Genomic DNA, 72089 nt, shown 5'->3' with positions numbered 1-72089 from the left:
GCTAATAACTATGGACACGTAGGTCTGCGGTAAACTACTCACAACTCATCGGAGGGGCAAGGATGTTGATGTAGAGGCCCTCCATGGTTGCTTCCCTCTCCGGCAAAGTGCCAGCAAGGGCTCCAAGATGGGATCTCGCGGATACAGAAGGTTACGGCGGTGGAAATTGTGTTTCATGGTGCTCCTGGATGTTTTCGGGGTACTTAGGTATATATAGGAGGAAGAAGTACGTCGGTGGCCGCCCGAGGGTCCCACGAGATAGGGGGGCGCGCCCTACAGGGGGGGGGCACCCTCCTATCTCGTGGGCCCTCGGAGCTTTCTTGACTTGCACTCCAGGCTCTCCCGATCAGATTTGTTCCAAAAATAACGCTCCCGAAGGTTTCATTCTGTTTGGACTCCGTTTGATATTCCTTTTCTTCGAAATACTGAAATAGGCAAAAAAACAACAATATGGGCTGGGCCTCCGGTTAGTAGGTTAGTCCCAAAAAATGATATAAATGTGTAAAATGAAGCCCATAAACATCCAAAAGGGGTAATATAATAGCATGGAACAATCAAAAATTATAGATACGTTGGAGACGTATCAAGCATCCCCAAGCTTAATTCCTGCTCGTCCTCGAGTAGGTAAATGATAAAAAAAAGAAATTTTTGATGTGGAATGCTACCTAGCATAATTCATAATGTAATTTTCTTTATTGTGGCATGAATGTTCAGATCCAAATGAATACAAAATAAAAGTTCATATTGACATAAGAAATAGTAATACTTCAAGCATACTAATCAAAGTAATCATGTCTTCTCAAAATAACATGGCTAAAGAAAGTTATCCCTACAAAATCATATAGTCTGGCTATGCTCTATCTTCATCACACAAAGTATTTAATCATGCACAACCCCGATGACAAGCCAAGCAATTGTTTCATACTTTAATAATCGCAAACTTTTTCAACTTTCATGCAATACATGAGCGTGAGCCATGGACATAGCACTATATGTGGAATAGAATGGTGGTTGTGGAGAAGACAAAAAGGAGAAGATAGTCTCACATCAACTAGGCGTATCAATGGGCTATGGAGATGCCCATGAATAGATATCAATGTGAGTGAGTAGGGATTTCCATGCAACGGATGCACTAGAGCTATAAATATATGAAAGGTCAATAAAAGAAACTAAGTGGGGTGCACCCAACTTGCTTGCTCACGAAGACCTAGGGCACTTTTGAGGAAGCCCATCATTGGAATATACAAGCCAAGTTCTATAATGAAAAATTCCCACTATTATATGAAAGTGACAACATATGAGACTCTCTATCATGAAGATCATGGTGCTATTTTGAAGCACAAGTGTGGAAAAAGAGATAGTAGCATTGTCCCTTCTCTCTTTTTCTCTCATTTTTTTCTTTCTTCATTTTTTTCTTTTTTCTTTGGCCTTTTTTTTTCTTTTTGGCCTTTCTCTTTTTTTTCTTCTTTTTTTTTTCTTCCCCCCTTTTTTTCTTTTTGTAAAGTTCGAAGTCTTATCCCGACTTGTGGGGGAATCATAGTCTTCATCATCCTTTCCTCACTAGGACAATGCTCTAATAATGAAGATCATCACACTTTTATGGATTTACAACTCAAAGCTAGAACAATATATGACTCTATATGAATGCCTCCGGTGGTGTACCGGGATATGCAATGAATCAGGAGTGACATGTATGAAAATTAGGAAGGTGGCCTTGCCACAAATACAATGTCAACTACATGATCATGCAAAAAGCAATATGACAAAAGTAATGTATGTCATATGAACGGAACGGTGGAAAGTTGCATGGCAATATATCTCGGAATGGCTATGGAAATGCCATAATAGGTAGGTATGGTGGCTGTTTTGAGGAAGGTAAATGGTGGGTGTATGGTACCGGCGAAAGTTGCGCGGTACAAGAGAGGCTAGCAATGGTGGAAGGGTCAAAGAGTGCGTATAATCCATGGACTCAACATTAATCAAAAGAACTCATATACTTGTTGCAAAAATTTAGAAGTAATCAAAAACCAAAGTACTACGCGCATGCTCCTAGGGGGATAGGTTGGTAGGAAAAGACCATCGCTCGTCCCCGACCGCCACTCATAAGGAAAACAATCAATAAATAAAATTGTTCTCCAACTTCATCACAAAGCGGTTCACCATACGTGCATGCTACGTGAATCACAAGCTTCAACACAAGCATTCTTTAAATTCATAATCACCCAACTAGCATGACTTTAATATCACTACCTTCATATCTCAAAACAATTATCAAGCATCAAATTGATCATAGCATCCAATTCACTTTCTATGATAGTTTTTATTATACCCAACTTGGATGCTCATCATTCTAGGATCAACTTTATGATCATAGCAAATACCATGCTGTTCTAAAAGACACTCAAAATGATATAAGTGAAGCATGAGAGACTAGCAATTTCTTAAAAATTAAGACACCACCGTGCTCTAAAAGATATAAGTGAAGCACTAGAGCAAAAAACTATCAAGCTCAAAAGATATAAGTGAAGCACATAAAGTATTCTAGCAAATTCTAATCAAATAGGCTTCTCACAAAAGGTGTGTACAACAAGGATGACTGTGGTAAACTAAAAGGCAAAGACTAATATAATACACGACGCTCCAAGAAAAACACATATGATGTGGCGAATAAAAATATAGCTCCAAGTAAAGTTACCAATGAACGAAGACGAAAGAGGGGATGCCTTCCTGGGGCATCCCCAAGCTTAGGCTTTTGGCTATTCTTGAATATCTTGGGGTGCCATGGGCATCCCCAAGCTTAGGCTCTTGCCACCCTTTATTCCATAGTCCATAAAAGCTTTACCCAAAACTTGAAAACTTCACAACACAAAACTCAACAGGAAATCTTATAAGCTCCGTTAGTGAAAGAAAACAAAACCAGCACATAATGTACTGCAATGAACTCATAATTTATTTATATTGGTGTGAAACCTACTGTATCCCAACTTCTTTATGGTTTATAAACTAATTTACTAGCCATAGATGCATTGAAATAAGCAAACAACACACGAAAAACAGAATCTGTCAAAAAAAGAACAGTCTGTAGTAATCTGTAACTAACGCAAACTTCTGGAACTCTAAAAATCCTACAAAAATAGGAAGTCCTGGAAAATTTGTCTATTGAACAGAAGAAAAAAGAATCAACGCAAAATCACGTTCCTGTGATTTCAAAAAATTACATTCGTGCGTGCAAAGTTTCTGTTTTTCAGCATAATCAAATCAACTATGATCGTAGGTTATCCTATAGGTTCTACTTGGCACAAACACTAATTAAAAGATAAAATCACATCTATCCAGAAGGTAGATGCAAGATTTATTACTAAACAGGAGAAAAAACAAAAAACATAAATAAAAATTGGGTTGCCTCCCAACTAGCGCTATCGTTTAACGCCCCTAGCTAGGCATAAAAAGCAAAGATAGATCTAACGAGTGCCATCTTTGGCACTAGGTTCATAAGTAGCACACATGATAGATTCATAAGGTAATTTGACTTTCTTTCTTGGAAAGTGCTCCATGCCTTTATTTAATGGAAATTGGAATCTAATGTTCCCTTCCTTCATATCAATAATCGCACCAATCGTTCTAAGGAAAGGTCTACCAAGAATAATAGGGCAAGAAAGATTGCAATCTATATCAAGAACGATAAAATCTAGGGGCACCAAATTTCTATTTGCAATGATAAGAACATCATTGATCCTTCCCATAGGCCTTTTAATGGTGGAATCCGCAAGGTGCAAATTTAAAGAGCAATCATCAAGATCATGGAAACCTAGAATATCACATAAAGTTTTTGGAATCGTGGAAACACAAGCACCCAAATCACACAAAGCAAAACACTCAAAATCTTTAATTCTAATCTTTATAGTAGGTTCCCACTCATCATTAAGTTTTCTAGGTATATAAACTTCAAATTAAGTTTTTCATCATAAGATTGCATCAAGGCATCAACAATATGTTTGGTAAAAGCTTTATTTTGACTATAAGCATGAGGAGAATTAACAACGGATTGCAACAAGGAAATACAACCTTTTAAAGAGCAATTATCATAATCAAATTCCTTGAAATCTGAGATAGTAAGTTCAATATTATTAGAAGTAGAGGATTCTCCAATCTCGCTTTTACCAATTTTAGCATCAAGATCTAAAGATTCCGAATTTTTGGGACGCCTTCTAGGCAAAGTTGATTCATCATCACTCCCATAATCATCAAAATTCATATTGCAAAACATAGATCTAATCGGAGACGCATCAATAACTTTAAGATCCTCATCATTATTTTCGCGTAATTTTTCTGGTTTAGCGGCCATCTTATTGACTAAGGCGGCTTGCTTGTTAGAAATTTTGGCTATAGCATTTTCAAGCCGGGTAATTTGAGCGTTAACTCCACAAAATTCTTTGTTCATATCATCAAGCTCATTATTCATAAAACCCAAAAAACTCTTTTGTTCCTTAAGCTCATTTCTAAAGAAATTATTATGCTCAAATTGCAAATTCATAAAGATTTTAATATTTGATTCAATCTCATCCATCCTTCTGAGAAGGTGGCCAGGACCCTTGGGCGCAGCCATGAGGTCAAACAAGCAAACAAGCACACAAAAGAAGGCAAGCAAAAAGAGAGGAGGAGATTGGGAAAGAGAGGGCAAATAAAACGGCAAGGGTGAAGTGGGGGAGAGGAAAATGAGAGGCAAATGGCAAATAATGTAAATGCAAGGGAGATGGGTTTGTGATGGGTACTTGGTATGTCTTGACTTGAGCGAAGACCTCCCCGACAACGGCGCCAGAAATCATTCTTGCTACGTCTTGAGCTTGCGTTGGTTTTCCTCGAAGAGGAGAGGGTGATGCAACAAAGTGTAGCGTAAGTATTTCCCTCAGTTTTGAGAACCAAGGTATCAATCTAGTAGGAGGCTCCTCAAAAGTCCCACACACCTACACAAACAAACTGATAACTTGCAACCAACACAATAAAGGGGTTGTCAATCCCTTCACTTCCACTTGCGAAAGTGAGATCTAATAAAGATAGTATGATAAGATAAATATATTTTTGGTATTTTATAAGATAGATGCAAAAAGTAAAGATGCAAATAAAGTAGATGGAAAGCAAATATGATAAGAGATAGACCCGGGGGCCATAGGTTTCACTAGAGGCTTCAGTTAAGATAGCATAAGTATTATGGTGGGTGAACAAATTGCTGTCGAGCAATTGATAGAAAAGCGCATAGTTATGAGATTATCTAAGCATGATCATGTATATAGGCATCATGTCCATAACAAGTAGACCGACTCCTGCCTGCATCTACTAGTATTACTCCACACATCGACCGCTATCCAGCATGCATCTAGAGTATTAAGTTCATAAGAACAGAGCAACGCATTAATCAAGATGACATGATGTAGAGGGATAAACACATGCAATATGATATAAACCCCATCTTGTTATCCTCGATGGCAACAATACAATATGTGTCTTGCAACCCTTTCTGTCACTGGGTAAGAACACCGCAAGATTGAACCCACAGCTAAGCACTTCTCCCATGGCAAGAAAGATCAATCTAGTAGGCCAAACCAAACTGATAATTCGAAGAGACTTGCAAAGATAACTCAATCATACATAAAAGAATTCAGAGAAGATTCAAATATTATTCATAGATAAACTGGATCATAAACCCACAATCCATTGGATCTCGACAAACACACCGCAAAAAGAGTTTACATCGAATAGATCTCCACAAGAGAGGGGGAGAACATTGTATTGAGATCCAAAAAGAGAGAAGAAGCCATCTAGCTAATAACTATGGACCCGTAGGTCTACGGTAAACTAGTCACAACTCATCGGAGGGGAAAGGATGTTGACATAGAGGCCCTCAGTGGTTGCTTCCCCCTCCGGCAGAGTGCCGACAAGGGCTCCAAGATGGGATCTCGCGGATACAGAAGGTTACGACAGTGGAAATTGTGTTTCGTGGTGCTCCTGGATGTTTTCGGGGTACGTAGGTATATATAGGAGGAAGAAGTACGTCGGTGGCCGCCAGAGGGGCCCACGCGACAGGGGGGCGCGCCCTATGGGGGGGGGGGGCGCCCTCCTATCTCGTGGGGCCCTCGGAGCTTTCTTGACTTGCACTCCAGGCTCCCCGGATCAGATTTGTTCCAAAAATAACGCTCCCGAAGGTTTCATTCCGTTTGGACTCCGTTTGATATTCCTTTTCTTCGAAATACTGAAATAGGCAAAAAAATAGCAATATGGGCTGGGCCTCCGGTTAGTAGGTTAGTCCCAAAAAATGATATAAATGTGTAAAATAAAGCCCATAAACATCTAAAAGGGGTAATATAATAGCATGGAACAATCAAAAATTATAGATACGTTGGAGATGTATCAGGGGGGTTGGATGAACAGTGAGCGGTGGCGTTGCCTCTGGATGAACAGGACCCCGTGGTGTGGAGGGCTGGATGAACAGGATGACCCTGTGGAGGGCTGGATGAATAGTAGATGGTGGAGGGGTGGATGAATAGTAGCCCGTGGAGGGGTGGTTGAACAGGAGCCCGTGGAGAGGGGTGGTTGAGCAGTAGCCGGTGGAGTAGCGCGCGGTGGAGGCTGGATGAACAGGAGCCCGTGGATGAACAGTCGCAGGTCGAGGCAGGAGGAGGTCGACGGTGGATGAACAGTAGCCCGTGGAGGCTGGAGGAGGTCGACGGTGGAGATGAACAATATCCCGTGGAGTCCCATTTTGAAGTACGCCACACCCCTCCCGATGAATAGGACCCCTGTTTCGACCGTAGCGCTCCAACACAAGCCCGTTTCATCCGTTTTGTGGTACGCCACACCCGTCCCGATCAACTGGACCCCCGTTTCGACCGTAGGAGGTCCGTTTCGTCCGTTTTGCGGTATGCCACACCCCTCCCAATCAACAGGACCCCCGTTTCGACCGTAGGAGGTCCGTTTCCTCTGTTTTGCGGTACGCCAGACCCCTCCAGATGAATAGGATCCCGTTTCGAATGTGGCCGGTCAAACACAAGGCCGTTTCCTCCGTTCTGCGGTACGCCATGCCTCGTTTTCATCGCCTGTTCCATCCAAGCCCTCCCGATGAACACGACGACCCATTCTGTTCCGACCCAGCCGGTTGGCTCCCCATGAACACGACAACGACGCTGTTTCTCCGTTCTGACCCAGCCATGTTGGATATGCCCTTTGCTCACATGTGATCCCCGCATGTCATTGAAAAAGCAAGAAGACCCGACATGGTCTCAGGTCTAGAGGATGCAGTTGGCCACGCTACACCACTCCGTGGATGCGTCACAGCGCCCCGTGCATCCTCGACGAGCCGGGTGTTGGGGTGTGTTTGGATTGTGGCCAAAGTGCACCTTACCAAAATTTTGGTCATGACCCAAAGATTGGTCTTTGTTTGGATGGTTGCCATTTTTTGGCATGCCAATGAACTCTAGCCAACTCTAGTTCATTTTTCTTGCCAATGTCGGCCAAATCATGGGCAACCAATACCTCAACCAAAATTTTGGTCATGACCCAAAGATTGGTCTTTGTTTGGATGGTTGCCATTTTTTTGGCATGCCAATGAACTCTAGCCAACTCTAGTTCATTTTTCTTGCCAATGTCGGCCAAATCATGGGCAACCAATACCTCAACCAAAATTTTGGCTACCCAATGCTTTGATGGGGCAACCTTGGGCACAAACCAAACATACTGTTGGTCGTGCCACAGCACTAATGCCACCCTCGGCACACTAAAACCGACCGTGTCTAGCGACGATATGAGCGTGTCGCTCACCGCGGTCGTCGTGTCCAGAGGCGGTGCTGGAGCTGCGCTCCGTTGTTGGCCCCAACGACCCACATGAACGGTTGTCGGCGGTGAGGAGGTCGTGGGCCAGCTCCTCCATTTGACTAGTCTACACTACGTCGTCCCGACGGGTGTGCCCCACATGTCGGTTTCCCTGTTTTCCCGGCCATATTCGAGCGTCAGTGCTTCGCGTTGCGCATTAGGCCTTTCACTATGTAGGCCAAGCGAGACAACTTATTGTTTATTTGAGCAGTTCAAGTATAATCATGTGGCGTTTGCTTATTTCTCATTCCTCTCCAACCCTCTTCTCCATCGATCATGTCGCCCTCCAGTCGAGTCCATCCCCCCGCATGCCTCATTTGAACATTCCGCTGAGTATCATTCACATGTACCCACCCTAGTCCTCTTTCAATAGATCTCCGGACCCCGAGATGAAATCGAGAGGGAACGAGTGGGGGCACGTGATACCTAAGGCGGATTCAAAAATTTGAACCAGTGATCATAGCATCCGCAAATCATATATAAAGGGTATTCAATGTTCGTTTCATTTTTGAACGTACAATATACTCCCTCCTATCCTTTCTAGTTTACATATTGGTTTTATGTGTAGTCAAAGTATCTCTACTTTGATCAAGAAGGTATCAACATTCAATAACGCCCAATCAATATTGTTAGATTCGTACGTACTCCTAGATTTGTACTCGAGATGGTTTCCAATTTGACTATTGACAAGATTAATAGTACTCCCTCCGTTCCAAATACATGACTTCCATTTATTAAAATATAGATGTATCTAGACATGTTTTAGTATATAGGTACATCCATTTTTGAACAAATCAAAGTCAAGTAATTTTGAACGGAGGGAGTACATGAGATGTATAATGTGAAAATTATATCATTGGAAACTCCTTTCACATACGAATTTGACCATATGCTTTGTGTAAGTTGCATGTCATATATTATTACTCTAACATTTGGTCAAAGTTAGCCTCGAAAGACGCATTAGGCCCTGCATAGTAAATGGAAGGAGGGAGTAGTAGTGGAAGTGGATCCGCTGACGTAGGTATCCCTACCTTGCCCTCCCTTTCGGTCACTTACTGGCGGACCCCATGCTTGCTAGGCCCCGCATGTCAGTTACTCAATGGGTTCGGCCACGTCAGGGAATCCTCATCCGTAGTATACTCCCTCTGTTTTTATTTACTCTGCATAAAACAGAGGGAGTGGTAGTACAATAAATGACGCGGGCGGGGAAGGGGGACGGACGTCGGTTTGCTCTCAACTGCGGTCCCACAAGCGAGCAAAAACGCAAGACGAAGCGCATTCCATTCGGTGAGAGACGTGGAGGGTCCAGCGTGCCGGGCTACAACGCGAATGCGACAAGAGCGATGTACAGTCAAAACAGATTGACCGGTCGTCACCGGAACCACTATTCACACCAGAACCTTCGCTGCTCGGCCTACGCCAGCCACTGCCCTAAAACCACACCAAATCTCCAGCCCATTCCGCCACCTTTCGATCCCCTAGCCCGCATCAAGCGTCCCAAGTTCGCCGGAAAGCCATGGTGCGCCACAAGATCACTTACTACAAGATGCTGACGCCAGAGCGCCGTGCAGAAATTGCGGCGACGGTCGGTGCCACAAACCTCCGTTCCCAAGCTCGCTTTGCGGCGGGCCAATCCCCGAGTTCTTTGGAGCCAAGCTACGAGGAGGAGGAAGCCGATCCAATGTTCATGGCGGAGGTCGCGGCGCAGAAGGGCCCCGATGGGTATGAGACAATGGACGTCGACTTCGTGCTGGCGTCCGAGTCCCCCATGGTGTAGGCAGACCAGCGGTTCAACATGGCAATACTAAAGAAGGACTGGAAGGCAGAGGCTCAACTCGACGCGGAGCGCGCGCATGCCGCTGCCATCGAGGCTCTCCTGCAGGCGGAACTGTATGTCGTGGATGTGAACCGGGCGGCGGAGGCTCAACTTGAGGTGGAGCACGCGGATGCCGCTGCCATCGAGGCCCTCCTGCAGGCGGAACCGGACGTCCTGGACTTGAACCGGGCGGCAGAGGCTCGACTCGACGCAGAGCGCGTGGATGCCGCTCTCATCGACGCCCACCTGCAGGCAGAACCGGACGTCCTGGACTTGAACCAGGAGGCGGAGGCTCGACTCGACACAGAGCATGCGGATGCCGTTGCCATCGAGGCCCTCCTGCAGGCGGAACTGGACGTCCTCGACTTGAACCAGGCTATGCTCTCGTCCGTGCAGAGCGCCCGCACGCTCCGCTTGAACGAGTAGCTGGAGGCCGAGGACAACCACGGTGCGGAGACACACGTCGGCAGCTATGGCTGGTTTGCGCCGGCAGCCAAAGACGATGAGGCCGTCTCTTTCCGTGAGCAGTGATATTTTTTCTTTATGTTGTTGTTTTATGGATCTTTTGCTGTGTAAAAACTTATATTCGTTATGAAAGTCGCCTGACTTGGGTCAGTCTACCATTTTAGGTGGTTGGATGAATATCCTACGTCTCCTAACCCTTCTTTCCTTCTTCCTCACCTCTTCTTCTTCCCCAACAGACCACCGCACGGGCCGTACGGATACTCCCCAACATGTAGTTGGATAAACATACTCTATGAACGAAAATTATTTGTCAGTGATAGGATGGCTGAGTTTGGTTTGTTCACATGCGACATCACGTGTCAGTGAGGGTGCGTTCCTTTGGTTGGGTTTGCAGCGTGCAGGAGCGACTGTGTGAGGGTGCAGTGCGACAGTGGCGTGCAGGAGCGACCGTGTGAGGGTGCGGTGTGACCGCGACAGCCGTGCGCAAGTGTACCTCCTTCTCATTTTGAAAACTTTAGGCAAGCTTGGAAAAAATGTGTGGCAAGTTTGGCAATGCAAGGCCTAGACCCAAACAGGATAAGTACGCACGTACTAGGAGTACTTGTGTTAAAAAGGAAAGGCAGGGTTTTCCTTCACGGGATTTAATCGATACAAATCCTCGTTTCACGTGTCAATTAATGCGTATTTTTTCTCCAAAGACCAAAAAGCTAACCATCTCACTCCTCATTGCTTGATCAATGAGCGCCATGCAAACCAACCTTCTCACTTCCGCATGCATGCAGGGGATATTAATGTCCTTGGTTGCTAACCCCATCAATTTTGCCTCGATTAGTGTTAGTGGCCCTTTGCAAATTGTAATTTTGATATACTGGCCTTGTGTACAAAAAAATGGAGGTAGTAACTATATTTTAATTCCTTCCCCATTGTGGTGAAGTCGACGGTATATTTTTTTCTGGTTTGGCGAAGTGCGTTCGACGGAGAACACCATTGAGGGAGACCACGGTAAGTCGTTCGCAAGTGCCGCCTGCAAGCCGAGACAACCGCCTTATTTGCATGCAGGAAGTCCGTTGAACCAAAGGACTAGTACTACCATGAGTACTAGTGCGGTGAGATGGTTTCTCGAAGAAGACGATGGAGAAGCGGAGTCAGCGAAGAGTGAAATGATGGTTGCTTCGTCCGTGCTTTTGTGATTTGACGCGTCGCTGCTTTGTGATTTGTGATAGAAGGGACAGGGGAGTAGACTCTGTGTTCTATACTGTACTACATGCATCCAAGCATGGGAGAAAGAGGAGAGACATTGCATTTTTCTATTCCTTCAATCAATCAATCAGGAAGCTTCTGTTCCATCTTTTTGGGTTTGGCAACACCGTCCACAATGGTTCCCACGATGCCAAAAGCTATTTTCACATTTGGCTACACATCGTGGATGCCCTTAACCGTACCACTTGGTTTTGCTCCTGTGTGCTATCTATACAAATCTCAATTATATTGATCTAAAGAATTATAGAATCAAGATTAGTAAAAAGGAGGTGATTTTGCCGCGCGGATGGCGGGGAAGGTTTCTTATTTTTGGAGGACGTTGTCCTGGCGGTTTGCTAACATGTGGTCCCACATGTCAGTGCTTTACCAAGTCGATCCGCGTCCCACATGAGGCAGAACAATGGTAGAAGCAACACGTGGTTAAGTTGAAGAAGATGAGGGAGAAGCGGATTCAACAACTAATGAAATTTTGGTTGCTTCGTCCCTCCAACTTCTTTTTCTAGCATTATTACTTCGTCCCTCCAACTTAACTGTGGGAAAGGTGCAGCTTTGTGATTTGACACCTCATTGCTCATTACTACGCCGGCGCCATGACTGGGGTGCTTCACCCCGGCTGCTTTGCATTGTATTCTGGTATGGCACATGGACCCGGTAGCTTGATGTCCCACATGTCGGCGAAAGGGACTAGAAGATTTATGAAAGCGAGTGCTCCACTCTTACGACGGAGGAGTAGACGACACGACGGCCCAGTGAACTGTCACTTGTATTGTATAGTACTATAGTTTTGCTGTTTCGCATGATCCATCGATAGAAACCCGATTAAACAGGAAAGGGCGGGATTTTTCCCGCGCGGTAGATGATACTGGCCATACATTTCAAAGGCAATTTTAATGTATGCAAACTGAATAGTTATACTAGTAACAATATGATATCTAGTAAAACTAAAAAACACATATGATTTATTATATTAGAGTGTAGTAGTAGTGCTGTAACATGCGAGAACGTGTAGAGATGTAGTTTTGGAGGGCCTACAGAGAGAAAAGCATAATACGGTCACCGAACTTCAGAATAAGCTGATTACGGTCACTATATACGTTTTGCGGTGATTATACGGTCGCTTGCTCACGGTTCAGCATCGGATTGCACTCTGTTGACCGGCCAAATAGTCTGCGTGGTGCCATGTTGACTAGTTAAATTGACCATGTTCCTTGTGGGTCCCACCTGTCAGTTTGCATAGGGAAAAGGTCAGATAAACACAAATTTACGCAGGCGCGACAAGGCTCCAACCCGTGCGCGGGAATCACCTGGTTGTGTATGTGTCTGTCAGGGCCTGATGTGTGCGCATACACGTGTAGGTTGAGCACTTGAGCGTGAGAGTGTGTGTTGGTCGTGTGGTGTACTGGTGTGTGCATGCATGTGTGTGTATGTGCGTGTGAGTGTTGTGTGCGTGCGTGGCTGCGTGTGTACGTGTGAGTGTTGCGTGCGTGCGTGGGTGCATGTGTTTGTGTGAGTGTTGCGTGGATGCAGTTCGTATGCATGCGTGCGTGTGTGTATAATCACCACACCAGCTCCTGTGTGTTAAAACAGACGGCTCAGCATACCAATACAAGGCCACCTTGTCCGCTGTGCCCGCGGTCATGACTTCGAACCACCGTACAAATATTTTTTTGTCGTTTGTTTTCATTCCTACTAGCAAGATGCCTGTGCATTGCACGTAACATCAAGATGCATTTGTATGACTTGTTTATCTTGTGAGAGAAAAGGATGAACGAGGGAAGGCCTTATTTGCAAATGTGGAGAGGTGTGTGGGTACCTTTTTGCAAAATTGCCATAGTTTTTTTCCAATCCGTCAGATATAAATTGGACGACCTATATTGCAGGATGGCAGGCACACCATCATCACCAACTCTGTTTTTTTATAAGAGTGTATTTTATGTATTTTATAAGAGTGTAGATGTAGAGTAGATACAAGTCGAGAGGTGGGCACGATGGTAGTGAGATAATGTGATGCAACACTAGAGGTGCCACGTGGAGCGTTTAACTTGTCAACTAGTCATGTTATGAGCAAATACAGAGTTGTACGGTGAGCCCGTGACTATATAATAACCACTAAACGTAAATGGTGACCGTAATGAGTGGATTATGAAGTCCAATGTGCGTATCGTGCTTTCGCTTCAAATACAATGATCGTCATTGCATATATCGCGAGAGAAAGATGAAACATGCGTGAATTTTCTGGGGGCTTACTTTTAGAGGACCTGAAGATAGTTTTGTGTGCATACGTGAAAGGGGCGTACAGGGGGGTATGCGATGGAGAGAGAGATGGTCTTCGTTTCTCTTTATTATGACTAACTTTGTATATAGTACAAAAATATACAAATTCACAGTGCGGAATAAATATCATTGTGGGCACCATGCAATGCAAATTAGCGTTCGTACTCCTCCATATAACTTTGTAATGTTGTATATATGTAGAAACTCTAAAATAATTTTTTGGCCACACTTTATTCAAAAGGAATGTTGTACGCGAAATAAACGTGAAGAGAAGGCTTTTTAGATCAATGGGGTACGTGATGTAACATGTGTGAATGTGTAGTTGATGCATTTGGCGGGGCCTAGGAGGGGTCGATGGGGGGGGGGTTGTGGGAGAGATATCACAAGAAATGAGAGTGGTCTAGAGAGAGACGAATATGACGTCACGACGAGAGATTCCATTACCTTGAGTGTGTATATGCAAGGGGGGAGGGAATAGAGGCACCAGGAGAAATTTTCTCTGTGTGTGGTGTTTGTGTTGGTATGTGTGGGTGTGAGAAGATAATGAGAGGTGGGGGCAGAGGGTGTGTCACCGCGTGAGGTCCGGTGGGTCGATATGAGGCCCTTCGTTCGGTTCCGTCCTTCACCACATTGGTCGGCCCGTGACGCATTTAGGAAGACCCATGGATGACTAGTCGTACAAGACAAAGATAGAAGAATTGTGAAGGACTCTGTGTCCACCGACAAAGCCGGCTAGGATTTGTAACCCTAGGTTCTCGGACTAAGGTAACCCCTTTATCTCTGATATTACTATTCATCCAAGCTAACTTTAAGGGGCATCCTGATGCTCTGCTAGAATCATACTCGTCGATTAGGAAGAGAGGTGTGAGGCAATGCATGAGAGACATGCCTAAAGATAATGTGCGTACATGAGACACGTAGGCAGGTCCATGTATATAGAAAGGGTCCATAGGGATTGCGCGTGTGTGCCACCCCGGCTCAGAGCGACCGGTTTACCTTGCATTGCCAGCCCAGAGACCTTGTCTTCTGGTAACACACAACAACATGATACAGAAAACAACCGCTTTATTCATGCTAGCAGAGCATAGTTCATATTACAACAGTTTTAGCGAGGCCAAGCAGCACACATGGTGCGGCTGAACAATATGTACATTATCTAGTGAACATAAAGGGGCCTCAATCATGACAACTACTCGGCAGCGGAACAACGTCGTAGCGGGACTCCATAGCACAAGGACACCGACGTGGACATGGTCTAGACTCAGACGTCACTCCTTTCCAACGGGACTTTCCTGAAATCTGGCATGACACGCCAGGTCAGTACATTGAATGTACTTGCAAGCTCACAATAAGCATAAACATGATGACAGACAATATCATGGTATTTAACCAATTAAACAACAATGCAACCATATGTCCAACATGCTGTGATTATGCTCAATAGGTACTCATTCTCCTGACTGGCTTACCAGATGTGACCAATAAACATGATAATACCCAAAACACACTCGTGATCCTTAGGGCGATCACAACCTGACCAACTCGTGGCCCGTGATCCATACGGCGATCACAACCTGACCAACTCATGGCCTGTGATCCTTACGGCGATCACAACCCGACAAACTCATGGCCAACTCAACACGATGGCCTCACTGCCATCCTTAGTGCAATTTAGTGTGCATATTTATTAAGTGTTGACCCATGGTGTACCCTACTTTCGAGCTTGTCCATAACCGTGGACTCGGCTATCGATAGATTAAAAACACTCTGTAGAGGTTAGTACATTGTACCCACACTACGGAACCCATGGCCTCGCACTCCCATTCGGGTGGACTAACAGTGTTCCGACGAAACCATTTCATTGTCATGACACTCTCCCGGCCCTTCCGACTCAGACCCCAACGGGCTAGTCCTGGGTGGCCCCGTGTCTACCTCCAGACACCTCGACCACCGTCGTGGCCACGATCCACTCTGTGACCCGGTACCAAAATTAACATAACAACGGGCTCACAAGGTTATGCTTGCCTACCGGGCCAGGGTACAGCACGCCCATAAACTTCCCTAAATGGAGGCACCGACCAGAGGCACGACAATAAAACCTATTAAGGCCGTCCGATACCGGCAAATGTGGTTGGACTGGCTCTTGTTTCAGTGGCACCATGACCCGGTCAACAACATGTTCAAGTTGAATTATTAATCAGGTTCAACTTAATGTGAAAATAACCGGTGTCATCCTGCCATACTATGCATCACTTAACATATGCATCACATAGCCATGCAAATATCTGCATCAACCACGGTCCTACGGAGCCATCATCAACACATGCTACTATTCTGGTTAAAATCTCACTTTACTTATACGAGAACCATTTTTAGCATTCTCATCATTATTCACCATGCAAAATAATATTTAAACTACTCATCAAATTCTATGACCATATTATTTATTTATTACCTGCAACTAAGTTCTCCTTATCTTGCCAACAATATTTACTTCAAACATTCTGAAGTTCAAGTATTTCAACACATCAAGCATATAACATGTATATTTATTATATAACTAATTTAAATGCATCAATATTCATAAGTTCAAGTATGAAAATAATAAATATTGAAGTGGCACCATGAAAATGTTACTATGGCTTGCCTTAGTACTGATGAGGTTCACAAAGCTCCTGGTGATCCTCAAGACAAGCTGGCTCTGCTGAAAATATTCAAAACTACAAAAAGAAAATATCAAGAAACCTTCTGAAAATTGCCAGAAAATCTAGAAAGCAAGGAAAAATCCCATCTTTTGGGTGCTGTTAGATTTTTGGTCAAAGAACACAATGCAAAAAGAATCAATGCATTTGGACTTTGAGGTAAAAAGTTCTGGCTATTTGAATGCTACTGGAATTTAAATGAATTTGAAATAATAAACAGAGGGGGTGACGTCGAAGGCGTAATCTCCCGGGGCGCCACCACTCATACCGCTTCGCGCGCGTAATGAGTGGCTGACTAGCGGGCCCTTCTAGTCAGGCCGGAGGGAGGGGAGAGGGAAACAGAGAGGCGCGGCACTTCGCCGGACCTCACGCCAGTGTTGAGACTTCTTGGAGGCGAAAGAGGGAGGGATCGACAGAGAAGACGATTGCGCACCTACCCGTAGCCGTAGCGTGGCTAACGGTGGCCGGACGACGTCGGATTTGACCTCTCCAGCGGTGACAGAGGGCGGAGGTTGCTGGAGTTGAAGAAGACGACGGCTTGGGGCGGCTCTAGGGGCTCTAGTTAGGTGCATTGGCTTCACGAAGGAGAGGCGGAGGCCCCAGCCGGGTCGCCTTGGCTGGGGAGAGGCTGGAGCTGCGGGAACGATCCAGAGGGGATCGCCGGCGAGCTTGGCTCTGAGACGGCAGCCCGCGGCCTGCCCGGCCAGGCTGCGGCTTCTAACGGCTCTAGGAGGGAGTGAGAGTGGTTTGCGATGCTCCAGGAGGCTGCGGAGGGGGGCTTTTATAGGCGGGGCGGCGAGAAGGGCTGTCACATCCCTAGTTCTGGTATGACCTAGACTAGCTAGTCATTTGTGCATCATGTTTATATTCCATTTAAATTTGAAATGAGGATTGGTGGAACCCTCAGAATCATTTTTGAAAATGACCCAAATAAAAATTTCTCCAAAAGGGTCCAAGAAAATGCTCATGTTTCTCTCTGAAAATATTGGACAGAGATAAAAATCAAACCAATATTTTCAAGAGCTCATAGGTATTTATTTTGGGCATTTGGAATTAATGCAGTAATTATTTGCTTTGGATATATATTGTTATATATATAAAATATTGTCCAAAAATTATGCCATTTATAAAGGAGCTCTGGAATAATATAGCTAGCTTCCATAAAAAATGGCATAAGTAAATAAATTGATTTAGTATTATTACTAAATCAGAACAAATGTCAGAAAAATAGAAAAGAAAAACAAAACAGGAAAAAAACCTTACCTGGGCTTCTTACCTGGCGCCTCTGGCCCAGTAGGCCAGCCCAGCCCACCACCGCCGTCGTCCTCCTGGCGCCAGTCGGCCAGGCGTGTGGCCGACGCGCGCGCACGGGCGGAGCGCCACGCCACCAGCTCGCCTGCCTGCCTACCCTGCCAGCGCGACGCCGCGATGCTTCTTCTCGGTGCCGCCCCGATCCCCTGGCCTCACCCCCCCTCTCTCCCGTGCTTTTCCCCTTCTCCCTCTCTCTCACCCGAGAATCACCGCCGCCGCCGACGAGCATCACCGTAGCCACCGCCTCCCCCTCGTCCCTCCGTTGTGTCCACGCGCTCTGCCGTTGTGGGCTACGCCTCCTCGACGAGACACAAGACGCCGGACGCCCCGTGGAGCCGTCGCCGTTGCCTTCATCACCTCCGGCCGCCGCAGATCGCCATCACCGTCGATTCGCCGCATGCAGGACGTCCCCGAGCCCGCTGACGCCTTCGCTGGATCCACCGTGAGCATCTTCCCGTTTCCCCTCTCTTCTCCCCCTCGTTCCCGCGCCGTAGCCCTTTCCCCACCATGGCCGAACCTCCGCCGCCGCCGAGCTCGCCGTCGACGCAGCTCCGGTGACCATTTGGTCACCCCGGCGAGTCCAACACACCCGTAAGGCCCCGTAGAGCATCCCTAGCGCTTTGCTTCGCTCGTCTTCGAGCTCCAAACGTGTTTTCGTGCACGACCGAACTCCGGCGGCCGCAGCAGAGCTCGCCGCCGTCGACTCCGGCCATCCCAGGCCCAGCTACGGTCACCGGCCGACGCGCCATTGAGTTGGCTTTCCAACGCACCTAGCCGCACGCCATTTGGAGCACCACAGAGGAAACCCGGGGCACAAGTACGCCTCGGACCTCGGCGGCAACTAACCGCCGGCGGGTTTGACTTGTTCGACCTGGGGTTTGACCCCCCCAGGGTCACGGACGCGTGGGCCATGCCCCTGGTTAGTTTAGTATTAGTTTAGATAACGCTAATTAACTCAGTTAATTAGTTGTCTCACTGACAGTGGGCCCCAGCGCCACTAACCTTTTTAGTTAGGATTAAACTAACCCTGTTTAACCCCAGTGTCACTGACGTGTGGACCCCACACGTCAGGTTTGACCCCAGTCAGCCACAGTTGACTGCTGACGTCGTGCTGACGTCATGCTGGCGCAATAATATGATTTCTGGATTTAAATTAAATCAGGAAATTCCAGAAATTGTTTTAAACTTCAAAAATTCATATCAATTCAACCGTAGCTCAGATTAAAATAATTTATATATGAAAAATTATCAGAAAAATGTAATCTATCCATCTGTACTAGTTTCATGCATGACAAACCAACTTATACATGCTGAATATGAGAAAACACATTATGGCATATATATAGGAGCTTAATTTGGAGATGCATTTGAACTTTTGGTTCAAATGGACTTCAAACCAAATGGATACCACTTGCATTAGCTCAAATAGCATCACATCTACATGCCATGTTCATGCATCATATTGTTGCATATGTTTGTGTATTGATTGCCGACACTGTTCCTTCTCGATAGGTCCTGCTCCGGAGTCCGTTCCAGAGTGCCTGTCTATGAAGTAGTGCCTTCCTTGTTGATCTACCAGGCAAGCAAACCCCCTTGTTCATTCCGATAAGATCCTACTCTCTCGCTCCTGCTCTCAGTTATTGCATTAGGACAACAACGATTCATCTGCTACTTTGTGCTGCGGTAGTTGAACCCATTCCTCTGCATGACCTGTCATTGCCACAGTAAATAGTTGAAACCCACTAGCATGTGTAGTAGTTGATTGAAGCCATTGTTTTGTTCCTACCATGCTATGCCTGCTATTGCTTAGAGTTGTGTCAGGTCTGATTCATTGGGAATGAATTGGAGTGTTACGATATGTTCTGGTGCTGAGAGTTAAGTGTGTGAACACGATTTGGTAAAGGTAGCGGTGAGAGGCCATGTAGGAGTACATGGTGGGTTGTCTCACTGGAACCGTCCTTAAGCACTGAGTTCTATGTATGTTGTCCAATGACTCGATACTACCACACATTGGGCTCCGGGTGCTCCAAGCCCTCTCGACTTATTAACCAACTTGATCTCTGTCCAGGAGTCGCAACTAGTTTCTGGTGTTTGTAGGTAGTGTTAGTAGTCTACCAAGTGGCACCCGGCCAGGTGGGCTTGGGACAGACTAGGCACAAGTGGCACGGTGTACCAAGCGTAGATCCATCCGGCGAGGTGGGCTTGGGAACCCTGCACACATCGTTTGGGGCCGTGAGTGAAACCCCGGCCGGATCTCCTTGCGGATGGAACCCGAATAGGCGATAAACCTGGATTAGAGTCTTGTGTGGTTAGTCAGGTCGTGGCCGACACCCTCGCCAGGCTTCCGCTTGAAGGTTGCCGAGATACATGACGTGTACATGGCGGTAAGTGGCGAGAGCGTGTGTGAAGAAGTACACCCCTGCAGGGTTAACATGATCTATTCGAATAGCCGGGTCCGCGGTTATGGACTTCTTGGATGCTTACATGGTACATAGACAACTTGAAGTGGATACTCTAAAATGCTCAAGACAAGTGTGAGTGCTATGGATGGCCTTCTCGTAGGGAGACGGGAATGAATCCATAGTAGTGTATTGTGTGGTGATTAGTGGACTCGTGTGCGCCATATCACCTCAAGAGTTTCTGGTAGTCGTAGAACAGGATAGCCACAGAGTCAAAGCTGGCTTGCTGCAACTAAACCCCACATTACCCTCTTGATACAAATGCATGTATGATAGGATCTGATGTAAGTCTTGCTGAGTACCTTTGTACTCATGTTGCTTTATTTATGTTTTTGCAGCGGAGACTTCGGTCTTACTAGTGTTCTCGTGGACTTCGACGAGTAGCTTGTACCTCAGCTACGATCTTGATCGGACGTTGTAGATAGTCAGGCTTTCAGCCTTTTTCATTTTAGATGTCTGTACTCAGACATGTAATGCTTCCGCTTGTTGCTTGATTGCTCTGAATGTTGGGTCATGTGACCCCTGTTTGTAATAATGCTATGATGGCTCTTCTGAGCCTTTATCTATATGAGTTGTTGAGTTATGCTGTGATGCCATGTTGTACAACACATACTTGCATGTTATGCGTACGTGTAATGTGTATTGCTATGTGTGGGATCTGACTATCTAGTTGTTTATCCTTAGTAGTCTCTCTTACCGGGAAATGTCTCCTAGTGCTTCCACTGAGCCCTGGTAGCTTGCTACTGCTCCGGAACACTTAGGCTGGCCGGCATGTGTCCTTCTTCGATCCTGTGTCTGTCCCTTCGGGGAAATGTCACGCGATGAATACCGGAGTCCTGTTAGCCCGCTACAGCCCGGTTCACCGGAGTCCTGTTAGCCCAGTGCTACAGCCTGGATTCACTCGCTGATGACCGACACGTTCGATGCTGGGTCATGGATGCCTGTCCCTGTAAGTTAGTGCCACTTTGGGTTTACGACTAGCCATGTCAGCCCGGGCTCTTTATCATATGGATGCTAGCGACACCATCATATACGTGTGCCAAAAGGCGCAAACGGTCCCGGGAAAAGGTAAGGCGACACCCGTGGGGATACCGTGCGTGAGGCCGCAAAGTGATATGAGGTGTTACATGCTAGATCGATGTGGCATTGAGTCGGGGTCCTGACAGCCTTGGTATCAGAGCCTGACTTCCTGTAGGATTACCAAGCCAAACTGGTTGAAGTTGAGACTAGAAAATCTTTAGTTATGTAAGGGAATTGATTGTGGGCAGGAACGTAAGGCTCTTTTTACTCCTTATACCTCATGGTCTTCTGATCTGAGTCGTCCTATCCTTCCTACGGTGTTAAGGAACTAGGCTTTCTCTTCCGTCTATCAGGATCACGTGTTACTACTCCGTAGTCCCATAGGATTGGTTGACCAGAGTCATACCCCAGTTCTGAGTATTTCCGGTGTAGTCTGTTTAATCTGATCTCAGAACCTTGAGTAATGTTGATGAGTATGTTACCACCCCATTTTTAGTAGGATGTCTCATTCTGAGCATTTTACTGCCGTTATGCTGCCAAAATTTCCCTAGGAGTTCGAGAGATACTAATTCCTTGTCCTACATTCTACAGTCCATAGTTTATGCTGATTCCGTCCTTGGTTCGTTTCTCAGGATGTCATCAGCTAAGCGAAGTTCCGTTGCTCGTAGCCAGAACCACGGAGATGGTAGGGATGAGGATCCTCCCGACCAGCCTTCGTTGACAGAGTTCATGCTAGAGATGGAGAGGAGCAAGCGTGAGTCTAACCGCTTGTTGGCACGTATCAAGGAGAACACCGCACATCAGTCCAATAAGTCTGCGACCATTCATGACTTCATTCGCTTGCACCCACCCACCTTTCATCATTCCATCGAGCCACTCGATGCAGATGACTAGCTCCGTAGCATCACCCGTAAGCTGCGTTCCGCGAACGTAGCTGAAGATGACAAGGTCACTTATGCCACATATCACCTGGAAGGTCCTGCTAGTCTTTGGTGGCAGAACTATGAGGCTATGCTTCCAGCTGGCCAGATTCCACCTGGAGGGATTTCGTTGAGGCTTTTCGCGAGCATCACATTCCTGAAGCCCTCATCGATCGCAAGAGAGAAGAGTTCTGTAGTTTCACCCAGGGTAAGATGGCTGTTGATGCCTATAGTAGAGAGTTTGAGAACCTCGCCCGTTATGCCACAGAAGAGGTGTCCACGGACGCCAAGAGGCAGGCTAGGTTCCGGAAGGGTCTCAACCCCAAGTTGCGTCGTGATCTCCACCTGCATCATTGTGATACATTCCAAGCCCTTGTGAACAAGGCCATTAATGCAGAGACAGCTCAACTCACTTACGAGGAGTCTCGTAAGCACACTCGTGATTTGGGATCTTCCTCCGGTTCTAGCTCTCAGAAGCGCCGGATTTGGGTTCCGAACTCCGCTCTTCCTTCCGAATATGTACTGAGGCCATCTTATGTGGCACCTCATCCAGTTCAGCAGTATGCTCCACCCAGGCCTATTGGTGGACCGCCTTCTAATGCAGGTCCACATCCTACCTCCAAGATTTGTTACAAGTGCGGAGAGCCAGGCCACATTGCCCGTATTTGCACTCAGACCAGAGTTGCTCCACCCCAGCCCGAGAAGTCTATTGGCCATGGTAAGCCATCACGCAAGATGATCAGTGCCAAGTCAGCTCCCACTGAACATGGACGTGTGCATCACGTCTCAGCTAAAGACGCTCATGATGATCCAGATGTCGTTCTTGGTACACTCCTTGTCAACTGTCATCCGGCATCGGTTTTGTTCGATACTGGAGCATCTCATTCTTTCATTTCTGAAAGCTATGCCCGCTTGCACGACATGTCATTTTGTGATATGCCCTCCCCATTACTTATTCAAACTCCTGGATCCAAATGGCAAACTTCTAGGATAAGTTATGGCAATGAAATCCTTGTTGACAGACTTGTATTCCTTGCTTCCTTGATATCTCTCAAGTCTTCGGATATTAACATCATCTTGGGTATGGACTGGATGACAGCTCATCATGCCAAGATTGATTGTTTCACCAGGTCTGTTCAGCTCACACACCCATCTGGCAAGATAGTCACTGTCTCCACTAGAGTTGCAAAGCGTCAGCTCTATTCCCTTAATGCCAGCCCTCTTCCAGACCTTGAAGATATCCCGGTAGTCCGTGACTTTCCGGATGTCTTTCCAGAGGAACTGCCAGGTGTTCCGCCTGACAGAGATGTAGAGTTCATCATAGATCTTATCCCAGGAACTGCTCCAATCTCTAGGAGACCCTACAAGATGGCACCCTTAGAACTAGCCGAGCTTAAGAAACAACTTGATGAGTCCTTGCAAAAGGGTTTCATCCGTCCTAGTTCTTCTCCTTGGGCTTGCCCCGTCCTCTTCGTCAAGAAGAAGGATGGTACGGACCGGATGGTTGTAGATTATCGTCCCGTTAATTTGGTCACGATAAAGAACAAGTATCCGCTCCCCAGGATCAACGATCTGTATGATCAGCTCGCTGGATCCTCAGTCTTCTCCAAGATGGATTTGAGGTTAGGATACCACCAAATCAAGATCAGAAACAGGGACATTCCTAGGACAGCCTTTGTCACTCGTTATGGCCAGTACGAGTACACCGTCATGTCCTTTGGCCTAACCAACGCCCCAGCCACATTCTCCCGCTTGATGAACTCGATCTTCATGGAGTACTTAGATAAGTTCGTCGTGGTTTACCTCGATGATATTCTTATTTACTCGAAGAACGAGGAAGAGCATGCCGAACATCTTAGACTTGTGTTAGAAAAACTCAGAGAGCACCGCCTTTATGCCAAGTTCTCCAAGTGTGAATTTTGGTTGCCAGAAGTGACCTACCTAGGCCACGTAATCTCTGGTAAGGGCATTGCTGTCAACCCCGAGAGAGTTAAAGCCGTTCTTGATTGGACTCCACCTGAAACCGTTAAACAAGTTAGGAGTTTCCTTGGTCTAGCCAGCTATTGTCGCCGCTTTGTTGAAAACTTCTCCAAAGTAGCCAAACCCCTCACGGAACTTCTCAAGAAAGATAAAAAGTTTGAGTGGTCCCCACAGTGTGAGTACAGTTTTCAGGAACTGAAAAGGCGCCTGACTTCTGCTCCCATACTTGTGCCACCGGATTTCACAAAGGACTTTGTTATCTATTGTGACGCCTCACGACAGGGACTAGGTTGCATTCTTATGCAGGATCGTCATGTGATTGCCTATGCATCTCGACAGTTGCATCCACATGAGGATAATTATCCTACACATGATCTAGAGCTTGCAGCCGTAGTCTATGCACTCAAGACCTGGCGACATTACCTTCTTGGTAAACGTTGCGAGATCTACACCGATCACCAGAGTCTCAAGTATATCTTCACCCAACCGGATCTGAACCTTAGGCAAAGACGTTGGTTGGAGTTGATCACAGATTATGATCTAGGGATTACCTACACCCCAGGCAAAGCCAATGTCATGGCTGATGCTCTAAGCCGTAAATCCTATTGCAACAATCTCATGTTGCAGCAAGGCCAACCACTTCTCCATGAGGAATTCTGTAAGCTTAATCTTCACATAGCTCCTCGCGGATTTCTTTCTACCTTGGTGGCGAAACCTACCCTTGTGGATTTTATCATAGAAGCCCAGAAGCATGATACGGGGATTACCCGGATCAAGAGAAACATTGCCAAGGGTATTGCTGGTAGTTTCTCTATAGATGATCGAGGTGTTGTTTTCTTTGGGAACCGCCTGGTGGTCCCCAAGAAGCAACATCTTCGACAATTGATTCTCAAGGAGGCGCATGAATCTCCTCTCACGATTCATCCCGGTAGCACTAAGATGTATCAGGACCTACGCCAGAGGTTCTGGTGGACTAGGATGAAGAGAGAAATCGCTCAGTTTATTGCTAACTGTGACGTTTGTCGTCGCGTTAAGGCAGAGCATCAAAGGCCTGCTGGCACTCTTCAGCCTTTAGCTATTCCTGAGTGGAAATGGGATAAAGTTGGTATGGACTTCATCACCGGCTTTCCCAGGACCAAGAAAGGGAATAACGCTATCTTCGTAGTCGTTGATCGTCTTTCCAAAGTGGCTCACTTCCTTCCTGTTCGAGAGAGTATCACTGCTAGTCAGCTTGCTGACTTATACATTTCTCGAATAGTATCACTCCATGGTGTTCCACTGGAGATCAATTCAGACCGTGGCAGTCTTTTCACTTCTCATTTCTGGGAGAGTTTCCAAACTGCCATGGGAACCCATCTTTCCTTCAGTACCGCTTTCCACCCTCAGTCGAGTGGTCAGGTGGAACGGGTCAACCAAATTCTCGAAGACATGCTTAGAGCTTGCGTTATCTCATTCGGTATGGATTGGGAGAAATGTCTTCCTTTTGCCGAGTTTGCTTACAACAATAGCTATCAATCCAGCCTCAAGAAAGCTCCTTTTGAGGTTCTCTATGGACGAAGATGTCGAACACCTTTGAACTGGTCAGAAACCGGTGAAAGACAATTCTTTGGACCGGACATGATCCAGGAGGCAGAAGAGCAAGTTCGCATCATTCGTGAGAATTTGAAAACAGCCCAGTCTCGTCAAAAGAGCCAGTATGACCGTCGTCATAAGGAAGTGGCTTATGAAGTTGGCGACAAGGCTTACCTTCGGGTTACTCCTTTGAAGGGTACCCATCGTTTCGGTATCAAGGGCAAGTTGGCTCCTCGTTACATTGGTCCTTTTCGTATTCTCGCTAAACGAGGAGAGGTTGCCTACCAATTGGAACTACCCCCACATCTTTCTCGAGTTCATGATGTCTTCCACGTCTCTCAACTCAGGCGTTGCTTCTCGGATCCCATCCGCGGAGTGGACCACGAAACGCTTGATCTCCAAGATAACCTCACATACCGAGAGTACCCGGTTCGCATTCTTGATCAAGCAGAGCGTGTCACCCGACGTCAGAACATCAAGTTTCTCAAGGTTCAGTGGTCTCACCATTCCGAGAGAGAAGCTACTTGGGAGCGATAAGATCGTCTTCGACTACCCCGCTTTCTTTCCGTCGACCCCTGAATCTCGGGACGAGATTCTTTCAAGTGGGGGCGAGTTGTCACATCCCTAGTTCTGGTATGACCTAGACTAGCTAGTCATTTGTGCATCATGTTTATATTCCATTTAAATTTGAAATGAGGATTGGTGGAACCCTCAGAATCATTTTTGAAAATGACCCAAATAAAAATTTCTCCAAAAGGGTCCAAGAAAATGCTCATGTTGCTCTCTGAAAATATTGGACAGAGATAAAAATCAAACCAATATTTTCAAGAGCTCATAGGTATTTATTTTGGGCATTTGGAATTAATGCAGTAATTATTTGCTTTGGATATATATTGTTATATATATAAAATATTGTCCAAAAATTATGCCATTTATAAAGGAGCTCTGGAATAATATAGCTAGCTTCCATAAAAAAATGGCATAAGTAAATAAATTGATTTAGTATTATTACTAAATCAGAACAAATGTCAGAAAAATAGAAAAGAAAAACAAAACAGGAAAAAAACCTTACCTGGGCTTCTTACCTAGCGCCTCTGGCCCAGTAGGCCAGCCCAGCCCACCACCGCCGTCGTCCTCCTGGCGCCAGTCGGCCAGGCGTGTGGCCGACACGCGTGCACGGGCGGAGCGCCACGCCACCAGCTCGCCTGCCTGCCTACCCTGCCAGCGCGACGCCGCGATGCTTCTTCTCGGTGCCGCCCCGATCCCCTGGCCTCACCCCCTCTCTCCCGTGCTTTTCCCCTTCTCCCTCTCTCTCACCCGAGAATCACCGCCGCCGCCGACGAGCATCACCGTAGCCACCGCCTCCCCCTCGTCCCTCCGTTGTGTCCACGCGCTCCGCCGCTGTGGGCTACGCCTCCTCGACGAGACACAAGACGCCGGACGCCCCGTGGAGCCGTCGCCGTCGCCTTCATCACCTCCGGCCGCCGCAGATCGCCATCGCCGTCGATTCGCCGCATGCAGGACGTCCCCGAGCCCGCTGACGCGTTCGCTGGATCCACCGTGAGCATCTTCCCGTTTCCCCTCTCTTCTCCCCCTCGTTCCCGCGCCGTAGCCCTTTCCCCACCATGGCCGAACCTCCGCCGCCGCCGAGCTCTCCGTCGACGCAGCTCCGGTGACCATTTGGTCACCCCGGCGAGTCCAACACACTCGTAAGGTCCCGTAGAGCATCCCTAGTGCTTTGCTTCGCTCGTCTTCGAGCTCCAAACGTGTTTTCGTGCACGACCGAACTCCGGCGGCCGCAGCCGAGCTCGCCGCCGTCGACTCCGGCCATCCCAGGCCCAGCCACGGTCACCGGCCGACGCGCCATCGAGCTGGCTTTCCAACGCACCTAGCCACGCGCCATTTGGAGCACCACAGAGGAAAACCGGGGCACAAGTACGCCGCGGACCTCGCCGGCGACTAACCGCCGGCGGGTTTGACTTGTTCGACCTGGGGTTTGACCCCCCCAGGGTCACTGACGCGTGGACCATGCCCCTGGTTAGTTTAGGTATTAGTTTAGTTAGCGCTAATTAACTCAGTTAATTAATTGTCTCACTGACAGTGGGCCCCAGCGCCACTAACCTTTTTAGTTAGGATTAAACTAACCCTGTTTAACCCCAGTGTCACTGACGTGTGGACCCCACACGTCAGGTTTGACCCCAGTCAGCCGCAGTTGACTGCTGACGTCGTGCTGACGTCATGCTGGCGCAATAATATGATTTCTGGATTTAAATTAAATCAGGAAATTCCAGAAATTGTTTTAAACTTCAAAAATTCATATCAATTCAACCGTAGCTCAGATTAAAATAATTTATATATGAAAAATTAGCAGAAAAATGTAATCTATCCATCTGTACTAGTTTCATGCATGACAAACCAACTTATACATGCTGAATATGAGAAAACACATTATGGCATATATAGGAGCTTAATTTGGAGATGCATTTGAACCTTTGGTTCAAATGGACTTCAAACCAAATGGATACCAGTTGCATTTGCTCAAACAGCATCACATCTACATGCCATGTTCATGCATCATATTGTTGCATATGTTTGTGTATTGATTGCCGACACTGTTCCTTCTCGATAGGTCCTACTCCGGAGTCCGTTCCAGAGTGCCTGTCTATGAAGCAGTGCCTTCCTTGTTGATATACCAGGCAAGCAAACCCCCTTGTTCATTCCGATAAAATCCTACTCTCTCGCTCCTGCTCTCAGTTATTGCATTAGGGCAACAATGATTCATCTGCTACTTTGTGCTGCGGTAGTTGAACCCATTCCTCTGCATGACCTGTCATTGCCACAGTAAATAGTTGAAACCCACTAGCATGTGTAGGAGTTGATTGAAGCCATTGTTGTGTTCCTACCATGCTATGCCTGCTATTGCTTAGAGTTGTGTCAGGTCTGATTCATTGGGAATGAATTGGAGTGTTAGGATATGTTTTGGTGCTGAGAGTTAAGTGTGTGAACACGATTTGGTAAAGGTAGCAGTGAGAGGCCATGTAGGAGTACATGGTGGGTTGTCTCACTAGAACTGTCCTTAAGCACTGAGTTCTATGTATGTTGTCCAATGACTCGATACTACCACACATTGGGCTCCGGGCGCTCCAAGCCCTCTCGACTTATTAACCAACTTGATCTCTGTCCAGGAGTCGCAACTAGTTTCTGGTGTTTGTAGGTAGTGTTAGTAGTCTACCAAGTGGCACCCGGCCAGGTGGGCTTGGGACAGACTAGGCACAAGTGGCACGGTGTACCAAGCGTAGATCCATCCGGCGAGGTGGGCTTGGGAACCCTGCACACATCGTTTGGGGCCGTGAGTGAAACCCCGGCCGGATCTCCTTGCGGATGGAACCCGAATAGGCGATAAACCTGGATTAGAGTCTTGTGTGGTTAGTCAGGTCGTGGCCGACACCCTCGCCAGGCTTCCGCTTGAAGGTTGCCGAGATACATGACGTGTACATGGCGGTAAGTGGCGAGAGCGTGTGTGAAGAAGTACACCCCTGCAGGGTTAACATGATCTATTCGAATAGCCGGGTCCGCGGTTATGGACTTCTTGGATGCTTACATGGTACATAGACAACTTGAAGTGGATACTCTAAAATGCTCAAGACAAGTGTGAGTGCTATGGATGGCCTTCTCGTAGGGAGACGGGAATGAATCCATAGTAGTGTATTGTGTGGTGATTAGTGGACTCGTGTGCGCCATATCACCTCAAGAGTTTCTGGTAGTCGTAGAACAGGATAGCCACAGAGTCAAAGCTGGCTTGCTGCAACTAAACCCCACATTACCCCCTTGATACAAATGCATGTATGATAGGATCTGATGTAAGTCTTGCTGAGTACCTTTGTACTCATGTTGCTTTATTTATGTTTTTGCAGCGGAGACTTCGGTCTTACTAGTGTCTTGTGGACTTCGACGAGTAGCTTGTACCTCAGCTACGATCTTGATCGGACGTTGTAGATAGTCAGGCTTTCAGCCTTTTTCATTTTTAGATGTCTGTACTCAGACATGTAATGCTTCCGCTTGTTGCTTGATTGCTCTGAATGTTGGGTCATGTGACCCCTGTTTGTAATTAATGCTATGACGGCTCTTCTGAGCCTTTATCTATATGAGTTGTTGAGTTATGCTGTGATGCCATGTTGTACAACACATACTTGCATGTTATGCGTACGTGTAATGTGTATTGCTATGTGTGGGATCTGACTATCTAGTTGTTTATCCTTAGTAGTCTCTCTTACCGGGAAATGTCTCCTAGTGCTTCCACGGAGCCCTGGTAGCTTGCTACTGCTCCGGAACACTAAGGCTGGCCGGCATGTGTCCTTCTTCGATCCTGTGTCTGTCCCTTCGGGGAAATGTCACGCGATGAATACCAGAGTTCTGCTAGCCCGCTACAGCCCGGTTCACCGGAGTCCTGTTAGCCCTGTGCTACAGCCTGGATTCACTCGCTGATGACCGACACGTTCGATGCTGGGTCATGGATGCCTGTCCCTGTAAGTTAGTGCCACTTTGGGTTTACGACTAGCCATGTCAGCCCGGGCTCTTTATCATATGGATGCTAGCGACACCATCATATACGTGTGCCAAAAGGTGCAAACGGTCCCGGGCAAAGGTAAGGCGACACCCGTGGGGATACCGTGCGTGAGGCCGCAAAGTGATATGAGGTGTTACATGCTAGATCGATGTGGCATTGAGTCGGGGTCCTGACAAGGGCTCGGGCTCCGCCGGAGGACACCTGTCCCCAGCGCCCGGCAACGAACGATGCCGAAGAGCGATGGAGAAGGCGACAGAGGTCACACAGGGACTGTATGCGGGTGCGGACGAGCACAGGAACGAGGGGGAAAGAGACGAACACAATGCGCATGCACTATGCCGTTTGCCGGACCGTGCCCATACTCGCTGCGGCGAGCTCTGGCGTCGGTGAGCGGCATGGTGGAGTTATGGAGGTGGAGACGAGGATGGTGGCAAGGGGTGGCACGCTCTGGCTGGCCGAGCAGCGAGCACGCGCTCAATAGAGGCACTGGTGACGCGCAGAGTGCGCGTTTGGCATGCCAGCATGCTCGGACGAACGTGGTCACCACATGGACCGTGACATCAGGCCACCTACACACTAACAAGGATGTCTGGCCTGTAGTCCTTAGTAAATAGAGGTGTTACCATGGCTCGGTTTGGTTCCAGGTGCAGAAGAAGTAAAATGGTGATGAGGTTAAGTTACTGGACAGAAACTTTGGGGAGTTACTGTGGTCAAACCATAGGGATTCAAGGGCGAGCTTTGGGGTTTTACTGTCTCTTACTAAGGTAAATAACTCAGGGAAAACCAGCTACATTGGAGCTAGTAAAAAGGTAGTTGCTGTAGAAACTACCATTTCAGCCCAGAAGTGATATAATTTTCTATAGCCAAAATATTCCAAAGTGTGGTGAAATATTTTTGCTTAGAAATGTGCCATAGGGTCCAAAGAATAATTGGGATTTTTCTCAGGATTTTTGGGGCAAGAAAAATTAGGGTTGCTTTGGGAGCTCAATCAGTTAGCTAGGGTTTTGGAGGCCAAAATGAATATTTTTCATTTTAGAAAAATATTCCAAGCAATATTGTTGGGTTGGCTAGGGGTGAAATGATGGCTTTGAGGAGGAAAGGGAACACTTGGGGTTAAAAATCAAGGGATACCCAAGTGGTTAAGTCCAAATGAAATGATTCAAAACTCCAAACCCAAAATCAACTCAGCTGAAAAATCAAGCAAAGAAAAGAGGGCAAAAACCAGGCTGTCACAAACCTCCCCCACTTAGAATGAATCTCGTCCTCGAGATTCGGTTGCTTGGGAAAACCATTCTGGATAACATGCCCTTAGAAATTCTTCTAATTCCCAGGTTGATTCTGACTCGGTATGATGCATCCATTGAACCTTGTAAAACTTTCGTGACTTACTGCGAGTGACCCTTTCCATCTGATCCAAAATTTTCACTGGCCTCTCTTCGTAGGTCAAGTCCTTTGCCAGCTCTATCCCTGCCAAATCGGTCTTTTTCTCGGGTGGTGAGATGCACCGCCGTAGTTGTGAAACGTGGAACACGTTGTGCATGCCTGACAGTTCAGGCGGCAGTTCCAACTGATATCCCACAGCACCTACTCGCGTCATAACGGGAAATGGACCAATAAACCTGGGTGTCAATTTTCCACGAGTTTGGAACCTTTTTATTCCTTTCATGGGCGTGACTCGAAGGTAGACATGTTCTCCGGGTTCAATACTGATCCGCCGGTGCTTTGCATCGTAATAACTTTTCTGTCGTGACTTGGCTAGTTGTAATCTGTCTCGAATTTCCTTGACTTGCTTTTCGGCTTCCAGCATGAGATCTGTTCTGAAAATACGGCTATCTCCGGTTTGAGACCAATTTAATGGAGGGCGGCACTTACGGCCATACAAGGCTTCATATGGTGACATCTTTAAGCTTGTCTGGAACCCATTATTGTACGAGAATTCGGCGTATGGTAAGAAATCTTCCCATTGTGATCCTTGGGCCAAAACACAGGCTCGGAGCATATCTTTGAGTATCTGATTTACTCTTTCTGTCTGCCCATCCATCTGAGGATGATAAGCAGTACTGTATTTTAACTCTGTCCCGAGAGCCTGATGGAGACGGTTCCAAAAAGCGGAGGTGAAAAGCGAACCTCGGTCAGAAGTGATGGTTAGGGGAACTCCATGCAAACTGACAATCCTGGATACATACAGTCGGGCAAGCTCATCTGCTTGGTATGAGGTTTTGATTGGGAGGAAGTGGCCTACCTTGGTTAATGTATCCACTATGACCCAGATCGCATTATTGCTTCGTCGGGTCCTGGGTAGTCCTGTGATGAAATCCATACAGACATCATCCCATTTCCATTGTGACACGGGCAGTGGTTGGAGAAGTCCGGCTGGTTTCTGATGTTCTGCCTTAACTTTGTTGCATATGTCGCAACAGGCCACGAAATAAGCAATGTCTTTCTTCATTCCATCCCACCAGAATATTTGTCGAAGGTCTTCATACATTTTTGTACCTCCAGTGTGGATTGAATACGAGGATTCATGGGCTTCTGACAAAATTTTCTACTTTAGGTCAGCTTGATTAGGCACACAAATCCTTCCCCTGAATCGGAGGGTACCGCACTGATCCTTCAAGAAATCGGATGACTTGATGCGTTTCTGCAGATCGGCATCGCCTGGCTGGTCCTTACAAATTTCTTCCTTAAGAGTAGGGGTAATTTCCTTCATGGGTTCATAGCTGCTGTGAGGTATAAGCTACTACCTTACCATCTTGCATAAGCATTCATCCAAGTCCTTGCCGGGAAGCGTCGCAGTATACATCAAAGCTTTCTTGGGTCCACGGCTATACCTTCAGTGGATAGCACATGCCTGAGGAATCCAACTTGCTTGAGCCAAAACTCGCATTTACTGAATTTGGCGTATAACTGGTGCTCACGGAGTCGTTGTAACACTGCGCGGAGGTGTCCTTTATGCTCTTCTTCACTTCTTGAGTAAATAAGTATATCGTCGATGAAGACGACCACGAACTTATCAAGGAAATCCATGAATACTTTATTCATCATGTGCATGAAGAAAGCGGGGGCGTTGGTAAGACCGAAGGACATGACTGTATATTCATAGAGACCGTAGCGAGTGGTGAACGCGGTCTTGGGAATATCCTCTTTTTTAATATCCAGTCCGCAAATCAATCTTTGAGAATACCTTGGCTCCACTGAGCTGATCAAACAAATCCTCAATTCTTGGCAGAGGGCATTTGTTTTTGATCGTGACATCATTCAATTATCGGTAGTCCACACACATACGAAGGCTGCCATCTTTCTTGTCCACAAAAATAGCGGGTGATCCCCATGGCGAGGAACTGGGGCGGATGTATCCTTTTTGGAGCATTTCATCGAGCTATTTCTTTAGCTCCACCAATTCGGATGACGACATTCGATAATATTTCTTGTGTATTGGTGTGGTTCCGGGCACAAATTCTATTGCAAACTCAAGCTCTCGGTCAGGTGGCATGCCTGGCAGTTCTTCTGGGAATACATCAGGAAACTCACTGACCACCGGAATTAATTCCATTTCTGCTATTGCTGTAAAAACCATTTCCTTGGAGGGTATGCTTCTACGAGCAATAAACTTGGTAGCTTGTCCATCTTGTCCGGTCAAGTTGACTTCTCGTGTCGCACAATTTATGCATACTTGGTACTGAGTCAGCCAATTGATACCCAAGATAACATCCAATTTATCAGACTCAATAAGTATCAAAGACATTGGGAAACGGATTCCGTTGATACTGACTTCCAGATAGTGGCAGACAAGATTGCTTTGAATAAGAGATCTCGGGGTTTGTACCAGCATATTCTTGCCCAAAAGTGAACAAGGGAATTTTTTTTGGGCAACAAAACTCCGAGAAATAAAAGAGTGGGAAGCCCCAGAGTCAAATAAAATTACTGCAGGTATGTTATTAACAGGGAACATACCAATGACGACTTCGGGATTTTCTTGGGCTTCGTCGGCTAAAATGTGATGAACGTATCCCATGACGTCGTGCTGACTTGGACCGGCTTCCAGATAATGGATTTGAGGTTTGAACGTAGCATTGGTCTGGTTGTTCTTGCGACACTGTTTGGCATAATGTCCGGTTTGTCCGCAACCATAACAGGAATTGGTGCGCAGACGATTTTCCATAACTGGGTTGAGCACGTCATTCTTGACTTGGGTGTTGGTCTTGTTAACATTTTGTTGCCAACTAGGCTGGTATGCCACCGGAGTTGGCTGCCAGGTACGAACCTTCTGCACTGGTTGTATTTCCTTCTTGGGCTCAAACTTGCGCTTGTGATCATTACGGGCAGACTTAATATCTGACACGAGCTTGTGTTTCCTTTCAGCAATGAAAGCCTTGTTCACCAGGGTTTGGAAATATGGAAAATCGAACACACTGAGAGCACAGCGAAGTTGCGGGTTTAATCCACCAAGAAATCTATCCATCTTCGTTTCTTCAGTGGCTACGTCATATTGAGAGTAACATGACAGGTGATTAAAGTTCTGCAAATATTCTCCCACTGAGTGACTTCCTTGGAGGAGCGCGAGAAATTCACCCTGCTTAGTCTTCATAATTCCCACAGGGATGTGATATTTCCTGAATTGCTCCTTGAATCTTGACTAGGTAATTGCTTCATTCTCAGTCCCTATGGCTTTCTCATTTTCCCACCATATAGCAGCAGCGCCTTCCAGATAATGTGTTACAAATGGAACTTTATCCTCTTCATCAGTTCGAGCAACCTCAAGTTTCTTTTCCATAGTTCTCAAGCAATCATCTGCATCCAAGGGATCAATGGCCTGACTGAAACTAGGAGGCTTAGTCCTCTGAAAACCAGATAGCTTGGAGTGAGGGGCGGGCTGATTTCCATTCTGTCCAACCATTGCTTGAATACTTCTGAATATTTCCGTCAGATCATTGTTTCCTCGTTCCTCGAACATACGCATAATTTTCTCGATGGAGGGCGGATTTGGCGGTGGAGGCGGTGGTGGAACGGTGATTGTCCTGCCTGTCGTGCGGAATGCCGAACAGGGGAACCCTCGTGTACGTCGCTACTGCAGCCTCCCCACGTCATCCTAATATGATTTTTCCCAAGTCAACACAACCGAGATGAGAAGCATTCAACAAAAACTGGGGAGAAGCCAGCAACAAAAACCAAGCGAAACCAAAAAGACGAAGAAAATACGGCAAATAAAATAAAGTCCAACATAATTATACATAGACTCATGCATGAAAGATAACAACATGCCAGGTCCAACTACCCTTATACAAGAAACGAAACATCATAACTCATACGACTCCATCCGTACTCCATCCCGATGACTGCGAATACTTGAAAGCTCTACTGCTCGGCTGGCGCTGCGGGGTCCTCTCCTGAAGTGGACTCGGATCCAGAACTGACGGGGTTAACGGAGACCTCCGGGTTAAAAGTGACATGACGACGCTGCCTCGAGGGCTCTCCCTCTGGGGCAGGTGGAGGGTGGATCATCGAGGCTGCAGGAGTGGCGAGGAGTGAAACCCACTCGGCAGGAGAATTAAGTGGACTCGCAGTCGCGGTGACCGAGCTACTCGGGGGAGTAACCGGAGAAACAGGGGATCTAGAACTGGCAGGAACGTAGGGAATAAATCCTACAGATGGAGAAGTAGTGGCTAAGCAAGCAGAGACTAAAGTAGAGGCTAAAGCAGTACGGGCACGACTCAGCTCACGAGCCAGCTCATAGATCAGAAGATAGCTAGCAGTGATGTAGCGAGAAAGGTGGCTAGCTACACTATCAGACTCAGGATCAATGATAGGGAAACGAACACGACCATTATCATGGAGAGATGGGTAGTAATGGAAACCTGGGTGATTCTGCATCCGGACCTCGTTGTAGCAGAGCTCAACAAGTACCTCGAATGCAGCAAACTGGACAGCTTGAGAAGCGGAAGAAGCGTAGCCGCTACGAGAGGTACGAGTGTAAGAGCCGGAATCGGAACTGGTGCATAGAGTAACCATGGTGTGATACTCATACACTGAGTCAGCTAGGCGCTTCAGGTACACACGATAGACTGGATCGTCTCCGTGAGGGTACAGCCAACGCCACATGTTACAAAGGAGATGCGGCGACGTGTACGGCATTAGCTGCAACTGGCACAGATACATCACCGGAGCCATCTACACTCACAACCATTAGCAGGTTAGCATAGAAAAATATAATCAGTGCAAGCAATGCAACAACCAGCTACAGATATTACCGACACTCAGCCACAACTCATATCTAGCGTCCAGTTAACTCGGCTTAATCTAGTGTGGCCTACAGTCAGCGCGGCTCTGATACCAAGCGTTGTGGCACCCCAGCTCAGAGCAGCCGGTTTACCTTGCATTGCCAGCCCAGAGACCTTGTTTTCTGGCAACACACAAGAACATGATACAGAAAACAACCGCTTTATTCATGCTAGCAGAGCATAGTTCATATTACAACAGTTAGCGAGGCCAAGCAGCACACATGGTGCGGCTGAACAATATGTACATTATCTAGTGAACATAAAGGGGCCTCAATCATGACAACTACTCGGCAGCGGAACAAAGTCGTAGCGGGACTCCATAGCACAAGGACACCGACGTGGACACGGTCTAGAATCGGACGTCACTCCTTTCCAACGGGACTTTCCTGAAATCTGGCATGACATGCCATGTCAGTACATTGAATGTACTTGCAAGCTCACAATAAGCATAAACATGATGACAGACAATATCATGATATTTAACCAATTAAACAACAATGCAACCATATGTCCAACATGCTGTGATTATGCTCAACAGGTACTCATTCTCCTGACTGGCTTACCAGATGTGACCAATAAACATGATAATACCCAAAACACACTCGTGATCCTTACGGCGATCACAACCTGACCAACTCGTGGCCCGTGATCCATACGGCGATCACAAACCTACCAACTCATGGCCTGTGATCCTTACGGCAATCACGACCCGACCAACTCATGGCCAACTCAACATGATGGCCTCACTACCATCCTTAGTGCAATTTAGTGTGCATATTTATTAAGTGTTGACCCATGGTGTACCCTACTTTCGAGCGTGTCCGTAACCGTGGACTCGGCTATCGATAGATTAAAAACACACTGTAGAGGTTAGTACACTGTACCCACACTACGGAACCCATGGCCTCGCACTCCCATTCGGGTGGACCAACATCATTCCGACGAAACCATTTCATTGTCATGACACTCTCCCGGCCCTTCCGACTCAGACCCCAACGGGCTAGTCCTGGGTGGCCCCGTGTCTACCTCCAGACACCTCGACCCCCGTCGTGGCCATACTATGCATCACTTAACATATGCATCACATAGCCATGCAAATATCTGCATCAACCACGGTCCTACAGAGCCATCGTCAACACATGCTACTATTCTGGTTAAAATCTCACTTTACTTATACGAGAACCATTTTTAGCATTCTCATCATTATTCATCATGCAAAATAATATTTAAACTACTCATCAAATTCTATGACCATATTATTTATTTATTACTTGCAACTAAGTTCTCCTTATCTTGCCAATAATATTTACTTCAAACATTCTGAAGTTCAAGTATTTCAACACATCAAGCATATAACAGAATATATTTATTATATAACTAATTTAAATGCACCAATATTCATAATTTCAAGTATGAAAATCATAAATATTGAAGTGGCACCATGAAAATGTTACTGTGGGTCCTTAGTACTGATGAGGTTCACAAAGCTCCTAGTGATCCTCAAGACAAGCTGGCTCTGCTGAAAATATTCAAAACCACAAAAAGAAAATATCAAAAAACCTTCTGAAAATTGCCAGAAAATCTAGACAGCAAGGAAAATCCCATCTTTTGGGTGCTGTTAGATTTTTGGTCAAAGAACACAATGCAAAAAGAATCAGTGCATTTGGACTTTCAGGTAAAAAAGTTGTGGATGTTTGAATGCTACTGGAATTTAAATGAATTTGAAATAATAAACAAAGGGGGTGACGTCGAAGGCATAATCTCCCAGGGCGCCACCACTCACACCGCTTCACGCTCGTAATGAGTGGCTGACTAGCGGGCCCTGCTAGTCAGGCCAGAGGGAGGGGAGAGTGAGGGAGTCCTGGACTAGGGGGTGTCCGGATAGCCGAACTATCATCATTGGCCGGACTCCAAGACTATGAAGATACAAGATTGAAGACTTCGTCCCGTGTCCGGATGGGACTTTCCTTGGCGTGGAAGGCAGGCTTGGCAATACGGATATGTAGATCTCCTACCATTGTAACCGACTCTGTGTAACCCTAGCCCTCTCTGGTGTCTATATAAACCGGAGGGTTTTAGCCTGTAGGACGAACAACAATCATACCATAGGCTAGCTTCTAGGGTTTAGCCTCCTTGATCTCGTGGTAGATCTACTCTTGTACTACCCATATCATCAATATCAATCAAGCAGGAGTAGGGTTTTACCTCCATCGAGAGGGCCCGAACCTGGGTAAAAACATCGTGTCCCTTGTCTCCTATTACCATCCGCATAGACGCACAGTTCGGGACCCCCTACCCGAGATCCGCCGGTTTTGACACCAACATTGGTGCTTTCATTGAGAGTTCCTCTGTGACGACGCTCATAGGCCCGATGGCTCCTTCGATCATCAACAACGACGCGGTCCAGGGTGAGACTTTTCTCCCCGGACAGATCTTCATATTCGGCGGCTTTGCACTGCGGGCCAATTCGCTTGGCCATCTGGAGCAGATCGAAAGCTACGCCCCTGGCCATCAGGTCAGATTTGGAAGTTTGAACTATACGGCCGACATCCGCGGAGACTTGATCTTTGACGGATTCGAGCCAGAGCCGAGCGCGCCGCACTGTCGCGATGGGTATGATTTAGCTCCGCTGCCGGACAATGCCCTGGAGGCCGTACGAGAGTCCGCTCCGACCCTTAACTTGGAGCCGACTGCGCCGATCGAGGATGGGTGGCTAGACACCGCCTCGGGGCTGCTGCCTCTACGGCGATGGAGCCGAATACCGACCCTGTCCTTTGCGAAGCTCGTGACTCCGAGGTGCCGGACTCCGAAACTCCCGCGCCCCTTCAATCCAATCCGATTGGGCGCCGATCACGGAGTTCACCGTCGTGAACATCTTTCAGCACCCGCCCTTTGGCGACATCCTGAACTCGCTGAAGTATCTCTCTTTATCAGGAGAGCCCTGGTCGGATTATGGCCAGGACAGTTGGGATGCGGACAATGAAGAAATTCAAATCCCACCCACCACCCACTTCGTAGCCACTGTCGACGACTTAACCGACATGCTAGACTTCGACTCCGAAGACATCGATGGTATGGATGACGATGCCGGAGAGGAACAAGAACCAGCGCCTACAGGGCACTGGAAAGCCACCTCGTCATACGACATATACATGCTGGACATCCCAAAGGATGGGAATGGCGATGGAACAGCGGAGGATGACCCCTCCAAAAAACAGCGCAAGCGCCGGCGTCAGCGGCGCCGTTCAAAATTCAGCACAGGAGGATGGAGAAGCCAGCCCTCATGAGAGAGCGGCAGACAAAGAGGTAGAGGACAACAATTATATGCCTCCCTCCGGAGACGAGGCAAGCCTCGACGACGACGAATTCGTCGTACCTAAGGATCCCGTCGAACAAGAGCGTTTTAAACGCAGGCTTATGGCCACGGCAAGCAGCCTAAAGAAAAAGCAGCAACGGCTTAGAGCTGACCAAGATTGCTAGCCGACAGATGGACTGAAGTCCTTGCGGCCGAAGAGTATGAACTCGAACACCCCTCCAAAAGCTACCCCAAACGCAAGCTGCTGCCCCGATTAGAGGAGGATGCATATAAACCTACATCACCAGCGCACAATACGACCGACCGGCCACCTCGTGGCCGCGACAGAGAGGCCTCTAGGCCTTCCACTAAAGCCGTACCCCGGCATCGCTCGAAAAGTACAAAGCCACGGGGAAATGCACCGGACTTGCGAGACATATTGGAGGATAAGGGAAGACAATCAAGATCGATCTACGGATCGCGTGGGCACCCCACGATATGCGACGATAACTGTCGTGCCGGATACAGCAATTCTGGCCAGGCCGATCACAGTAGACAAAGCTCGCTTGAGCTACGTCGCGATATAGCCCAATACAGAGGCGCCACACACCCACTATGCTTCACAGATGAAGTAATGGATCATCAAATCCCCGAAGGGTTCAAACCCGTGAACATTGAATCCTACGATGGCACAACAGACCCCGCGGTTTGGATCGAAGACTATCTCCTTCATATCCACATGGACCGCGGTGATGATCTTCACGCCATCAAATACCTCCCACTCAAGCTTAAAGGACCAGCTCGGCATTGGCTTAACAGCTTGCCAGCAGAATCAATTGGGTGTTGGGAGGACCTGGAAGCCGCATTCCTTGATAACTTCCAGGGCACATATGTGCGACCGCCAGACGCTGATGACCTAAGCCACATAATTCAGCAGCCAGACGAATCGGCTAGACAATTCTGGACACGGTTCTTAACCAAGAAAAATCAAATCATCGACTGTCCGGATGCAGAGGCCCTCGCAGCCTTCAAACATAACATCCGCGATGAGTGGCTTGCCCGGCACCTAGGACAGGAAAAGCCAAAATCCATGGCAGCCCTCACATCACTCATGACCCGCTTCTGCACGGGAGAGGACAGCTGGCTAGCCCGCAGTAACAACCTCAACAAAAATTCTGGCAGTCCGGATACCAAGGACAGCAATGGCAGGTCGCGTCGCAACAAGCACAAACGCCGCATTAACGGCGATAATACTGAAGATACGGCAGTCAACGCCGGATTCAGAGGCTCCAAACCCGGTCAGCGGAAAAAGCCATTCAAAAGAACTACTCCAGGTCTGTCCAATTTGGACCGAATACTCGATCGCTCGTGCCAGATACACGGCACCCCCGAAAAGCCAGCTAATCACACCAACAGGGACTGTTGGGTATTCAAGCAGGCAGGCAAGTTAATTGCCGAAAACAATGACAAGGGGCTGCATAGCGACGATGAGGAAGAGACCCGGCCGCCGAACAATAGAGGACAGAAGGGTTTCCCCCCACAAGTACGGACAGTGAACATGATATACGCAACCCACATACCCAAAAGAGAGCGGAAGCGTGCGCTCAGGGACGTATACGCAATGGAGCCAGTCGCCCCAAAGTTCAATCCGTGGTCCTCCTGCCCAATCACTTTTGATCGAAGGGACCATCCCACTAGCATCCGCCATGGCGGATTTGCCGCATTGGTTTTAGACCCAATTGTCGATGGGTTTCACCTCACTAGAGTCCTGATGGACGGCGGCAGCAGCCTGAACCCGCTTTATCAGGATACAGTGCGCAAGATGGGCATAGACCCCTCAAGGATTAAACCCACAAAGACGACCTTCAAAGCGTCATACCAGGTGTAGAGGCCAATTGTACAGGCTCGGTCACACTTGAAGTGGTCTTCGGATCCCCGGATAACTTCCGAAGCGAGGAGTTAATCTTCGACATAGTCCCGTTCCGCAGCGGCTATCATGCACTGCTAGGACGAACCGCGTTTGCAAAATTCAATGCGGTGCCGCACTACGCATACCTCAAGCTCAAGATGCCAGGCCCTCGAGGAGTCATCACGGTCAACGGAAACACCGAACGCTCTCTCCAAACGGAGGAGCATATAGCGGCCCTCGCGGAGGAGGTTCAGAGTAGCCTCTTAAGGCAATTCTTGAGTCCGGCTGCTAAGCGACCGGATACCGTCAAGCACGCCCGGAGTAACCTACAACAAGACCACCTGGCACGTTCCGAGCACGCATAGCAATGCGGCCCCAACCCCAGTCCTCGCAAAATTGCAAAACCAGTACTCCACGTACATCACTACGCTCTGGAAATACCATGGGCAAAGTAGGAGGGGCACGACCACGGCAGGCCCAGAGTGCGGCTCAACCACACCAGGGGCTCCCAAAGGGGTTATCATCTTTCTGTTTCTTTTTTTCCTCAGGACTCCGTCTACCAGAAGCCCTGTCCGACAGTAGACCCGCCAAACTCACGATACAACAGCCAGGGAAGCAGAAAACCTACGACGAGCATCCAGGTGGTCTCCATTACGAGCATTATACCTGTTTTATACACCATTCCGCAGCCTACCCCTAAAGGGGGACATGTCAAATAGTCCCACCCCTTGCTTATCGCACTATTTGTATCGTTCTGCATTCATGGCAGTATTTTTTGATTAAACAATGCATCGCTTTTTGCCTATAATTGCATTCCTTTCTTACACATATGCTCACTTATGACATGTTGCATCCGTACACTTTTGGTATGGCTAAATACACCAGGGGCTTAAGTTCCCCATATTATGGTGTGATAAGTCCGAACACTTTCACAAGTGCGGCACCCCGAACTTATAGCATTATATGCATCGGCTCTGAATCATGTCTTGGGTCAATAGTTGGGTTTGCCCAGCTCCTATGTTTTGGTACCTTACGTTCCGTTATATCGGCTAAGGTAGCGCTTGGAGAACCACTGCGATTGTGCCCCAGTTGAGCTGGGTGAGCACCTCAGTGGAGAAAGCTAAAACTGACCGTCATGATAAGGCGAGAGCCGGTCGCTGTTCGAGAGGTTTTTTCGAGTCCCTAAAGACTTATGCCTCTTAGAGCGAAGAACCGGCTTTGTCCGGCCCAGGCGTGGATAGCGCCCCGAATTCGGCCTTCCGAACACTAGGGGCTTCGCCGAAATTTAAAATTATAGAATTCTATGGCTAAGTGAGAGCGTTCAAGCATTATAAGTCCGGTTGCCTCGTTCGCTGTGTTGAGCGCCTCCCTAGAAGGACCCAAAAATGGGAACAAGAGCGCTCAAGTTTATCCCGAACACCCCAGCACTCGTGGCATGGGGGCTGAAGCCAACGACTTGCCATCTCTCAGATTTGATAAACGGCTGCACAGAAGGTAATATTTTAAATTAACAAGCATTGCTTAACGCATATGAAAAAAGTTTTCAGCGCACAGGATAACAAAATGCGAGTCTACTAAAAAATTACATCTTTGGAGCATTCACCCGCAATAATGCGGGCACCCTTCAGGACACCCTTATAATACATCTCGGGCATGCGATACTCCTTGCCCGGCGGTGGCGCGTCCGTCACAAGCTTCTTGGCGTCCATCCTGCTCCAGTGCACCTTAGCGCGGGCGAGGGCTCGACGGGCACCTTCAATGCAGGCGGAATGCTTGATGACGTCGACCCATGGACAGGCGTCCACCAGCCGCCGCACCAGACCGAAGTAGCTCCCGGGCATAGCTTCTTTGGGCCATAGCCAAACTATGAGGCCCTTCATGGCCTGTTTGGCCACCTTGTGGAGCTCGACCAGCTGCTTCAGCTGGTCGCTCAGGGGCACCGGATGTCCGGCCTCAGCATACAGAGACCAGAACACCTTCTCCGTCGAGCTCCCCTCCTCGTCTTTGTAGAACGCGGCTGCATCGGACACGCTACGGGGCAGATCTGCGAACGCTCCTGGAGAGCTCCTAATTCGGGTAAGTAACAGGTAATTCACTTCTACATGCTTGCTTTGCATGAAGAATGCCTTACCAGCCGCTATCTTCTTTACTGCCTCGATCTCCTGGAGGGCCTTTTGGGCTTCGGCCTTAGCAGCTTTGGCACTCTCAAGAGCCAACGCAAGCTCGGACTCTCAAGTCTTCGGGTCACGCTCCAAACTCTCGTGCTTTTCCACGAGAGCCTGGAGCTCTTGCCGTACCTCCACCACCCATGCCTCCTGTTTCTCTCGCTCGGCGCGTTCCGCGGCCGCATTGCGTTTGGCCGGGGACACCGCCTCATTCAGGGTCGCCACCTCGTTCGTAGCCCCTGGAGTACACACGTTATTCTTGTCATTGTTTTTCTTGCAACCAAATCCTTTTCTATAAGGTACAACTTTAATAAGGTGTTACTTACCTTCCTTGTCCTCGAGCTGCTTCTTGGCACGGCCGAGCTCGATCTCGGACCGCTCGAGGCTTTGCTTCAAGGAATTGACCTCCGCAGTCAGTGCGGCAGAGGTCAGCAGCGCAGCCTGCATTCCCATATTGACATATTTTTGTTAGACTCCTGCGTATATCTTTTTAGATCCTCAGTTCGGCTTTTCTTTCCGAACACCGAACCGAGCATCAGGGGCTACTGTCTATACGGTACTATCTTACGTATCTTAAAAATTCTTACCTCAAAGCCTGTTAGAAGGCTGCTGCAGGCTTCGGTCAGCCCGCTTTTGGCGAGCTGAACCTTCTGAATCACCGCACTCATGACAGTGCGGTGTTCCTCGTCAATGGAAGCGCTGTTGAGCGCCTCCAGCAAGTTATCCGGCGCCTCCGGTTGGACGGAGGCCGCCGGCATCACAGTCTTGCCCTTCTTACGAAGGGGCTGCCCGCCGGACTCCGGAACCACTGAAGGTTCCGGTGCGGAGTCCGGTCCAAAGTCCGGGAGGTTGCCCTGCGGCACCTCCGAGGCCTCCTCCCCCCGGTGGGTCCCCTTCTGGGATCCCACCTCGGCGTCGTCGGCGTCCCGGGGGGAGGAGGCGGTCGGAAGTGAAGCGCTATTCACATCCGACAAACCCAAGGACTCGCTCGACAAAGCGGGGAGATCATCCTGGGGCGGACTACAGGGTTGTATGCGGCGTTAGAAGATGCTATGCGACAAAAAGAAAAATTATGAGTTATTCAGGGATCCAGACACTTACGATCTCGCCAGGGGCTTGGCCCTTGAGGGCCACTCCTCGTCGCCGTCATCGGCGTTGGTGGAACAGTCCGGGGGAAGGGTCCTTCCCTTCTTGGACCCTTCGGCCTCCCCCGTTGGGGAGGCCTTCCTCTTCTTCTCTCCCTCCGCTGGGGGAGAGGCCTCTTTCTTCTCCTCCTTGTCCTCGCGGGAGGAGTCCGCCTCGGAGTCATCAGACGATGAATCCGATAACACCTGACGCCGGGAACTCCTCCGGGTTCCCGTGGCCTTCTTCTTGGCCTTCTTCTCCGGCACCACATAAGGCGCTGGGACCAGCAGCCCTATCAAACGGGCATCCGCTGGGTCTTCTGGAAGGGGAGCCGGACAGTTAACCCTGTTCGGACATCTTCTGCCAGGCCTGTTAAAGGTATTGGGAGTTTAGATCCCGCATAGAGTCAAACTATGAAAAGCAAGTGTCCCATAAAGGATAACATAGCTTACCTCGCCAGCCGGACGCTGCGAGCTGAATCTGCGATCTTCGGTAGCGGATGCGGGAGCCTCAGTGCCCTTGAACATCACCCTCCAGGCCTCTTCGTACGTAGTGTCGAAGAGCCCGCTCAAAGTCTGGTGCTGTGCCGGATCGAACTCCCACAAGTTGAAGTCCCGCTGTTGGCAGGGGAGAATCCGGCGGATGAGCATGACCTGGATTACATTGACAAGCTTGAGCTTCTTGTTCACCAGGGTTTGGAGACAGGATTGGAGTCTGGTCAGCTCTTCCGAATCGCCCCACGGCAGGCCCTTCTCTTTCCAGGAGGTGAGCCTCGTGGGGATGCCAGATCTGAATTCGGGGGCCTCTGCCCATTCGGGGTCACGCGGCTCGGTGATGTAGAACCACCCCGATTGCCACCCTTTGATGGTTTCCACGAAGGCGCCCTCGAGCCAGGTGACGTTGGGCATCTTGCCCACCATGGCGCCTCCGCACTCCGCTTGGCTGCCCCTCACAACCTTCGGCTTGACATTAAAAGTTTTTAGCCATAAGCCGAAGTGGGTCTGGATGCAGAGGAAGGCCTCGCACATGACGATAAATGCCGAGATGTTGAGGATAAAATTCGGGGCCAGATCATGGAAATCCAGGCCATAGTAGAACATGAGCCCCCGGACAAAGGGGTGGAGTGGGAAGCCCAGTCCGCGGAGGAAATGGGGAAGGAATACCACCCTCTCATGGTGCCCGGGGGTGGGGATGAGCTGCCCCTCGTCGGGGGGCCGGTGTGTGATATTGCTGGACAAATATCCGGCCTTGCGCGGCTTCTTGATGTGCCCCTCCGTAACGGAGGAGGCCATCCACTTGCCTCCCGCTCCGGACATGGTTGGAGAAGGTTGAGGTGAGATGTGCGGACTTGGGCGCTGGAGCTCGAGTGCGTGGAGATGGATAAGCTAAGGAGGAAGAAGGTGTAGGTGAAAAAGGTGGATCCTTATCCCTTTATATATGGGCGGACGAAACTGCGCGCCCCCACCAGCCCGGTAAAACTCGCTTATCTCCCAAGCACCGCAATCAATGGCGCGGTTGGGTTACCCACGTCCGTATTGATGAGAATCCCGGAATAGGGGGACACGATCTCTGCTTCGACAAGACGTGCCAAGGAAACCGCTTCGCTAAACTCGCTGAGGTGGAATAATAAAAATGATTCAAGTAAAGGCTTGGCCGTGGTGTGACATCACGCCACGAAATACGTTAGCAAATTGAACTTGTGTGTATATTATTCTCTCTACGGTGGTACGCAGAATTTATTTTGCAGAGCCGGACACTATCCTGGTGTTCACAAATCTTCTATAAATTATTCGGAGGAGGAACCCACCTTGCAATGCCGAAGACAATATGCGCGCCGGACTCGTCGTCATTGATGCCTGGTTCAGGGGCTACTGAGGGAGTCCTGGACTAGGGGGTGTCTGGATAGCCGAACTATCATCATTGGCCGGACTCCAAGACTATGAAGATACAAGATTGAAGACTTCGTCCCGTGTCCGGATGGGACTTTCCTTGGCATGGAAGGCAAGCTTGGCAATACGGATATGTAGATCTCCTACCATTGTAACCGACTCTGTGTAACCCTAGACCTCTCCGATGTCTATATAAACTGGAGGGTTTTAGTCCGTAGGACGAACACCAATCATACCATAGGCTAGCTTCTAGGGTTTAGCCTCCTTGATCTCGTGGTAGATCTACTCTTGTACTACCCATATCATCAATATCAATCAAGAAGGAGTAGGGTTTTACCTCCATAGAGAGGGCCCGAACCTGGGTAAAAACATCGTGTCCCTTGTCTCCTGTTACCATCCGCTTAGACGCACAGTTTGGGACCCCCTACCCGAGATCCACCGGTTTTGACACATACAGAGAGGGAAACAGAGAGGCGCGGTGCTTCGCCGGATCTCACGCAGACATTGAGACTTATTGGAGGCGAACGAGAGGGAGGGATCGATGGAGAAGACGATTGCGCACCTACCCGTACCCGTAGCGTGGCTAACGGTGGCCGGACGACGTCGGATTTGACCTATCCAGCGGCGGCAGAGGGTGGAGGTTACCGGAGTTGAAGAAGACGGCGGCTTGGGGCGGCTCCAGGGGCTCTAGCTAGGTGCGGTGGCTTCACGGAGGAGAGGCGGAGGCCCTGGCGGGGTCGCCTTGGCTTGGGAGAGGCCGGAGCTGCGGGAACGATCCAGAGAGGATCGTCGGAGAGCTCGGCTCTGGGACGGCAGCCCGTGGCCTGCCCGGCCGGGCTGCGGCTTCTAATGGCTCTAGGAAGGAGTGAGACTGGTTTGTGATGCTCCAGGAGGCTTTTATAGGCGGGGCGGCGAGGAGGGCTCGGGCTCCGCCGGAGGACACCTGTCCCCGGCGCCCGGCGACAAACGGTGCCAGAGAGCGATGGAGAAGGCGATGGAGGTCACACAACCACTGTACGCGCGCATGGACGAGCACATGAACGAGGGGGAAAGAGACGAACACAGTGCGCGCATGCTACGTCTTGAGCTTGCGTTGGTTTTCCTCGAAGAGGAGAGGGTGATGCAGCAAAGTGTAGCGTAAGTATTTCCCTCAGTTTTGAGAACCAAGGTATCAATCCAGTAGGAGGCTCCTCAAAAGTCCCACGCACCTACACAAACAAACTGAGAACTCGCAACCAACGCAATAAAGGGGTTGTCAATCCCTTCACGTCAACTTGCAAAAGTGAGATCTAATAAATATAGTATGAAAAGATAAATATTTTTTTGATATTTTATAAGATAGATGCAAAAAGTAAATATGTAAATAAAGTAGATTGAAAGTAAATATGATAAGAGATAGACCCGGGGGCCATAGGTTTCACTAGAGGCTTCTCTCAAGATAGCATAAGTATTACGGTGGGTGAACAAATTACTGTCGAGCAATTGATAGAAAAGCGCATAGTTATGAGGTTATCTAGGCATGATCATGTATATATGCATCACGTCCATAACAAGTAGACCGACTCCTGCCTGCATCTACTACTATTACTCCACACATCGACCGCTATCCAACATGCATCTAGAGTATTAAGTTCATAAGAACAGAGTAACGCATTAAGCAAGATGACATGATGTAGAGGGATAAACACATGCAATATGATATAAACCCCATCTTGTTATCCTCGATGGCAACAATACAATATGTGTCTTGCAACCCTTTCTGTCACTGGGTAAGAACACTGCAAGATTGAACCCAAAGCTAAGCACTTCTCCCATGGCAAGAAAGATCAATCTAGTAGACCAAACCAAACTGAGAATTCGAAGAGACTTGCAAAGATAACTCAATCATACATAAAAGAATTCAGAGAAGATTCAAATATTATTCATAGATAAACTTGATCATAAACCCACAATTCATCGGATCTCGACAAACACACCGCAAAATGAGTTTACATTGAATAGATGTCCACAAGAGAGGGGGAGAACATTGTATTGAGATCCAAAAAGAGAGAAGAAGCCATCTAGCTAATAACTATGGACCCGTAGGTCTGTGGTAAACTACTCACAACTCATCGGAGGGGCAAGGATGTTGATGTAGAGGCCCTCCGTGGTGGCTTCCCCCTCTGGCAGAGTGCCGACAAGGGCTCCAAGATGGGATCTCTTGGATACAGAAGTTTACGGCGGTGGAAATTGTGTTTCGTGGTGCTCCTGGATGTTTTCGGGGTATGTAGGTATATATAGGAGGAAGAAGTACGTTGGTGGCCGCCCGAGGGGCCCACGAGACAGGGGGGCACGCCCTCCTATCTTGTGGGGCCCTCGGAGCTTTCTTGACTTGCACTCCAGGCTCTCCGGATCAGATTTGTTCCAAAAATAACGCTCCCGAAGGTTTCATTCCGTTTGGACTCCGTTTGATATTCCTTTTCTTTGAAATACGTAAATAGGCAAAAAAAACCAGCAATATGGGTTGGGCCTCCGGTTAGTAGGTTAGTCCCAAAAATGATATAAATGTGTAAAATAAAGCCCATAAACATCCAAAAGGGGTAATATAATAGCATGGAACAATCAAAAATTATAGATAAGTCTGAGTCGTATCAAGCATCCCCAAGCTTAATTCCTGCTCGTCCTCGAGTAGGTAAATGATAAAAAAGAAATTTTTGATGTGGAATGCTACCTAGCATAATTCATAATGTAATTTTCTTTATTGTGGCATGAATGTTCAGATCCTAAATGAATACAAAATAAAAGTTCATATTGACATAAGAAATAGTAATACTTCAAGCATACTAATCAAAGTAATCATGTCTTCTCAAAATAACATGGCTAAAGAAAGTTATCCCTACAAAATCATATAGTCTGGCTATGCTCTATCTTCATCACACAAAGTATTTAATCATGCACAACCCCGATGCCAAGCCAAGCAATGGTTTGATACTTTAATAATCTCAAACTTTTTCAACTTTCACGCAATACATGAGCGTGAGCCATGGACATAGCACTATGTGTGGAATAGAATGGTGGTTGTGGAGAAGACAAAAAGGAGAAGATAGTCTCACATCAACTAGGCGTATCAACGGGCTATGGAGATGCCCATTAATAGATATCAATGTGAGTGAGTAGGGATTGCCATGCAACGGATGCACTAGAGCTATAAATATATGAAAGCTCAATAAAAGAAACTAAGTGGGGTGCATCCAACTTGCTCGCTCACGAAGACCTAGGGAACTTTTGAGGAAGCCCATCATTGGAATATACAAGACAAGTTCTATAATGAAAAATTCCCACTAGTATATGAAAGTGACAACATATGAGACTCTCTAACATGAAGATCATGGTGTTATTTTGAAGCACAAGTGTGGGAAAAGAGATAGTAGCATTGTCCCTTCTCTCTTTTTCTCTCATTTTTTTCCTTTCTTTTTTATCTTTTTTTTTCTTTGGCCTTCTTTTTTCTTTTTGGTCTTTCTCTTTTTTCTTTCTCTTTTTTCTTTTTCTATTTCTTTCTTTTTGTAAAGTCCGAAGTCTCATCCCGACTTGTGGGGGAATCATGTCTTCTTCATCCTTTCCTCACTAGGACAATGCTCTAATAATGAAGATCATCACACTTTTATGGATTTACAACTCAAAGCTAGAACAAGATATGACTTTATATGAATGCCTCCGGCGGTGTACCGGGATATGCAATGAATCAAGAGCGACATGTATGAAAATTATGAAGGTGGCCTTGCCAGAAATACAATGTCAACTACATGATCATGCAAAAAGCAATATGAAAAAAGTAATGTGTGTCATATGAATGGAACGGTGGAAAGTTGCATCGCAATATATCTCGGAATGGCTATGGAAATGCCATAATAGGTAGGTATGGTGGCTGTTTTGAGGAAGGTAAATGGTGGGTGTATGGTACCGGCGAAAGTTGCGCGGTACAAGAGAGGCTAGCAATAGTGGAAGGGTGAAAGAGTGCGTATAATCCATGGACTCAACATTAATCAAAAGAACTCATATACTTGTTGCAAAAATTTAGAAGTCATCAAAAACCAAAGTACTACGCGCATGCTCCTAGGGGGATAGATTGGTAGGAAAAGACCATCGCTCGTCCCCGACCGCCACTCATAAGGAAAACAATCAATAAATAAAATTGTGCTCCAACTTCATCACAAAGCGGTTCACCATACGCGCATGCTACGGGAATCACAAGCTTCAACACAAGCATTCTTTAAATTCATAATCACCCAACTAGCATGAATTTAATATCACTACATCCACATCTCAAAACAATTATCAAGCATCAAATTGATCATAGCATCCAATTCACTTTCTATGATAGTTTTTATTATACCCAACTTGGATGCTCATCATTCTAGGACCAACTTTATGATCATAGCAAATACCATGATGTTCTAAAAGACTCTCAAAATGTTATAAGTGAAGCATGAGAGACTAGCAATTTCTTCAAAATTAAGACAGCACCGTGCTCTAAAAGATATAAGTGAAGCACATAGAGCAAAAACTATCAAGCTCAAAAGATATAAGTGAAGCACATAGAGTATTCTAGCAAATTCTAATCAAATAGGCTTCTCCCAAAAGGTGTGTACAGCAAGGATGGTTGTGGTAAACTAAAAAGCAAAGACTAATATAATACACGATGCTCCAAGCAAAACACATACATTGTGGCGAATAAAAATATAGCTCCAAGTAAAGTTACCAATGAACGAAGACGAAAGAGGGGATGCCTTCCCGGGGCATCCCCAAGCTTAGGATTTTGGATATTCTTGAATATCTTGGGGTGCCATGGGCATCCCCAAGCTTAGGCTCTTGCCACCCTTTATTCCATAGTCCATAAAAGCTTTACCCAAAACTTGAAAACTTCACAACACAAAACTCAACAGGAAATCTTATAAGCTCCATTAGTGAAAGAAAACAAAACCACCACATAAGGTACTGCAATGAACTAATAATTTATTTATATTGGTGTTAAACCTACTGTATTCCAACTTATTTATGGTTTATAAACTAATTTACTAGCCATAGATGCATTGAAATAAGCAAACAACACACGAAAAACAGAATCTGTCAAAAACAAAACAGTCTGTAGCAATCTGTAACTAACGCAAACTTCTGGAACTCTAAAAATCCTACCAAAATAGGAAGTCCTGGAAAATTTGTTTATTGAACAGGATCAAAAAGAATCAACGCAAAATCACATTCCTGTGATTTAACAAAATTATATTCGTGCGCGCAAAGTTTCTGTTTTTCAGCAGAATCAAATCAACTATCATCGTAGGTTATCCTATAGGTTCTACTTGGCACAAACAACAATTAAAAGATAAAAACACATCTATCCAGAAGGTAGATGCAAGGTTTATTACTAAACAGGAGCAAAAACAAAAAACATAAAGAAAAATTGGGTTGCCTCCCAACTAGCGCTATCGTTTAACGCCCCTAGCTAGGCATGAAAACAAGGATAGATCTAACGAGTGCCATCTTTGGCACTAAATTCGTAAGAAGCACGCATGATAGATTCATAAGGTAATTTGACTTTCTTTCTTGGAAATTGCTCCATGCCTTTCTTTAATGTAAATTGGAATCTAATGTTCCCTTCCTTCATATCAATAATCGCACCAATCGTTCTAAGGAAAGGTCTACCAAGAATAATAGGGCAAGAAAGATTGCAATCTATATCAAGAACGATAAAATCTACGGGCACCAAAATTTTATTTTCAATGATAAGAACATCATTGATCCTTCCCATAGGCTTTTTAATGGTGGAATCCGCAAGGTGCAAATTTAAAGAGCAATCATGAAGATCATGGAAACCTAGAATATCACATAAAGTTTTCGGAATTGTGGAAACACTAGCACCCAAATCACACAAAGCAAAACACTCATAATCTTTAATTTTAATCTCTTTAGTAGGTTCCCACTCATCATTAAGTTTTCTAGGTATAGAAACTTCCAAATTAAGTTTTTCATCATAAGATTGCATCAAGGCATCAACAATATGTTTGGTAAAAGCTTTATTTTGACTATAAGAATGAGGAGAATTAACAACGGATTGCAACAAGGAAATACAACCTTTTAAAGAGAAATTATCATAATCAAATTCCTTGAAATCCGAGATAGTAAGTTCAATATTATTAGAAGTAGAGGATTCTCCAATCTCACTTTTACCAATTTTAGCATCAAGATCTAAAGACTCCGAATTTTTGGACGCCTTCTACCCAAAGTTGATTCATCATCATTCCCATTATCTCAAAATTCATATTGCAAAACATAGATCTAATCGGAGACGCATCAATAACTTTAAGATCCTCCTCATTATTTTCGTGGAAACTAGAAGAACACGCTTTTATAAAGCTTTCTTTTTTAGCACGCAATCTAGCGGTTCTTTCCTTGCACTCGTCAATGGAAATTCTCATTACTTTGAGAGACTCACTAATATCATGCTTAGGAGAAGAAGATCCAAGTTTAAGAGAATTAACATCAAGCGAAAGTCTATCAACATTCCTAGCTAAATCATCAACTTTGAGCAATTTTTCTTCAAGCAAAGCATTAAAATTCTTTTGAGAAATCATAAATTCTTTCACACTATTCTCAAACTTAGAGGGCATCTTATTAAAATTACCATAAGAATTATTGTAGGAATTTCCATAATTATTAGAGGGATTACTAGGGAACGGTCTAGCATTAAAATTTCCTCTATAAGCATTGTTTCCAAAACTATTCCTACCAACAAAATTCACGTCCATAGATTCATTATTATTCTCAATCAAGGAAGACAAAGGCATATCATTGGGATCAAGAGGAGTATTTTTAGTAGAAAACATCTTCATAAGTTCATCCATCTTTCCACTCAAAACATTAATTTCTTCTATAGCATGCACTTTTTTACTAGAAGATCTTTCGGTGTGCCATTGAGAATAACTAGCCATAATATTATCAAGCAATTTTGTGGCATCTCCTAATGTGATTTGCATAAAGGTGCCTCCCGCGGCCGAAACTAAGAGATTTCTAGAAGCAAAGTTCAAACCGGCATAAAATTTTTGTATGATCATCCATAAATTCAAACCATGAGTAGGGCAATTGCGAAGCATGAATTTCATTCTTTCCCAAGATTGGGCAACATGCTCATGATCAAGTTGTTTAAAATTCAGAATATCGTTCCTAAGAGTGATGATCTTAGCGGGAGGAAAATACTTAGAGATAAAAGCATCTTTGCACTTGTTCCAAGAATCAATACTATTTTTAGGCAAAGACGAAAACCAAACTTTAGCACGATCTCTAAGTGAAAACGGAAATAACTTAAATTTAACAATATCATTATCCGTATCTTTCTTGTTTTGCATATCACACAAATCAACAAAATTGTTTAGATGAGTAGCGGCATCTTCACTAGGAAGGCCGGCAAATTGATCTTTCATAACAAGATTCAGCAAAGCGATATTGATTTCACAAGACTCAACATCATTAAGAGGAGCAATCAGAGTACTAAGGAAATCATTATTATTGGTATTCGAGAAGTCACACAACTTGGTATTATCTTGTGCCATGGTAACAAGTAATCTAACACACAAGAAAACAGAAAAACGGCAAGCGAAAAAGAGAGAAGGAGATTGAGAAAGAGAGGGCAAATAAAATGGCAAGGGTGAAGTGGGGGATAGGAAAACGAGAGGCAAATGGCAAATAATGTAAATGCGAGGGAGATGGGTTTATGATGGGTACTTGGTATGTCTTGACTTGAGCGAAGACCTCCCCGGCAACGGCGCCAGAAATACTTCTTGCTACGTCTTGAGCTTGCGTTGGTTTTCCTCGAAGAGGAGAGGGTGATGCAGCAAAGTGTAGCGTAAGTATTTCCCTCAATTTTGAGAACCAATGTATCAATCCAGTAGGAGGCTCCTCAAAAGTCCCACGCACCTACAGAAACAAACTGAGAACTCGCTACCAACGCAGTAAAGGGGTTGTCAATCCCTTCACGGCCACTTGTGAAAGTGAGATCTAATAAAGATAGTATGAAAAGATAAATATATTTTTGGTATTTTATAAGATAGATGCAAAAATTAAATATGCAAATAAAGTAGATTGAAAGCAAATATGATAAGAGATAGACCCGAGGGCCATAGGTTTCACTAGAGGCTTCTCTCAAGATAACATAAGTATTACGGTGGGTGAACAAATTACTATTGAGCAATTGATGGAAATGCGCATAGTTATGAGATTATCTAGGCATGATCATGTATATAGGCATCACGTCCATAACAAGTAGACCGACTCCTGCCTGCATCTACTACTATTACTCCACACATCGACCGCTATCCAGCATGCATCTAGAGTATTAAGTTCATAAGAATAGAGTAATGCATTAAGCAAGATGACATGATGTAGAGGGATAAACACATGCAATATGATATAAACCCCATCTTGTTATCCTCGATGGCAACAATACAATACGTGTCCGGCAACCCTTTCTGTCGCTGGGTAAGAACACCGCAAGATTGAACCCAAAGCTAAGCACTTCTCCTATGGCAAGAAAGATCAATCTAGTAGGCCAAACCAAACTAATAATTCGAAGAGACTTGCAAAGATAACTCAATCATACATAAAAGAATTCAGAGAAGATTCAAATATTATTCATAGATAAACTTGATCATAAACCCACAATTCATCGGATCTCGACAAACACACCGCAAAAAGAGTTTACATCGAATAGATCTCCACAAGAGAGGGGGAGAACATTGTATTGAGATCCAAAAAGAGAGAAGAATCCATCTAGCTAATAACTATGGACCCGTAGGTCTGTGGTAAACTACTCACAACTCATCGGAGGGGCAAGGATTTTGATGTAGAGGCCCTTCGTGGTTGCTTCCCCCTCCGGCAAAGTGCCGGCAAGGGCTCCAAGATGGGATCTTGCGGATACAGAAGGTTACAGCGATGGAAATTGTGTTTCGTGGTGCTCCTGGATGTTTTCGGGGTACGTAGGTATATATAGGAGGAAGAAGTATGTCGGTGGCCACCTGAGGGGCCCACGAGACAGGGGGCGCGCCCTACAGGGGGGCGCCCTCCTATCTCGTGGGGCCCTCGGAGCTTTCTTGACTTGGACTCCAGGCTCTACGGATCAGATTTGTTCCAAAAATAACGCTCCCGAAGGTTTCATTCCGTTTGGACTCCGTTTGATATTCCTTTTCTTCGAAATACTGAAATAGGCAAAAAAACAGCAATATGGGCTCGGCCTCTAGTTAATAGGTTTGTCCCAAAAATGATATAAATGTGTAAAATAAAGCCCATAAACATCCAAAAGGGGTAATATAATAGCATGGAACAATCAAAAATTATAGATACCTTGGAGACGTATCAGAGCGCACTGTGCCGTTGGCCGGACCGTGCCCATGCTAGTTGCGGCGAGCTTCAGCGTCGGCGAGTGGCATGGTGGAGTTATGGAGGTGGAGACGAGGATGGTGGCGAGGGGTGGCACACTCTGGCTAGCCGAGCAGCAAGCACGCGCTCAACAGAGGCACTGGCGACATGCAGAGCGCGCGTTTGGCATGCCAGCACGCTCGAACGAACGTGGTCACCGCATGGACCGTGACATCAGGCCACCTATGCACTAACAAGGGTGTTTGGCGTGTAGTCCTTAGTAAACTGAGGTGTTACCATGGCTCGGTTTGGTTCCAGTTGCAGAAGAAGTAAAATAGTGATGAGGTTAAGTTACTGGACAGAAACTTTGGGGAGTTACTGTGGTCAAACCACAGGGATTGAAGGGCTGAGCTTTGGGGTTTTACCGTCTCTTACTAAGGTAAATAAGCTCAAGGAAAACCAGCTACATTGGAGCTAGTAAAAAGGTAGTTGCTGTAGAAACTACCATTTCAGCCCAGAAGTGATATAATTTTCTGTAGCCAAAATATTCCAAAGAGTGGTGAAATATTTTTGCTCAAAAATGAGCCCTAGGGTCCGAAGAATAATTGGGATTTTCTCAGGATTTCTGGGGCAAGAAAAATTAGGGTTGCTTTGGGAGCTCAATCAGTTAGCTAGGGTTTTGGAGGCCAAAATGAATATTTTTCATTTAAGAAAAATATTCCAAGTTATATTGTTGGGTTGGCCAGGGGTGAAATGATGGTTTTGAGGAGGAGAGGGAACACTTGGGTGAAAATCAAGGTATACCCAAGTGGTTAAGTCCAAATGAAATGATTCAAAACTCCAAACCCAAAATCAACTCAGCTGAAAATCAAGCAAAGAAAAGAGGGCAAAAACCAGGCTGTCACAGCGTGTATGTTTCCGAGAGGAAGAGTGCTTGTGATAAAGGTTAGTGAAAACAGCTGTAAATGGTTACAAGAGGGAGGGAGGGTAATATCTAGAGCATGTGTGCGAGAAAGACAGCTCGGGAGAGAGTGTGTGAGCATGTGTGAGAGACCATTGATGGAGAGTGAAACTACACGTAAAAGACTGTTGTACACATTGATTAAAAATATAAATTGTTTCCAAATATTAGGATGGGATCATGATATTTGCAATTCGCGTAAGGAGCGGTCATTGATCCATCAGACATCTAGATTCTATCGAATTTGAGCATGTCTATGTTATTATTCGACACAATTGATCCACATAGTTAGTATTTTGAACTCCAGACAATGCATCGCTTTAGCAATCGAATATAAACGTGAGTATAGTTCATGTTGTGTGTGTAAAGCACATTATACATACGAAAGTTACACAATGAACATTATAAATAGCTACCTATGAACTAGCATACATTTGAATTCAACTTAAGGTGGTTTTAAAAAAATCGAATTCAACATGAAGTCCATTCAATTATTTGAATTTGATATCATGGCATTTGTAAACCATACCTAAATACAGGGGCACCAATCTTTTCTCTGATTTTGTACATAATAGCATATGTAGTCGTGTACAAAATAGATTCAAATTTAGCTCCTCCATTCCAAAATAATCGTAGTTATAGGATTTTCAAGTGTCAAAATTTCAAAAAGAAGCGGATAATTTAATGAGGTTTTCAAACATAGAAGGTCAAATATAACATTGTCTATTTAGGTCAATCCTCATAGTTCAAGAGTACTCTAAACGTGAATGCTTGTGTTTCAAAATTTCTAACGAAGCGCCAAAAGAGCCTCTGCTCGCCCAAAACCGCATGAGACCAATGTTTGGTAGTACAAGGAAATTACTTTTCTAATAACTCCGACCCGTGAAACCTACTGGCCCGATGTCCAAAGGTCTAAACCGGGGTAGGTTTGTAGCTTCATCTAGACGCCACGCAACCGCCTCCGAAAAACATTCATACACAATGGCCGCCTAAGCACACATGCGCGCGGCCGAAATCGCTCCCGCCCACTATTTGGGACACCCGGGATTACCATCCTACCCCCGACCCATAGTAGGTCCGAAATTTAAGAGGGGGGCAAAGTTTGTACTTTCCCCAAATTTCAAACAAGCGCATCCCATCTTCTGTTCAAAAAAGCCAAAAACAAGCGCGTCCCAGACCAGAACATGGTTCCCACCCACCCATCCGATTCCCCATTCGTACTCCGTGGGTGCCAAAGCTACCTCTCCACCAGCCGTGAAACCCCGACGTCCTCCGTCTGCCACCCCATCCCACCCATCAACCGCCGCCCTCCTCCATCATGCCGGAGCCGATACCCTGACGTCGGCGTCCACCGCAACCTCAACCGCAATGCCCTCAATGGCTAGTAGTTGAAGCCGAGGCTGAGCAGTCCGTACCCGAGCCAGTTCAACCATGCCGTCTTGCGCCTCACTGCTGCCGCTCCAACTTCGCCACCGTACACTGCACCAGAGTTGTTCCTGCTACACCGTCCTTCGCCGCCTCGGATCTACTTCTCCTCCGCCAATATACGGCCACGACAACATAGTCAACAATTTGGCCATGGGTTTGTCCAAGGAACAACAGCTCTCCAAAACATCGGTTCCCCCGGGAAAAACAAGATGATTGCTGCGACATATCGACACCACACTGGCAATCGATATGGGTACTCCTCTTCCCTTATTTGTGCAAATCTTACGTGTCTGCTTGCACGGAATTCATCCCACAGAAGACACTAGTTGACCGCTTTTTCTTCATACTAGATGTTCCTAGTAACTCGCGATGCACAAGGTTTCTCCTCATATACTATTTCACCTTAGCTAGAGGTCCATCGCCCCCCTGAATTTCAATTTCTGGCCAGTTGATTCCCAATTAACAGAAGTATTCCCTAGTGTAACAGGCGCTAGTACGCCTATTACGCCGGGGAAGCAGCGCCTTGGTGTTTATCTTAGGGGCGTGTGCGGCCTAGATCTACTAGCGCCCGATCTGGAGACTGGAGGTCAGCCCGGATTAAAGGGATGGCCTGGGGGCGCTGCCAAGCACGGCGGTGGTGTGAGGTCGAGGGGAGGGCGGGGCGGCGGAGGCAGGGGTCTGGACCGGTGGTCGCTGCGGTTCGAGAAAGATCGTCAACAGTGATTGGCGGGAGGTAGACGACGGCTGAGGGAGTCCTGGACTAGGGGGTGTCCGGATAGCCGAACTATCATCTTTGGCCGGACTCCTAGACTATTAAGATACAAGATCGAAGACTCCGTCCCGTGTCCTAATGGGACTTTCCTTGGTGTGGAAGGCAAGCTCGGCGATACGGATATGTAGATCTCCTACCATTGTAACCGACTCTGTGTAACCCTAGCCTTCTCCGGTGTCTATATAAACCGGAGGGTTTTAGTCCGTAGGACGAACAACAATCATACCATAGGCTAGCTTCTAGGGTTTAGCCTCTCTGATCTCGTGGTAGATCTACTCTTGTACTACCTATATCATCAATATTAATCAAGCAGGAGTAGGGTTTTACCTCCACCGAGAGGGCCCGAACCTGGGTAAAAACATCGTGTCCCTTGTCTCCTGTTACCATCCGCCTAGATGCATAGTTCGGGACCCCCTACCTGAGATCCGCCGGTTTTGACACCGACATTGGTGCTTTCATTGAGGGTTCCTCTGTGTCGTTACCTTTAGGCCCGATGGCTCCTTCGATCATCAACAACGACGCCATCCAGGGTGAGACTTTTCTTCTTGGACAGATCTTCATATTCGGCGGCTTTGCACTGCGGACCAATTTACTTGGCCATCTAGAGCAGATTGAAAGCTACGCCCCTGGCCATCAGGTCAGATTTGGCAGTTTGAACTATACGGCTGACGTCCATGGAGACTTGATCTTCGACGGGTTCGAGCCGCAGCCAAGCGCGGCGCACTGTCACGACGGGTATGATCTAGCTCTGCTGTCGGACAGTGCCCTGGAGGCCGCACAAGTGTCTGCTCCGACCCTTAGCTCGGAGCCGACTGCGCCGATCGAGGACGGGTGGCTGGACACCGCCTCGGGGGCTGCTACCTCTACAGCGATAGAGCCGAATACCAACCCTGTCCTTTGTGAAGCTCATGACTCCAAGGTGCCGGACTCCTCTCCGGACTCCGAACCTTCCGCGCCCCTGCCAATCGAATCCGGTTGGGCACCTGTTATGGTGTTCACTGCCGCGGACATCTCTCAGCACTCGCCCTTCGGTGACATCCTGAGCTCGCTAAAGTCTCTCTCTTTATTAGGGGAGCCCTGGCCGGACTATGGTCAGGAAGGTTGGGACACGGACGACGAAGAAATTCAATGCCCACCCACCACCCACTTTGTTGCCACTGTCGATGATTTAACCGAGATGCTCGACTTTGACTCTGAAGACATCGACGGTATGGACGATGATGCCGGAGACGACCAAGAACCAGCGCCTACAGGGCACTGGAAGGCCACCTCAACTCACGATGTATACATGGTGGATACACCTAACGGAAGCAATAATGAGGAACAACGGGACGCTGCAAAGGATAATTCGCTCGAAAAGCAGTCAAAACGGCGACGTAAGCATCGCTCAAAGTCCCGCCTCGACAAAGACAGCACCCATACAGACCCGGCCATAGAGCAGGGCAAACTGGTGGACGACGAACATGCCCTCGAGCAACCATCCGAACAGGATAACTTGGATAAACAATCCGTCCCCGGAGAAGATAACAGTCTGGACGATCTCACGCCGGACACATCGTTGGAGCAGAAGAACCTCCACAAAAGGCTCGTCGCCACTGCACGTAGTCTGAAGAAGCAGAAGCGGAAGCTCAAAACTGCGGAAGACGCACTCAGAATGAGATGGAGCAAAGTACTCAAGACCGCAGACAAATACGGGGATAGTCGCCAAACAAAGAGCTACCCAAAGCGCAAACTACTGCCCAAATTCGACGAGGAGGCCGTAGAGCCCCCACAATTAAAGAACAAAGAGGCCGCCTGGTCGGATAGATGACCACATGGCAAACATAGAGCGGCAAGCGGCGCCGCACACAAGCCGGCACGCGATCCGCATAAAGATCCGCACCAAAAGGATGGCCCAGTCAGGTCTATCTATGGGCCAAGAAAGCAAGCTCTAGAAAGCAATACAACACGTCGAGTATTCGAACATCACGACACACCCAAATACAGGGGCGCCGCACAACCCCTATGTTTCACCGATGAGGTGCTGGACCATGAATTTCCAGCGGGATTCAAGCCCGTAAACATAGAGGCATACGACGGAACAACAGACCCCGGAGTCTGGATTGAGGATTACATCCTGCACATACATATGGCTAGAGGAGATGACCTCCACGCCATAAAATACTTACCCCTCAAGCTCAAAGGGCCAGCCCGGCATTGGCTCAAAAGCCTCCCAGAAAATACCATTGGAAGTTGGGAAGAGCTCGAGGATGCGTTTCGGGCAAATTTTCAGGGGACTTATGTCCACCCTCCGGATGCAGACGATTTAAGTCACATAACTCAACAGCCCAGAGAGTCAGCCCGCAAATTTTGGAACAGGTTCCTCACCAAAAAGAACCAAATAGTCGACTGTCCGGACGCCGAAGCCTTAGCAGCTTTCAAACATAACGTCCGAGACACCTCGGCCAGGAAAAGCCAAGAACAATGGCCGCATTAACAAGGATCATGACCCGCTTTTGCGCGGGAGAGGATAGCTGGCTGGCAAGGTGCAGTAGCAGCGACCCAAGTACGTCCGAAGTCAGGGATGGAAATGGGAAACCACGACGCCACAAGGACCAGCGCCGGACCAAGGGAAATAGTCCGAAGAGCATGGCAGTCAACACCTAATTCAAAAGCTCTCGGCAGAAAAACAAAAAACTGCCTCTTAAGGACAACAACGACGAGCTATCCAACCTAAACAAAATCTTGGACAAGATATGCCAAATCCACAGTACCCCCGGGAAGCCTGCAAACCATACCCACAGAGATTGTTGGGTCTTCAAACAGTCCGGCCGACTTAACGCCGAACACAAGGGGCTCGACACACCAAGTGAGGACGATGACGAACCCCACAAGCAGAGTGGAAAACAAAAGAATTTCCCACAAGAGGTCAAAACAGTAAACTCACTTCAGGTGACAACAGGGAAAAATAGAGCGGCGCCCATTGAAATACGCGCCGCACGGTCCACCCCAGCGGAGTCCCGACGCTGGATGTCAAAACCAATCACTTTCGACCATCAGGATTACTCTGGAAGTATCCGGAACGCAGGATGGACTGCTTTGATATTAGATCCTATAATCGACGGACTACAATTTACACAAGTCCTAATGGACGGCGGCAGTGATCTAAACCTGCTATATCAGGACACAATCCGCAGAATGGGGATAGACCCATCCAAAATTCGCCATAGCAACACTTCCTTTAAAGGAGTGATGCCAGACCCATATGCCCATTGTACGGGCTCTCTACCACTAGAAGTTGTGTTCGGCTCATCCGACAACTTCCGTCGTGAAAAGTTAGTCTTCCACATCGCCCCATTTAAAAGTAGCTATCAAGCACTATTGGGACGCGAAGCTTTCGCCCGCTTTAACGTAATACCGCATTACGCATCTCTTACACTTAAAATGCTCGGTCCACGCGGCATCATCTCATTAAAGGGAAACTTCGAGTGTTCCTCGAATACGGAAGAACGTGAGACTGCCTTGACAGCCACACACTAATCTGGCTTTGCTGATCAAAGCACCTAAACAGGTCATTCAGACCCCGGACACGGTTAGGCGAGTCCGGCATAAATAAACAAGGGGCTTACTATCCGCGGACCCCCTTACAAGGGGCTCCACGCATGTACAACAAGAGACAATAAAGCTCAATTTTATTCATTTTTTGAATCATACTCTGTTTATTTTAAAATACATTTTTCGCACGATCTTTTTTTCCCAACTAAGTCCTCCTCTTTTACAGATGAACACCGTGCTACACCCGTCCAGGATACGGCACAACAGAGACACATGCGCAGACGTGCAGTAGGGACCCGTTGCAAGGATTCTTTTCAGATTAAGACCCTGCGTAAACCTTTTTTACTGTCTCTTGTTGATACACATCACCCGGTTTCTTGCTATAACCGAGGAGGAGGCTGGCGTTTTGGCAATGGCCGCGTCAGAAATTTTTGCGCGTACCTGGACACTAGGGGCTTAGGGCATTGTTCTGCCCATTTTCATAAAGACCGAATACCTTAGGGAGTTTTCGCCGTCTCGAGTTAGGCCTTATATGCATTAGCTCCGAATCATGTCTTTGGTCAAATGTTGGGTTTGCCCGGCTCCTGTGTTTTGCTGCCTTACGTTCTGCTCTATCGGCTAACGCGGTACCACGAGAACTATTGCGATTGTGCCCCGGTTCGGCCTGGTGAGCACCTTAGTAGAGAAAGCCGAAAACTAACTGTCATGATATAGCGTGAGACTGGTCAACCACTCGATGACCCATCGGAATGTTTAGAATTCCTCCGCTTTAACAAAGGACCGTTTCTCGGTCAGGCACATACGCGCCCCGAATTCGGAGAGCGCGGTGCCCCTAGGGGCTATATAGTAGCCCCACCATCGAACTCCTATGGCTAAGTGAAAGTGACAAAGCATTATAGTCCGGTTGCCTAGTTTGCTACACTATCACCTCCTTCACAGGACCAAGACGTTGGATTAAGTGTGAAAATGCGCTTTTTTTTGCAAACACCCCCGCACTATGTGCGTGGGGGCTGAAGTCGAAGACTGCCATCTTTCAGGTTATATACACATATACATTAACGGCCGCACAGGAGGTATTTCAATACTTGAACGCACAAGTATAAAAAGCCCTTATATTATATTGAAACATGGTTTCACAAATCACACATGTCATTTGAACATAATATCCTTCGAGCACTGTGTCTTTATTAAACGAGCGCCCTGCAGGACTTCCTCAAAATAGTGCTCGGTAGGTACTCGGCTTCTGTCCGAATCCTGGGATGCAATGTCGGCGGCCTTCATCTCTGCCCAGTATATTTTGACACGGGCAAGAGCCATCCGCGCACCCTCTATGCATGCCGACCGCTTCATTGCATTGATATGCGGCACCACACCAAGGAATTGCTACACCAAGCCAAAATAACTCTTTGGCTTGGGCCTTTTCGGCGACAAATGAGTCACGACATCCTTCATGGCAAGTCCGGACAACCTATTCAGCTCAGCCCATTCGGCCAAACGATTGGTCAACGAAAACAGACGCTCTGGACTATGGAACTGCGACCAAAAAAGCTCTTCCATTCCGTGATCCTTTTGGCCTCGGAAGTGTGCGACTGTGTCTATGACACTCACCGCCAAGTCCAGATAAGCATCCTCCGCACCCCATAGCTGGCCCAACTGAGCATACTTCGGATCCGTGAACTTCCTTCGCAGCAGAAAGGGCTTTCCAGCCGCGATATCCCCGGCTTGACGTAGCTCCTCCTTTATAGCTCTCATCGCGGAGCGGGCATCCTTGGCTTCGGCGGTGGCCTTCTTCAGGTCCTCTTGCTCCGCTCGGTTTTCTTTTTCAAGAAACTTGCAGCAGTTGGTAGCATTCTTCAACTTCCCGGCCTTCTCGGCCATTTCCTCCCAGCTTCGGCAGTGAGCAGCCTGTTCGGCTTTTAGCTCCTCGGCCACCCTCAAGGAAGCCGCATCACTTTTTCTGGCTTGCTCCTTGACTCGGGCTAGTTCCGCCCGAAGGTTCTCCATAGCAGCGGCACCATCTGCATAAAGCATACATGTTGTAAGGCATGGGCATCAAGCTCCCTTACCAGGTGCCCGCGGAGAAGTTGCGTACCTTGTGACTCGTCAAGCCGCTTATTGACAAGCGCGATGTCCGCATCCGCCACGTCAAGTTGCCGCTTCAGTTCGGCAAATTGATCAGTCCGGCTGGCCACCGGACGCTCCACCACCTATATAGGACAGGCGACATCTTACAACTAAGATTATGATCCTCGGCGCACTGTCACTTTCGACAACGTACCGAGTCTCAGGGGCTACTATCTATACAGGGCGCATTCTATATGCAAAACTGTCAGAAGGTATATCATTTTCGCGTACCTCAAACCCCGTCAGTAAACTTCTGACGGCTTCATGCAATCTGCTCTCAGCGGATGAAATCCTTTCAATCACCGTACCCATTAACGCACGGTGATCTTCTGAGATAGACGCTCGCCTGAGCAGATCCTTCAGCTCCTCCGACCATACACCAGTTGGTGCCGGACCTCCCGGCCCCGCCGGACTTAGGGAAACCCTCCGCGACGACACCTCAGGGTCGTCCACCCCGCATGACGGTGTGGCAGATGGAGGCGTTTCTCTCTCCATCATCTCCAGATGAAGATCCCCTGAAGATGAGCTCTGCTGAGAAGGGCTGAGATCCGAACTACAAGGTAAAGCTTCGGTTATCTTCAGAAATAAAAACAGGGATGTCCCTTATTACAAAACTCCCCTTTCTACTTACGGCTCACTGGAGGGCTGATTCCCTTGGGGAAATAGTGCGGCCAGGGCTTCTCCTGGCGCAGGACCCTCTGGTGAAGATTTCTTCCCCCGCTTTGAGGCCTTGGCCTCCAGATCTTCAGAAGCGGTCCTCTTCTCCCCCTGGAGGGAGGTATTCTCGATCCCCCTTCCTTGAAAGCCTCCTTCGCGAAGGCAGTAGCTTTCCTGTTCCCCCCTTTACCCTCTTCCAAAGGCGCAGCCTCCAGCATCTTGGTTAACACAAGATCCGGCATGGTCTCAGGGAGGGGTGCCGGACACCTTATTAGTTTTGCTTTCTCTATCCACTCCTATTCAAGGGACAACTCTTTAAAGGGCAAGTTTACGATAAATGTACGGATAGTGTGTCCGGGCACAGGACTACTTACTTGAGTATCCGGGCGATTGCAGCTCAGACCTGCGTCCTCGGTCAAGTCCGGACACATCTCTTGTGATCCGAAGAACAGTTTATACATCTTCGCGGGCGTCACGCCCATGAAGTGTTGGAGAGCTTGTTGTCCCTCCGGATTAAATTCCCACAGGTGGAGGGGGCGACGTTTGCAGGGCAGAAGGCGCCGAATCAGCATGACCTGCGCCACTACGACCAGATTGATCTCTCTCTCTCAGAGGTCTCGAATACGGCCCTGCAGCAGAGGAACATCCTTGGACGGCCCCCAGTCGAGCCCTTTGTTGACCCATGACGCCAGCCGCTGTGGAGGACCCGGGCGGAAGGAAGGCGGCGCCACCCATTTGGTACCCCTGGATGCGGTGATGTAAAACCACTCCTGTTGCCATAAACCGAGCACCTCTTCAAAAGAGCCCTCGGGCCATGGAGCATCAGCATTTTTGCTTATAACAACCCCTCCACACTCTGTCTGCTGCCCCTTGATCATCTTCGGCTCCATTTTGAAGGTCTTGAGCCACAATCCGAAGTGAGGGGTAATGCGGAGGAAGGCTTCGCATACGACAATGAACGATGAGATGTGGAGGATGGACTCCAGATCCAAGTTGTGGAATTCCAGCCCATAATAAAACATGAGCCCCCTCACGAAGGGGTTCGTCGGGAAGCCTAAACCCCGAAGGAAGTGAGACACGAACACCACGCTCTCACCAGGCTCGGGAGTAGGAATAACCTGCCCTTAGGCAGGCAGCCTATGTGAAATTTCGCCGGTTAGATACCTCGCGTCTCTCAGCTTTAGCACGTCTTCTTCCGTGACGGAAGAAGGCATCCACCGGCCATGTAGGTCAGAGCCGGACATCGTCAAAGGTCTGAAGCCCTGAATCTGGAGCTTTGGGTGTTGGAACTCGAGGCGAGGGGCGGACTCGATTGAGATTGAAAGAAAGGAACAGGCCTTGGTCTCGTTATAAAGAGGTTGAATACCAAGAGCCCTCCCCGTGGCCGTTTGGGACTCGCCTTCGATAGAGGGGGCATGCCAACGGGCATGGTTGGGTTACCCACGCCCGTATTGATGAGAATCCCGGAATAAGGGGACACGATCTCTGCTTTGACAAGACGTGCCAAGGAAACTGCTTCGCTAAACGCGCTGAGGTGGAATAGTAAAAACGACTCGAATAAAGGCTTGGTCGTGGTGTAATGGCACGCCACGGAATACGTCAGCATATTGAACTTGTGTAAATGTTATTTTCTCTACGGTGGTATGTGGAATTTATTTTGCAGAGCCGGACACTATCCTTGTGTTCAAAATCTTCTATGAAGAATTGGGAGGAGGAACCCGCCTTGCAATGCCGAAGACAATATGCGCGCCGGACTCGTCGTCATTGAAGCCTGGTTCAGGGGCTATTGAGGGAGTCCTGGACTAGGGGGTGTCCGGATAGCTGAACTATCATCTTTGTCCGGACTCCTAGCTATGAAGATATAAGATCGAAGACTCCGTCCCGTGTCCGGATGGGACTTTCCTTGGCGTGGAAGGCAAGCTCGGCGATACAGATATGTAGATCTCCTACCATTGTAACTGACTCTGTGTAACCCTAGCCCTCTCTGGTGTCTATATAAACCGGAGGGTTTTACTCCGTAAGACGAACAACAATCATACCATAGGCTAGCTTCTAGGGTTTAGCCTCTCTGATCTCGTGGTAGATCTACTCTTGTACTACCCATATCATCAATATTAATCAAGCAGGAGTAGGGTTTTACCTCCACCGAGAGGGCCCGAACCTGGGTAAAAACATTGTGTCCCTTGTCTCCTGTTACCATCCGCCTAGACGCACAGTTCGGGACCCCTACCCAAGATCCGCCGGTTTTGACACTGTCGTGGGAAACGAGCACCTATGGGGCAGGGCCCCTTTTGGTCCGGCAAGGGAGCGGAGGGCGCACGAAGAGCAGATCGAGGCGAAGCACGCGAGGGATTTTAGCCAGCTTTGGATCTCTCCGGAGAGATAAAACTCCTACTGCTGCTTTGTGTTTATATTCTGTTCTTGCTCGAGAGCATAGGTGTGTTGTAGTTTCGAATGAGTCGAACCTCTCCTACGTGCGCATGGGCCTCCTTTTTATAGGCTAAAGGGGTCACCGACAGGTGGCAACGCAGAGAGAGGGGTAAAAAGTAAAAAGAGGGGTTGGTACAACCGCTATCAATAGTGCCCCCTACCTAACTCTGACGGCAGGGGACAAGGGCATTTAATGCCCGTCCGGTCGCCTAAACAGTGCAGGAAACGACCGTTAGGGGTGCCACCGATCGCCACGATGGCCTCCTCGTCATCTCCACTTGCCACCTCGCTCCGCTTGGCTGCACAGCTACTCGCCACGTGCACCAGGAACGATCCTGCGGAGACACGTCGTCGGGCGTGCTGGAGCGTGGGCGCAGAGTGGTGGCTTCACCGCGGCAAGCGCCTTGCCGCGGTCGCTGTCTTGTCGCACCCGCAAGCTTGCCGCTCGCCGGGTCTTGTCGGGACGCGCGGTGCGTCACGGCAAGTCTCTTGAAATGCCTTGGTTGGCCCTCCCGGCAAGCTCCTCTTGCCGAGGTCTTGTCCTTCCCGGTAAGCTCCTCTTGCCGGGGCTCTGTCTTCTCAGTTAAACACTTTGTTCTTGAATGGCAGTAATAGGAATAGCGAAGGATCTTGGCGGACGCCCGGCAAGCCTTGCCGCGGGACGCTGCGACTGCCCGTGCACAAGTTCGGGATACTAAGGTACCCCTACTTTAGTACACCGACAGGAGCCCCCGGGCCTGGGCCATACACGGTGCCGAGCGCTGTTGGGCCAGGCCCAAAACAGGACACGGGCACACGCGGCCTGGGTCCATACCAAATATGACTCCGTATCCACCGCGCCCTCCCGTAACGGCACGCGTCGAACGCGGCGTCGTGGGAGAGATCGTGGGTAATTCTTTAATCAGGAAAGGCGTAACGTTCGCCTCTCCCCTTTATAAACAAAGGAAACAGGTGCCATTCCCCCCACCTTCGCCACTTGCGGTTTCTTCCTCAGAAAGCTCCGCCGCTCCCCTCCGCTTCCCAAGCCGAAAGAGAGCAACGCACCACCGCCCGTCGCCACCGTCGCCGCCGTCGCCGCCAACCTCTTCCACCGCTTCCGCCATGGCTCCGAAGACCGGGAAGAGCGCGAAGTCGGCCGAGGCGCTGCGGCTGGAGGCGCTGCGCAAGGAACAAGCGCTTTTCCCCCCGAGCTCACCCCGAAGGCGCTACGGGAGGAGTTCTACCTCTTCTGGTCGACGGAGACGCGGGCGCATCCGCCCACGCAGGTACTCTCCGCCGAAGCTTCTACTTTGAAAAAGTGTCCCAGAGGATACTATTTCTTCCCTCTGTTCTTCTATTGCGGGCTATGCCCACCTTTTTCCAATTTCTTCTACGATATCATAAACACATACGGGCTCCATCTGCTTGACTTCACCCCCAACGCCATTCTGACAATGGCGGTCTTTGCGCATCTCTGCGAGAATTTCGTCGGAATTCATCCCAACGTTGCTCTCTTCCGCCATTATTTCACTCCCCGGGTCGAGAAAGGAGAACCCTTGTCTGGCGGGGTCTCCTGGACCTCAAGGCTCGGCAAGAAGGAGGTGTATCTGGAGGGGGAGCTCCGCAGCAAATGGGACGAGTGGAGGGCTGAATGGTGTTGGATCGTTGACGCAGATCCGCAGCCCTTCACCAGTTTGCGCCAGACTCGGGTAGTGCGCGGCGGCGACTGGAGCACTCTGTTGCCGGACGATGCCAAGCTGAAGATCGCCACCACCCGAATCCTGCAGCTCAGGCTTGCCGGGCTCACAGTAGGGGCCGTTGGCGCGGATTTCCTTCGCCGTCGCATCGCCCCTCTGCAGGAGAGGAGGAGGCCCGCCTGGCTGTTTGGCGGCCCGGCGGATATCATGAGGCTGCGTCCAGGCCTCAACTTCAACTTCACAGTTCTGGAGCTTGACGGGATGCTCAAGGAGCTGTTCATGCATGACGCCAAGCATCCGGAGTGGTTCAGGCTGCCGCAGGGCATCATCCCACTGTGCAACAACTCCCAGCGTGATCGCATCCGTGCAATGATGCCGGAGTGCGATTCGCACGGGATTGTCCCAACTTGGATGGAGCCCACCGACAACGTCGTGCGGAAATTCTTCGACAGCTTGGCGGAGGTGGCAGTCCATGCCGACAAGCAGAGGCTCCTCACCCGCGACACCACCAGGGCCGAGGAGGCGGCGGCGGCCGCTGCCGTGGGCGAGTTCGGGTTCACGTTGGAGGAGGCAGAGGCGGCCGAGGCGGCAAGCCTTGCCGACCGGGAGGACCTTGGCGGGGAGGTCGCTGGCGAGGAGGAGCCCGAAGCCGAGGCAAGCGAGCCTGCCGGGAGCGCCAGTGGCCAACCGTCTTCAAGCAGCTTGCCGCAGACGGAGCCCTCGGCGCAGCCCCCAGCTCAACCAAGAAGGCGCCTCCGCAAGACTGGAGACGCAGCATGGCGGCGGGCAGGCCAACAGCCGCAGCGCCGCGGGACGCGCTCTACCGCGGCAAGCACCGTTGCCGCGGGAGCGCCTCAAGCCGCGCCGGCAACCGGAGCGGGATCTTCTCGAGCCGCCACTCCTGATCCTGCCGCAGCTCCCGCCAAGCGTCCAAGGGAGCCTACTCCTCCGCCTCATCGCGCTGAGAGGGTGCCGGATTTCGACCTCTCCGCGCTGAGCTCCGATGAGGAGGAAGAAGAAGAGGAGGAGTAAGACTTTCTTCTCGTTGTACTTATGTTTCTTCAATTCTTGCAGTTTCTTGTCTTGTATCTGATCTGCTTCCCTCCGAATCCTTGTTCCATTTCAGGACTCTGGCCGAGAGAGTGGCGAAGAGGGCTAAGGTCCCCGTGGTCGTCATCGAGGACGATCCTGCTACGATGGCAGAGGACACGTCCGAGACTACCTTGACGGACCCGATACCATCTCCTCGAAGCAGCCCCCAGCGTAAGTATTTGGTTCACTTCCTGTTGTGGGGCGCGCACGGGTGCCTTTTCTTTTGCTGACATCTTGATTGTTGATTTACTTGCGTAGGAGCAGAGGAGGCCCATCAGGAGCAACCAGAAACCGCTCCAGAGGTGCTGTCTGCTTCAACTACGCCGCCAAGGGGCGATTCTCCGACAAGGGAGCGCTCTCCGGCAAGGGAGCGGTCCCCGGCAAGGGGCAGTTCCCCGGCGAGGGACGGGGCCAGCGAGCCTCCGGTGATGGAGCCCATGGTCACGGAGCCCAGCACAGGTAACCCTCCTTGTCGGAAATTTTCCCTTGGGCTTTCTTCTTCTGATCTTATTTTTTGGATATTTGCTTGACTTTTTCTTCTTCTTCCTGTCTTCAGATCCCCCTCTCACGGACCCGATGGAGACTGAGGCCACCGGCGAGGAAGATGCATGCCGCAACACCGAAGACGTCGCCGCTGACGAGGAAGAGGCCGGCGCTGATGAACCCGCCGACGAAGAAGCCGCCAAGGCTGCTGGCGCAGGAGCTGGCGAGGGGTCCGGCAACCGTACTGACGACCCCGAGGGTGCAGGAGCGCAAGGCGCTACACCGACTGCCGACCCCTTCGCCGCTGATGCAGCGCCGGGCTCCGAGGAGCCCCAGCCAGGCGCCTACTTGAAGTCCGGCGAGGGTGTCTACATCAAGCTTCCCTGGGCTTCGAGCTCCAGGGCGCCGGTCGAAGGGGAGGAGTTTGACGGGGAAGTACTCGCCGCTGCTGGGCTGGTAGTGGTTGACGCGCCAAGCAGCAGCAGTGGCGAGTCCGAGGAGGAGCAACTGCTCCGGAAGTTGGTGTCACTCTACCGCGCCTGGCAAGCGAAGCTAGAGTCCCGGGAAGCGCTTGTCGCGCGGGCGGGAGTTGACATAGAGAAGCATGCGGAGGAGCTCCAGAGCCGCAACCAAGAGGCCCTCCGGTCTATTGCTGAGGAGAGGGCGCCGCTCGTCAAG

Source organism: Triticum aestivum, chromosome 3B (genome assembly GCF_018294505.1).
Source record: "Triticum aestivum cultivar Chinese Spring chromosome 3B, IWGSC CS RefSeq v2.1, whole genome shotgun sequence".
Taxonomy (NCBI): domain Eukaryota; kingdom Viridiplantae; phylum Streptophyta; class Magnoliopsida; order Poales; family Poaceae; genus Triticum; species Triticum aestivum.
Note: the sequence above shows the minus strand (reverse complement) of the source record.